The sequence below is a fragment of the Plectropomus leopardus genome, chromosome 18, assembly GCF_008729295.1.
Source record: "Plectropomus leopardus isolate mb chromosome 18, YSFRI_Pleo_2.0, whole genome shotgun sequence".
NCBI lineage: Eukaryota > Metazoa > Chordata > Actinopteri > Perciformes > Serranidae > Plectropomus > Plectropomus leopardus.
This window is the reverse complement of record NC_056480.1, coordinates 26,223,494-26,277,402: the sequence shown is the minus strand read 5'-3', so window position 1 is coordinate 26,277,402 and position 53,909 is coordinate 26,223,494. Positions and strand designations below refer to the sequence as shown.

Below are 53,909 nucleotides of genomic sequence, written 5' to 3'. Positions count from 1 at the left end.
TAATTTAGCACACATTAAAAATGACTTTTTTTTCATTTTGGTGATATGTTATGACATTTCAGTTTGTTCCATTCTTCCATGGTTATTGTAAAGCATTTTTTTTTAACCATGAAGGCAAAAGAGTAGAAGAGGTCACATACAGGTGCTCTTTGGATACTTCAGGTATACTGCATTTCATTGTGTGAAAGGCTCCTTGCATGATTGAAGTGGATTCTCAAATAAAAGAAAAATATATAGAGTGTAAAATACAAGTCTCACTTAAAAATAATCCAAGGCACACTGTAGGATTTCTGGAAAGAAATTAAAATGTTAAAATTATATTACAAAATTATTGTAAGTTTTCAAGCATTTCCAGGCCATTTCCTTGTTTTTTTTCTTTTTTAAAAAAAATCATTATTTTATTTTATTTTATTTTAATTGTCCGTAACCGCTTGTCCTCTCAAGGGTCATGGGGGCACTGGAGCCTATCCCAGCTGTCACTGGGCAAGAGGGGAGGTACACCCTGGACAGGTTGCCAGACTATTGCAGGGCTATGTAATGTAATGTTATGTTATTTTATTATATTTATTATTTTATTTTTGCCAGACTATCACAGAGCTATACTCATTTTATTTCATTTTATTTTATTGCTCAGGTTTCAAACGGTTAAAAAGATTTTTTTAAAGGAGACTTGCTTTAGATTTTTTTTATTATTATTTTTTTTTAATCAAGAATCCATTTCACCAATGCAAGGAGAGCCCTTAATAAGATGAAATAAGCACTTTTTAACTGTGTTTTGAAAGGTGCTACACAAATAAATGTTGTTATTATTATCATTATTGTTATTATTTAATATAGAAGTAATGCAATGCAAGTTTATATGGCACCATTCAGTGCAGTAGGGCTACATTAATAGCATTAGCAGTGATAGTACTGGTAACAGTAGAACAGTACCAGTAGTAGTGTGAGTTTTTTTCTGTCCCCTGCTCATTCATCACTTGTCCACTTGGGGACAGTTGGACATTCAGAACGTTTGCTGGGTCAGTGTGATGCTGACTCAGTCTGGCAACAGAAGTTGTTTTGTATTTGAATGCCAAAATCTCTCTTTTCTATGTAGGCTTTGTCTTTTCTCTAGTGTCTCGGCTGTCTTTCATCGGACACAAGACTATTGTAAGGCAGGGGGCTCAGTGACTTGATGATACAGTTGTCTGAGCTTACAGCGCCATGCCGTGGCCACTCTGTAAGCTGCACTTTTCCAGCATGACCTCTATTGCTGCAGTGTGATTCACTGTGTGTGCTGCTGGCCTCTGAGTGTGTATCTGTGCTGTTTCCACTGAGCTGAAGCCTGAGCCAGCCCAGCTCAGAATAGGCTTCTATTGATCCCTGATGGATGGCTGGAGAAGCAGAAACAATAGTGGAGCCAACACTATTCAAACAGCTGAATGAACCCAAACTTAGGAAGTGAAGCACAATTATGATAACCTTTGTGTCTTCATTTATATAGTTGGTTTTCTTTTAGTGCACATTGTAATCTTTTTTTTTTTTTTTAGTGCACATTGTAATCTTTTACACCAGTAAAAGAGGTTATCTCAAATGAGTGTTCAAATTGAGCAGTATTGTCCTTTAATTGATTTGACAAAAAAGTGTTTGCGTCTGCGGCTCTCATGGGGCAGTAAATATCCATATTGATTCATCAGTAGGAGCATAATCTTCATGAGTCACTTCATTGTGCCCAATTATTCCTCCATTGCTGATACCAGAGAGAAAATTAATTTCCGCAGTCATTAAATTTCCCTGCGAGTCAGCACTCTCTCTCTCTCTCTCTGTGTGTGTGTGTGTGTGTGTGTGTGTGTGTGTGTGTGTGTGTGTGTGTAAACATGTGTAGTAATACCAGCGTAAGAGTGTGTTTATGTATCCGTCTTCCTGCCTTGTGGCCTCAGTTCAGTTACCATGAGAACAGCATAAGTGGTGACATCACTGCAGCAGTGTGACATCATTGCTTGGCAGTGACTCATACTCTTGGCTCACTGTTGTGTGTGTGTGTGTGTGTGTGTGTGTGTGTGTGTGTGTGTGTGTGTCTGTCTGTGTGTGAATGTGTGAAGATGCGATCGGAGGAAACGTACGTTCCAATGCAAGACAACAACAACAACAACAAATCTGGACATCCATGTGTTTTATTCTATGTAACAAAAATAATTACATTGCTTTGTTCTAGGAGCCTAACAATATTGAAAAGAAAAAAGAAAAAAAAAACTCAGACGGGACAAAAAGACGTTTACATGAACATCATAGAGAAATGTTGAAGAATAGAATTCTATTGCCAACCGAGCACAAATGATCCCCCTTTCAAAATAAAAGTAGGTTCATATTTCAGCTCACACAGCTTTCTGAGAACTGCTGATCATATGTGATCAAAACAGCATCGCTTTACCTGATACAGCCGATCATATTTCAGTTTCCTCGCGCGAAACAATCCCCGTCTTTGGCACAAAATTTTAAGAGCAAATATTGAAATTTTAGACCGCATCAAAACAAAACAAAACTTATTTGTAATCTCAGAGAGTAAAAGACAAAGTGGCTCTCTGGCTCTTAATCGATGCTTAATTAGGATGGACAGAATCTAATCAGCGAGGAGGAGCGCACAGATCAACACGTTGTGGAGCCACTTTGTTAGCCAATCTTCTAATCAAACTGTTTTACTGTTCAATGTAAAATAGGATGATTAATCGAGCCTGTGACGATAACAGAGTCAAAAACAGGAGAGAACAGAGCACGCGAAGCTGTACAGACGACTGTTTGTACACAGCAAACAATTTGAAAGACCTTTGTTCCGGTTCTCAACCTTGATCTTGTGTTTTTCTCAAAATAGGTGTCAAAAATATGCCAGTGGAGTGAGATAACCTCACTTGAACAAAAGCCCATATGTGATGACTTTGTTATGATTATATATGGCATCTTTCAAATTTCTCTTATGGCCAACACTCCCAACAGAAATGTTTTAGTACTTTAGAACTCTGTCTTTTTTTAACATTAGTAAGAGACTTTTTGTACTGTAATGCAGCTTTAAAGCTGCATTAATACTTTTTGTTTGTTGGTTTTGTCATTTAGGATCTGGATACTATTTTAATGTAAGGTGTGAAGAGGGTTCAAGACATCGAACACATCCAAAAGTTTTAGTAGTTTTTTTACTTTCACACACTGTTGTTTGCTTAATTAAACTTTCACATAAAAGACCTTTATTTCTAAAAAATGAAACTTATTTTCTGAAAATGCTCAGTCTCTTTCATTTATGTTGATTAATACTTCAGAAATTAAAATTAACCCCAAAATTAACCCTTTGAAACCTGAAGCAACATCACTTTTCTTGTGCTGCTTTAAAACACCTTTCACAAGTATTTAAACATGAACTCTTAGCAATTGGTGTAATTTCTTTCAAAAACATGGAGAAAAGGGCCAGTGAGCAACTTGGTAAGAAATGTTTCACGGATTGCAAGAAATTGGTATATTTAGAAATTGACTTTTTAAAAGTTAAGAAAAACAATCTAATGAAAAAAGAAAAAATGACATTGACACATTGACAATGAACATTGTATTTATAATTACCATAGTTATATATTTGAAATTATGTCACAGAATTATTAAACATTTGAAGCCATATCCTTTTTTGTTTTTTAACTTGCCTTTCTTTTTTATTTTTTCCCATTAATTTTCTGGGAAATTCTTTTACATTTTACCAAATTCTTGCTAATTTCTAGGGGGAAAAAAGAAAAGAGCTAGGAAAAAAATATTTCGAATGATCAAAATTAAATATTTTACTGTTATATTTAATAATTATGATACATTTTAAGGACTTTTTCAGGCCATTTCCTTGTTGTTTTTTTTTAATTTGCTCTTTCTTCTTTTTTTCCCCCCACTACTTTTTAGTTAATTTCTTGTACTTTTTTTTACTAAATTCTTGCAAAGTTCTAGGGAAAAAATCCTAGGGAGAAAAATATTTATAATTATCATCATTATATATTTAAATTTATATTTTAGAATTATTATACATTTTAATCACTTTTTACAGGCCATTCCTGTGCTTGTTTGTTTGCATTTTTTCCTTTTTTTTCACAATTTAAAAAAATAATAATTTATTGTTCTTTTTACTAAATTCTTGCTAATTTGTAGTGTATGGGGTGGATCTGTGGAAAGTTTTTTTTTTTAATAATTATCATAATTTTATAATTAAAGTTATATTACAGAATTATACATTTTAAGCACCTTTACCTGGCCATCTCCTTGTTTGTTTGTCCTTGTTTTTTCCCTCATAATTTTTGGGGGTAATTTCCTGTACCTTTCCTAATTTCTTGCTAATTTCATGGGTCATTTCTTTTTTTATTGCTCATTGCCTTCGTCTTGTGTTTCTGAGCGAAATCATGCCAATTTTCTTGGGTTTCAAAGGATTAACTAAAAAAAAAAGTTTGAAATTATCTCACTTCACTCTCAGACATCTGTACTTTTGAGAAACACAGACTGTCACACTGAACAATCAGTGTGTTTACATTATATAACATTGTCAGTTTTGATCTCGAGGCATTACATAAGAAACAAAGCTGTACAGTAGATGAGTTGTGAAGAGATATTATACCTCCATCCACTGGGTGACACTGAGACACAGGACAGTCGTTTTTCTTATTTTGTATCAGTGGCACCGCTTTCTACACACCTGAGGCTTCCCCTGCTAATAAGTCCCATCATCTCTGTCATGTGGTGAAACATCTACGTGAGTATTACTTGTAGAACTGCAACAGTAGGCTACAGCAAACAAAACGACACGTCCCATTTCAGAGACAGTACAAACCGTTTATACCAGCGGACCACGAAAGCAAGTGTAGGTGAGGGTAATAATACTCAGTGCTTCGGTGTGAGGGTGTACACTCTTTACAAAGTTAAACTAGACTGAGGCATCTCTTGTTACACAAATGATACAAATACAAAACACGTGCGGACGCTCGCAAAAGTGTCCCGACATACAGCGCACACTGAGCTTTCACAAGCACTCGCACTTCTTACTCAGGCTCACCTTATCACTCTTACACACACACTCACACAATCACACACACACACACACACACACACAGTAGCTGTGTCATCATATGAAATTAGGTCTAAGCTAGTGGTACATTTACATTTACATATTATATTTGTTTATATTCATAAATACGATTACAGTCGTATCATAATGTACATTTAGTTTTATCATTACATTAATCCCACACAGGAGGCCCGTGCTTTAGCTTTAGGGAGGGTGCATGTTCATTGGCTGGCTGAGAAGGAGGAGATGAATCCGATTGACTGACAGGAGGGGAGTCAAATGTTGCCGCAGTGCAGAGATGTCAAATATTTTTGACAGATCCACGGGAAAAAAACTGACCCGATGAGTCAGATTTAATAATAACACCTCATGTGATACAGTATAAAGTCTTTTTTTAAACTTGTGGGATTCCTCAGTGAGGTAACTCACCACAAAGTATCTAATAGCTTACTGACTTTTGTAAATGGTAACAGAGAAGCTATTTGCTGTAATGCAAAAAAAAGGGGCCTCTTTCCTTCATCTTTTTCTCTCAGAGTACATAGGTATAAACTGCACGGGCTTCCAGCCCTGTCGTCAGAAGGAAATTGTTCATGTTGTACATTTATGCAAACCACACATACATTACTTTTTTATGTTTCATAAGTATCGTATCAATGTTGCGAAAGTCACACATTCCTAATTTCATGTCTATGAGCTGACTTGGTCATTGGGAGGTGGAGGATGGCATGGCATGTAGGGAAGATGCTGCCAAGTTGCAGACCACTGTTTGAAACCTACAACAAAACTGGCAGTTTTATAGCAAGAGACTGCCGCATTTTACGCAGCTTTTGTGCCACCGAAACAGTTTTTTAGCAAGACATTGCTGTATTTTAAGCCGAGACTGTGCCACCAAAACTGCATGTTTTTTTTTTTTTAGCAAAACAGCCTGTTGTTAGTGATGTATCACTGCATTTCAAGCTGTGATTTTTCCAACAAAACAGCCTGTTTTATAGCATGACAAGCAGTAATGGTGCCTCCAAAACAGCCTGTTGTCTTAGTGAGACTGCTGCATATCAAACAGCAATTGTTGGACCAAGAGCAGCTGTTTTTTAGAGATGTAGGCAGGATCTCTAGAGGCGACCGTGCCTCCAAAATAGCTTGTTTTTAGCAAGTCATTGCAGCATTTTGAGCTGCAATTATGCTGGCAAAACAGACTTTTTCTAGTGAGACCGTTGCATTCCAAGCGGTGATTGTGCCACCAAAACAGACTGTTTTTTTAGCCAGATGTTGCTGCATTTTAAGTGGCAATTGTGCAACCAAAACAGCCTGTTTTTTTAGTGAGACACTGCCGCATTCAGAGCTGTGTTTGTCCCAACAAATCTGGTGTTTTAAAGCAATACACCACTGCATTTCCAGCTGCAATCATGCAACCAAAACTGTGTTTTTAAGCAAGACATTGTATTTCCACTGTGATTGTGACAACAAAACTGGGGATTTGAAGCCAAAACATAATTTTTTTGCCCGCTCTGCCTTTGTGCTAAGCTAACTGTCTCCTGGCAAATGAAAGTGGTCTCTCATCTAACTCTTCATAATTAACACGTAATTAGCGGATGAAGAAAGTGCAACAATCTATCTGTTGAGAAAATTTCTTGTGGATGACCACTTTGTTATTTTTAAGCTGATCCAGTGAAATACAAACATGTTGTGATTATAAACTATAAGCTGGGAATCACTGACAGAATTACATTTTCCAGTCGTCAGTCATGATTCACATCCACAAATCGGTAACCACATGTAGACACACACCACCCAGGCTTCCTCGTCAACCTTTTGCTCTTTTTCAAATTGATTTTAGATCTGAGCTGAGTTCAGCAAAGTTCCTCTCCCTCCACCTATTATCAAAGCACTTCCTCTCTGACATTTAGGGAGGAAGACGACGAAAAGGGGATAGAGCAGGACTGTGAGGAGAGAAGAGAGATTTCAGCTTTTCATGTGAAACAACAATGAATCACAGAGGCAGGTGTGGCCTTTCTGAGAAATACTGTTTCTGTCATACAGCCTGCAATTACTGCCCTGATTATTCCCACTCCACACTCTTCCAGTGGCTCCTCCTGGAGCTCTAATTGCTGGTCTTAGAGAGGCCAGATCATGTTTAATATTATTCTTTATCTCTTTACTATTTTTGGTTCTGTTTAAATCACGCATGTGTCAGAGTGCTGACACTTTCCAGAGTTAGCTGCCTAATGGATCCCTCAGAGCCGATTTTCTTTTATTGGTGCGGCCACAAATCATACTTATTCAATGCACAAATAGCATCTGTAATAATGAAGAAATGCAATAACTCATTTAAATGTAGTTAAAGCCTCTGCTATAATTAAATCTGTTAATAAAATGATTACCAAAAATAGTGCTAGTGTTTTTCTTAATTAATTTTCTATGATCTATTACAGATAATGAACTTAACTAATGATTACTATTGATGAAAGAGAGAGTTATTTCATTGTAATTTAACCGTATTGGTGATCACTAAATATCTTAGACATCTTAAATCTAAATCATTCAAAGCACTGAGAGAATATTTTTACTTTGGGTTTTATACATTTTTCCGACCAAGGTAAAAAAAAAAAAAAAAAAAGGTCATGTTATTTCTACAGCGAGAGTTCAGTGTGTGCTGTTCTCGCTGTGCTCCCCTCGGTGTTTTGAAGTGGGCAGCTCTCTGAACGAGGTGATGTCTCTTATTTTTGTAGACCAGGAACAGACGAGCAATATTTGAATCAGAATATAGTGACAGCTGTGGGGGTTTTCTTGCATTGCTGGGTCACATCTGATCAAAATGCACCCACACAGTCCTGGTGAAGCAGGTTAGTGAAGAGTTTCGATGCCAAACTCTTAATAAATAGAAACTAAGGATGTTTTATTTGATTAGATTTTTTCAAAACTTTAACCTGCCCTGTAGAATTGACGCCCATAATGTTAATGTCACATGAGTTTGACAGTGCACAATGACCATATGTAAGGTTAGAAATAAAATTACTTCTGGTTTTACATGAAATGTATGTAGTTAAGTGATTTAACATTGCAATAAAACATTGACTTTTGGTGTAAGACAGGACTGACCTGTGATGTTGAAGCAGTTTTAATTCCAAAGTCGTCAAATGCAGCCATTTTTTGCAAAGCTTTTGGTGTAAGATTCTGAAGCCAAAAGCCACTTTTCGTGTCTGTATGATACACCACTGAATGTTATCAGCTGACAATGCAGCTAGACAGTACTGTTCACGCTGTTATGATTCACCACCACATGACCAGATTGCACCTGCCGCGTACACATGTTACACCACTAGATGGCGTAAGGTTGAAATGCTGCTGGTGACAATGTAATAAAAGGTGCACGAAGGTCTTTATAGGGTGGGTGGGAGAGGTGGTGGATGGATCCAACAAACCCTGGACTTTCATGTAGGAGTCCAGTGTTTGCTTCCTATGTCAACGTGATGGTTTCTTTTGTTACACCTTGCCATGTGCCTCCTTCCCCTGATCCTAATCATCTGTGCCAGCATGTGCAACTGTTGACATCTCGGTGTTAGTTGCCATGTCCTTATGTTGCCTAAACACAACCACGTGCAGCATCATCCCACCATGTGCTTGTGCTGACATCATGGTCAGGGCATCCTGCAACATCAACAGCAGATGCAGAGGGATATCTAGAGCATAATATGTAGACGCGGAAGTCCACTGCAAAGCGGCAATATGGGACGCCTTGGGATGAGAATGTGTTGGTTCTCTTCTGTGATCACTACATCAGTTGCTCAGCATTTAAGTGTTGCTGGGATAGTTTACATTCAACTAAGTTTAAAGCCCGGTGTGTCTCATCAAGATGCTAAAAGTTGCCTGTGGCACGCAGAGGGGTGTGTCAAAGCATAGGTATTTGATGCCCTAGGAATGAGGCTGGCCTGTCTGTGTGCAATGGCAAGCATTACAGGAAACAGTTTAAGCATCAATTTGACTCTCTGATGAGGAGTGTAGTGTGCACCAAAATCAGTGACTAGCAGACGTATCCGAACAGGAAGTGTAGTGAGCATGTTTGATTTGTTGATGTTGTATGTTAGTTATCTTGCAGGGTAACTTGCAGTGGTTGACACAGCACTAGTGGTGGTGAAAAATACACTATCTGCAACAATGTTGTGTGTGTTCCTGTTTACAAAAACTGCACACTTGGCCATGTTTGCTGACAAAACTCTCATTATGCTCACTCTGCTTTCTGTGCTGACAAGTCCACTCTGTGCTGGAGGTTTCAAGTTTCTTTTCAGGTGTTGTGTCAAAGTCTGTTGCCCATACGTCTTTCCCATATTTGAGGATTATTTTTAGCATTAGTGATTTACTCTATCTTGACTGCTGTACATTTGAATTTCAGATTGCAGGAAAGTGCACAGAAATCACCCCTTACCACCTAACTTTGCAGATACTAGGCAGTACAGTCAAGGTCAGACATTTAAGGGGGCATAAAGTTAGAAAAAACACATTTGAGTGGAGGGGAACATTAAGATTTGAAGTTTTCAGGGGCTGAAAGCCACAGTGTGTAATATTTACAAATTGCTGATTCTGGTGTCCCCAAGTGTTGAAAATTAACACTGGGAGACAGCAGTGCACTGCACTAGAAACTACACACTGTCTGCCAATTTATGACATTTCATTAAAAAAATAGAAATTAAATAAAAAAATTCACACAGTGACTTTAATTCCAAAAAGCTGACGTCAACTTGATATTTTATGCTATTAATAATGTGGAGATTAATGTCAAATGTTTATTTCCTGTTGCCTCAGCACACTTAAACTACAGCTGACATTCAAATAAAGCTAAAATAATCACAGAGAGCCATAAAGAGAACACGGTCACTGCTGGAGAAAGGCCAGATTACATTATGTGGAAGGACGGGGCTTTATCCTAACCCAATAACATGTCCTTTGAATAAAACACATGTAATCATTTGGATAGGATATTGATTTTGTGAGCACGTGTGGAAGAGCATTAGGCGCAGCCACAAGTCACAGAGCAGCACATCAGTATGCGTCAGCATGCTGCTGGAGGCAGCCGTCTGAGACATTCATCACCTGTCTGCCTCGCACTCAGAGGGCACAGCGTGCGGACGCCACGCCAGAATCTGTCGGGAAATACTTTAAGTGCCATTCAGCTGTTGGTGGTTGTTGAGGAACAAACGGCACACGCGCAGAAACACACGCAGAGGGGGCAGCTGGATCTGAGCTCGTGGAGTGGGTTTTGCTCGGACAATGTTTGCGCACACTTTCTCACATACCCACACACATATGGGCACCATAACACACACTCACACACAGCTCACGCTATTGTTCATCTACATAATTCTCTCTCTATAGGCATAACATTTGCTTTGCCTCGTCGCTCTCGATGGACAAACAACAGGCGCATTGTTTTGTCTAATGCCATTCCTTTCCCTTCAGTGGCATCGATTCTCTCATTTAACTTTGAGAAATATGGCAAATAAGCATTTGTTGATGGTCATTGAAATCCATGTTAATTTACAAAATTTGGAAGCAACCTACTTTGCAAATTTAAATCAAAATTTTAAGATCTTGGGGTGACCTCTAGCTCACCTGGTAGAGTGTGCACCCCATGTGGCTAAGCTTCTGGAGCGGCCCCGGGTTCAGCCTGTGGCCCTTTGCTGCGTGTCACTCCCCCCTCTCTCTCCCACCTTTCCTGTCATTCTCAGACTGTCCTATCAATAAAGGGAAAATGCCCCAAAAAATAATCCTAAAAAAAAAAAAGTCTTAAAGGGTGGGCAAGCCTGAATACAAATTACAAATGAAAAATTGGGCAAATACGTGTTCTAAAAAGATAGCTGATCTTTGCACCTAAGTCACTTTGCAGTTTATTGCACTGCAGGGTGCTTCGGTCTGTGCAGGTGGAACTGCAGGAATTTCCTCTTTTCACAGATCATATTGGATGTTTAAAGACACCCAGATAGACTGAAGCACAAGTGAACTGCAGCAGAGAACTGCGCAGCAGGGCAGCCTGGGAGAAAAGAATGGCATCAATCAGGGGTCCACTGTGTTCCAAACATGGCTCACTGCCACAAAAAAAAGGAAAAAATCTTCCCTACCTCCTCCACCTCCTCCTTCTCCCCAAACTGCAGCCCTCCCTTTCTTCCCAAACCCTTCTCTTCTCTCATCCTCCTTCCTTCTCTTGTTTCAGTTCAACTCTTCCCCATCCCTCCGCTCCCTCCCTCCATTCCTCCACCCATCCCTCTCTCTACTTCTGCATGTCACACTGCAGCAGTAGGACGATGGAGGGGTCAGACTTAGCGGCCTCTTTAAACTCTTCCAGGGTGATCTCGTCGTTGTGGTCCTTGTCCATCTTGGAGAAGATCTTGTCCACGCGCTGCTGTGGGGTCAGCCCGTCCTCGTTCATACGCATCATGATCACAGTGCCGACCATCTTGTAGATGGCCTGCAGAGGGGACAAAAATGTTACATTTTCTCTTTAAACTCATAAATAACATAGATGATTTCTCCTTTTCTAAGAGCCAGTAAAAATATCCAAATCTAATACCAAAATCAAACATTCTCAGGCGCAAACTCACAAACACTCACCTCAATGATCTCCAGCATCTCCATGCGCGTGATCTTTCCGTCCCCGTCCAGATCATACATGTTGAAGGCCCAGTTGAGTTTCTGCTCGAAGCTGCCCCTGGAGGTGATGGACAGGGCGCAGATGAACTCCCTGAAGTCGATAGTCCCGTCGCCGTTCTTGTCAAATGTCCGAAACGCGTGCTGGGCGAACTTTGAGGCATCACCATATGGGAAGAACTGGAGCGTGAAAAAACAGAAAAAAAAGGTGGCAGTTACATTTGATGTTATGTTGACTCAAACGAGGGAAAATTGTGTGCCTCTCCACACCAGTCAAGCTCCACATTTGGGATGATAACAATTAATTGATGATCGATTAATTGGTCATTCATCATTTAATCGAATGCGTGAAGTTTAATTGATTAATCGATAGGCTCAGAAAAGCTGTCAAAGTATGAGCAATATGTTGCTGCGAGCTTTGACTGAAGATAAAACACATCTGGTATTGCTGGAAATAAGCAATGTTTTTTTTTTCAAGTAACGATTAATTGATTAATTGATCATTAATTTTACCAATTAATCAATTAATGAAAGTGCTTCCTATTTGCAACCCTATTCCACATACAGTTTGTATTAGGGCTGGGAGATATGGAAAAAAGTCTTATCACAATAATTTTTTATGATATTTTTTATGATATCTGTCGATATCAATATATATCACGATATAAATCAGATCACTGTTTCTGTCAAGCTTAAAGGTTCCCTTTGACTCCTAAGTGAGATATGAAGATGTCATAGTTCACTGACACAGTTTCATTTGACCATGGTGTGTTGGAGTATAATAAACATATGATTTATTATTATTTATTAAACTTTCCAGCATTATATGAAAATTAAAAGCTCCATCTTAAACGAACTTCAGGAAAATTTAAGCATATTATGCTGATAATAGGCCGACTTCTCCTGACTGCAGGACTCTGACTTCAACTTCTGTCAATCTTGTGTGAAACTTCTGTGCTATTAATCATTTTACTTGGGAATTAAAAAATTTTGAGTAGGCCTACTTCTCCTATAGCTGCCAACAGCCTGCCAACATTCCCTGTTAGAGAAAGGTTGAAAATAAGGTAATGTGCCTGTGGCCCCAGGCCTCCAAAACATTACATCTGCCCTTGGTAATAGTAACGAGAGTCCATCCAAAGAGTCCATCCAAAGTCTGACTAAACATAAAACTAACACAAAGTAGTCTGTCTAAAGAAGTCACTTTCCAACTCTGCAAATTTGGCTGTTTCAGACACCTTGGTGCTGTGAGGAGAAGCTGTGCTCTGTTTGTTTGTCTCACTGCGCTGCTGTCAGACCATCAGCTGGTTTGATCCGCGATGATGAAACGCTGTGGAGGCACATACGATCCGGTTGTCAAACACTCAGCTACATTCTCGAGTCAAAGTTGTTCACTGCATTTGGTTCGCCGCTGCGCTATTTTTATTATCATTGCTGTTCGTCTTGTCTGTCAAAACATGGCAGGAATGCATTCTACCGATGTTCTATCGACTATGTCTCATATTTCAATCAAGGAAAAGTTATTTCGCGAAATCTGATTTATTTTCCCTGTGTGATCCAGATGTAACTGTTTAATGACAGTGTAAACAGCACAAATCAAATCTTTTCTCAGATGATAGTCATCTAATTGTAGTTTTTCTTCTCTCCTGCGGTTTGACTGGATGCTGTCTCACTGGTTGGGAAAAAAGTTAATCTAGGGAATGAAGTATTGACCTGCTGGGAATGAATAGTGTTAAAGGTTTTATTGAAATCAATTATTTTGTGGCATACCTTTTAAATAACATACTTTTTAATCTTTGTGTTTGGGGGAAGATATTCAAGTCATAAGGCTCTAGTAGAAGTGAAGTCACGAGTCATTGGTGTCTAAGTCCAAGTCGAGTTGCATGTCGTCTTTGATTTTTTAAAGTTAAGTCTAAAGTTATCAAATTTGTGACCTCTCTGTTTTGTGGCGTCAGATCTCGAACAAACCGCAGCCCGCAAAGTTTGTTTAAAAGCTGTTGCAACTGAAGGTAGCAGCATGAAGAATTTATTTTAACATGTTATTTTTTTGCTGGGTTTTAGTTTACGTTCATATGATATCAGAAGGTCGTAGTTTCTGAGCTGGGAAGTAATTCTTACAACCGTTGTGTTCATGTTCTTTGAGGTTGTAAAATGGGAACAACATGAAAGCTACAAAGAAGATGGGTTACATTTAAGTGCTAAAAGCATTTAAACAAGAGGTTGACAGCTGTTTATTCATGACATTGAAAACTGAAGGAAACAGATAGGGGGAAGCCATGATTTCAAGGATACGTGAGTATTTTATTCATGAAAACATCTGCTTATTAAAAGCAGTTGGGGATATGAGGGGGGATGCTATCTTAAACAACTGATAATATTAACATGTAAATTCAAAAAAAAGGTTCCTACCAATGACCAAATATTGACTTTTGCCTGCCATGTTTATGCATTTTTGACATCAAGTCAGCAACTCAAGTTATAAAATAGTCCCAGAGTTCTTTTTTTCCGACATGAACGACCGTTCATGTGAATTTTTCCAGTGGGAAAGTCGTCATTCCGATTATCACATAAAATTAAAAATAGGCCTTGTTTTCGACATCTTCTTTCACCTGAAGTTATACACAGTCAGCACCGAGTCAACCCCAAGCTCTTCTTCCAGCAGTTTTTCAGGGCGTCATTATAGGGGCAGTTTTTGCAGTGGAGATGTGCACCAGTTGGCGAGACCGCTTAAAACTACCCCCGAGTTCCTGCAGTGGAAATGGGCCTACAGAAATGCTGCAGGGTGCTTTTGGTATCGATATCACATGCCCAGGAGTATGACAGAGCTTCAGCGTTTGACGACTTGGAGATCAGAACAAACTGTTTATAGTACTATATCTTGGCTCTAATCCTTTGGTTCTGACAGTCAGGAGCCGATGTTGTTTCGTTGAATCTTGGAATTTCCAGCTCAGCTCCTACAATAAGTCTAAAATACAGTGTACACAAAACTGTTACATTTATACTGTTAGGTGCAAAAAATGCCCCATTGAAACCCAATATTTTTTTAGATTTTTTTGAATGATGATTGATGAATCATTCATTCATCATTATGAATGATTTTTGAAAAGTGCATATTGTGTGCAGAGAGTTATTAGTGTAAGTATTTCACACTGCATAAAAATAATAATGTGTAAAAATTGACATTGCTGCTATTTATTGACAAATCCTAGGCTGTGATCATAAAAAAAAAATACTTTGCTTGTAGTATATTTAAAAAATAATAAATTTTTCTTCTTTCCTTTTTTTTCCCTCTAGAAACATAGTGGCATCATGACAAAAACCTGGCCTTTAAAGGGTTTGACATTTTGAAAATCAATGAATATTTGATATTTATGATTAGGACTAATGTTGAGTAATAACTCAATTCAAAGGGTAATAACTCAACGAAAGTAGCAATTTTCATGCATCGTATTTTTTAGAGCTTGATTTTGAAGAGCACATTTTGAGCTCAGAGTGTGTAATATTAAAGCAAGCCCTAAGGGTTAAAAACACATTTTAGAGATAAACTTCTGCAACTGGAGACTTTACAAAGAGGAATTGAGCCTCTAATGCAGGTTAAACTTCAATCCATCCTTTTTCTGCCACTTATCTGTGGTATTTTTACTGCCTGATATGATGATACAAAATTAGTTTAGTTTCTCATTTCATTTTTCGACAGTGACAGATTGCCTGCTACAGCTGATGTATTTGTATGTGAATAAGAGGATAAATGAAACCGATTTTAAAAATATCTTTGACCCCTGTTCATCTGTGATAAATCAGTCAGCGTCTCTCTGGCTTTGTGTCATCTCGAAGCTCTAGAATGTTCTGAGGAAGTTTTGGGGCATTAACAGAAACTCTGGCAATATAAGAAGCTCCGCCTCCTCTCTGTGCCCCAAAACACAAGATCATTAGTCAGCCACAGTAACATAAGCTCTCTATGTAACAAGGCAGCAATGACTCATTTAAAAGGTAACTTTTTTTCATTTTATGTAACTATGGAAAAATAATGAGGACAATTTTCACTGCAGGCCCGAACGATAAAAAAAACACTGTGTGAAGACCCCAGCCCTTCTTATAATCAGCTGATGATTTCACCTCCTTTAGTGTCATTTCCTCTTTTCGTGCCTGTGCCTCCCCCTCACCTTAACATAGAGCTGCTGAAACTCCTCCAGGTTGAGGATGCCTGAGGGACAGTCTTTGAGGAAGCCTTTGTACCACTGCTTGAGCTCTGCCTCGTTGAATTCGGTGTTCTTGGTCAGGTCATCGAGGACCTCCGGAGCCAGCTTACTGTTGTGTTTCCCCATGATGCTTCACCTCTCTGGGAGGAGGGAGGGAGATAGAGAGAGAGCAACAGGGTTAACACACAGGTGAGGAGTTGCTAGACAAAGCGCAGCAGCAGCAGTAATGCTCCTGTTGTTGCAACAGCACGGGTCTCTGAGGACAGACGCATGAATTGTCTTCCAGTCCCTCGGGTTTATTCTCAATGTGGAAAACCTGCCTTGAGTGTTTGTGCAGCAGACACATGGATTATCTAACACGTTCTCAACACTCCCACCACCTCCGGACGATTCCAGATAAGAATCAACCACTTCACCTCAGTGTGCAATTATTTCCACTGAGGATTGTCCTCCTCCATGTGTTTAACCCTTTGAAACCTGGAGCGACATCACTCTTCTTGTGCTGCTTTCAGATGCCTTTCACAAGTATTTAACCTTTAAACTTCTGAGGAAATTGGTGTGATTTTTTTTTTTTTTTTTTTTTCAAAAACATGGAAAAAAAAGTTCCACAAATTGCAAGTTGATATTTTTTTAAAAGCTAGAAGAAAAAATGTCCAGGGAAAAAGAGTAAAGCTAGGGAAAAACTCTACACATTTATTACAACATTTAAAATTATTTACAAAATTCTTAATTTAATAATTTATAATAAACATTTATAATTTTTACATTATTAATATTAATATTACAATTTATTTATCATTAATGCCAAATTGAATGAACTGGTGGAGAAACACGATGAATAGAGATGCCTCCACACAGGTGCTCTGCGTGACAAAACCAAGTCATTAACATCCAGTCATGCACTGTGGCATGTATGAAAATGATTTGTCACCAGATCTCATTCAAACTGAACACCTAAGGGTGATTATGGAGTTGAAATATTTGAGACTTTTCACACCAAGCGCCAGCAGTTCTTAAGAATAGATCTCATTTCAAGTTAAAAATCTGAGCATGTTTATTCCTATGAGCCTAACCACCGTGGATGCAAAACTCAGGGGGATTTTGAATATGCTGGCATGGTGGATGTTTCCATACACATTGTAATAGTGGAGCAGGCAGGTCTTGAGTAGAAATTAGCATATAGCATACTGGGGATTCTGAAGGCTGCAACAATTTCTGTCAGTTTTTTTTTTTTCTTTTTGAAGCAAACAATCTTGCAAATAATGACCCTGCAAGACTCCCAGTCTTTGCAAAATCTCATAGTCTGCAACTTATGACTCATTGTAGATGTGAGAGGGTGACACATTTAAATCTATTCAAAGTGTTTTCAGTCTTTTCAAAGTATTTTCAAAGTATTCTAATGCATGGTATGACTTGCTGCATAGATTATTTTAAAATGCACTGAAATGCACGACACTTTACATATCCGAGGTGGCACCAAGTCATTGTTTTACAAAGTCACATGTAAATTTCAAGTTTTTGCACTGAAGTCCCAAGTCAAGACAGGCAGATCCCGAGTCAAGTCCCAAGTCCTAAACTTTTTAGTTTCGAATTTCAAACGAGTAATAATGCACTCTGAAACAAATGTAATGCTATTTAACAACAGAGTAAACATTTATTAAATTTACAAAAATAATTCATGCTTTTTCATTCTATTGAAATTTGTACTTATTTATTTAAAAAAAAAAGTTTGTTGGCAGTTGTCAGTCTCCGGCGGTAATTTTTGACATTTTACATACTGTAGTTCATTTTATGTTGACTATTTACCTCATAGTTTTTGTAAACAAATGAAATAATCCTCGGGATCTTTTTTTTCCCAACTGTTGCTCAATAATGTAAAGACAGTTCTTCATGGTTCTTTCCTGCAATTTGATTGGATCCTCTCAGATTGGTTCAAAAGTCACTTTGCTGATTCAGCAAAGTGACTTTTGGCACACTTTTTAGATAAAACACCTTTTAAGTAATCTTTGGGCTTTGGGAGAGATATCAAGTATTTTCAAGTCAAAAGGCTCAAGTCCAAGTCATGAGTCCCTGGTGTTAAAGTGCTAGTCAAGTTGCAAGTCTTTTTTGATTTTATCAAGTCGATTCTGAAGTCATCAAATTTGTGACTCAAGTCCACACCACCAGTGAAGCGATATGATAAAGCATGCATAATTATAGATGCATCAACATGTTCTCCACTTTACTTAACACATACAGTGACAATTTATTACACTGCGCAGACCATATTTTATGAGTCCTTACTAGTATGCTATGTTATAACTGGTAAAAAGCATCCATGAGACACTTATAACTCATTTCAAATTACATCTATGTGCTATGACTGATGATAAAGTGCATCAAAAAACATTATGTATATTTATGAGTGCATTCGTAAAGCATTATGAATGCATTATTGATGTGATCTTCATAGAAAGAAAACGACTTTGTAAAACTATCAAAAAAATCTGCATTAAACAAGTGGAACCATCTATTAAAATAATTTGATGAAACAGTCTCAGCAGTATACATAAAATACAGAACAAAGGTCACTTCTACAAAAGGCCTTCATATTTCTAGAATGTCTCTAATAATGAGTCTACCTTAATAATGACCTGGTGTGAGTAAAGCCCCAGACAGCATCACTGCTATTCTGCCATAAAATGGCCCGTTACCCAGACTCCTCGCCGCACACTTGTCCACATGGCCGAGAAGCGTTGCAGTGTCCTCATGACGCCATCCCTGACTCATGGCCCCGTCTGACGGCTTTCGCACTTTGACACCAGGACGCGGCCGAGCCAAGCGGCCACAAATCCCCCTCTAAATTGCAGAGGGAGCGCAGGGCCGTTTCAGAGGCTGAAATATCATCCTGTCATGCTTTATGCCGAGTGAGTCATGTAGACGGAGGCAACTGAACCCCAAGTCACTGCAAAGTGCACAGATATTCTGGACTTTGTATTCCTGTGACAAGTGGGAGGCTCTGTAGGAGAGAGAAGAGCTTAGAGGGAGAGCCGTAAAGGATATCAATAGGAGACAGGATGTTCCAGCTGTAACTTGTTTTGAAAAGGTCACCTGTGATCAAGTTGAAACGAGGAAAAGGATGTTTCCTTTAGCCCTGTCTACACATGTACATATTTTCTTAAATGGCTATATTCATTTGTTTTGGCTTCTCATCAACATGCAAACTAAGTTTTAGGTCACTAAAATGCAGATTTTTTTGAAAGTGGCTTCTAAGGTGCATATCTTTCTTCACAGGTTACCTTATATCTGTGTGGATGATTAATACAAAGCATTTTGGGAAACAATGAGGAAATCTTCTCATTTCCTGCATGCCCATTGTTGCTTTGTGTAATGAGCATACTGTACCATACCCATGGCTACTCGGGCTGGCGGATATTGCTTTGACCCTTTGAAACCCAAGCAAATTTGCTTGATTTCTTTCAAAAACATGGAAGGAAGGCGATGGGCAACTTAGGAAGAAATGTCCCCAAAATTTGCTTTTTTAAGTACAAGAAACATACTTAAAAATTTGCAAAAAAAAAAAAGTAAAAATAGAAATCAAAATGTATTGGGGGGTAAATGTCTTTGTCTTTGGTAAGTGTTTAGTCAAAACTATCCCTTTCAACATCAAATACATCAAGTTTATAGCAACTTTTTATAGTCAAGTGAAGTTTAGACTAAAAAATGACTAAATAACAAGAGCTCCCTGAGGTTTTACAAAATCAAAGTTCCTCCCATGCTGACACTTTCTTTCCTCTTTTTAATGAATTTTATCGGTGATCATTAAAATTAAATGGCGATACAGATAATCAGCAAAATGCCAGATATCGGCTCTAATAATCAGCCAGGCCTCAATCTATCGACCCCAACTATGGAGCATGTGCAGAACATGAAAAAGTACATCAAACCAAACCGCATTATCTAAGCGTGTTAGTACGACTTTGCGAAACTCAACTAATATGATTTCAGTTGGACTCACATGTTTACATGTATTTTAACCCCTTGAAACCTGATATTGGCTTGATTTCTTTAAAAAACACGGAAGGCAGGCAATGAGGGACTTAAAAAATGACCAAGAAAATAGTAAGAAATTAGTAAAAAGTTACAAGAAAATAACCTGAAATTAGCCAAACAAAAATTGAAAGAAAAGTAATAAAAACAAAACAGGACATGACCTGAAAAGGTGCTAAAATTAAATGAAAAAAAAAAAAAATACAGTTGCAATCAGAAATATTTAACCCCCTCACCTCAAAAGACATTATAGTGATGTGGATGACAGATAATGAAAATAAATGACAAGAAACCTCATTAAACAACAAAAGATATGTACTGATACAGATTTGAGTTATTTTGACAACAGAAGTTGACTTAACTTTGAAGTTCAAATAAATAATGTAACTCTTTTAACACGTGCATGTGCAGTATAATTATAATTCAACCCCCGGTAAAATATTTCGGATTGCACCTGTATATATAAATAACTATTTAAGCTAATTTTTAAAGTAATTATCTTATCACCTTTTACAGTTTTTTGCAATTTGTGAGATATTTCATGCAAAGTTGATTATTACCCTTTTTCCCATGTTTTTGAGAGAGAGTTTTTGTCTCAAAGATTTAAATGCTTGGGAAAGACAGAAGAAAATAGATGACAATCCAGTTTTCAAAGGGTTGAAAGTCCAGTTTTAGCCAGACTAACACAATAATTCAGCTTTTCTAACATCATGTAAACAGACTGTCTGATAGTGGGTCAGAAGTGATAAAGAGGACGGATTACTTTTGTGAGTCTTTGCATTTTTATTGGAAAAGCCTGCACAGCGTACCTTTAAGAAAAGCAAAGACAGATTGCTGTCCAACAAGAAAATGAAAACAAAATGTTCCTATAAACTGAATGACAAATATAAAAGGTGCAACCAAAGCCTGATCGCTGGATGGGTCAGCTGTGTATCCATCTGTTCGCTGCACATTTCAAACATCTTCCACTTTTTTTTCAGTCATTGCCAGAAGAAAGCTCCCACTTTTAGCGTGTTTATAGCAGAAGCCAGCATGTGTCAGCCATAAAAGAGCCATTCTAAGTGTTCCATCTCCACAAAGGACTTTGTTTTTAAAACTGTGCACTAACACAAATGGATCCCGTTAGAGATGACTCAGGATTTTTTTTTAGGTGAGGAAACTTCCCGGGGCCATCTTTGTCAAATGAGCAAAGCGCTTGTCTTTGTTTAGACGCACACACAGTTTGACAAGGTTAACTACTGCAGGATGGATGCAGACAGATGTTTGAGGCAGCAGGGGAAGGATCATGTTGTCGCAGCATCACCTGTAGCGCCATTTTCCCCTGAGAAGCAGGAGGTCACTGCGGATGGGCCGTCATTAAACTCAAAATATTCTACTTGGTATCTGAAATGTGTATGACTCTGCCTCAAGCAGCACACACTCAGAATGAAAGTTTAACTCTCCCTGAATCATTGATAGTGTCCACTCAGGTAACTATGGAAATGACTGACTGCATCGACAAAGACACCACAAGCGGTGGGTTTATTTTGGCTTGTACCCTCCCGGGCACACACACAAATACACATACACGCTCCATAGAGATGCCAACGTTGTGTCTAGCCTCTGACTGAGGCAGATGAGATTTTATCCCTCTGTTAGGGAGGCAAATGTAGCAGATAATAGAGTTTCCTGTGGAAGCCAGCGAGGGGCGTGAGCAGCCGGGCGAGCAAATCCATTGGAAACTTACCCCATCTGAAAGAGTCAAAATAAACACTGCTCACGCCAGCAAAACAGGCAACCCGTAGGTTCATTCTAATCATTCCCGGGTCGGATGCTGTCTTCCAGTCGGGTTGCTCGGGTCCCTGCCAGCTCGTCTCACCGAGGCAGAAATCTATTGTGGGAGACTGCTGAGGTGTCAGAGGTTGTCTGGAGATAACCCTGGCTGTTTCTTTTTCTTGCTTTAGCAAATAACTCAAATCTCTGGGGGCGTCAATGAGATGCATTCAGAATACAGATGAACTGGCTTCAATTCTATTTCCTCTCTTCGCCTGCCTTGGAAAGAGCGATACTTATCTGAATGCATTAACTTATGCATATGATGGTGCACATGCATGTCAAACTTGCTGTGTTAAGAAAAACAAGGAATGGAAAGGCAGACATGAATGCATAAAATATAGGCGCTTGATGTTCCTGTTTATGTAGCCTGGTTGCAGGATGAATTACTCTGTATGCGACATTCAACGTTTTATTATAGCAGCAAGCCACTATTTGCTATGCAAAGATATGGTGGAGTAACAGCATCCCAAGCAGAGAGTGCAGTCACGTTCCCTCTGTGTGTGTTGTAAGCTGAGCTTCTCTGTGGTTTGTTGTGCATGTTAGACCACTGGTTAGCTCATCGCTGGCACTGTGTTCATATGGGGTTTACCACTGATATCAGAACAGCATCATCATGGAACGGTAGCACTAGTTCAGCAGAGAGTAAAGGTACACAACCTCTGTGTGTGTTGTAATCTGAGCCTCTCTGCTTTTTCTTACATCGCTTACCACTGATATCAGGACGGCACAATGCGTAGGACTAACCCTCCATATCACCCCTGGTTATCTTTTGCCCTTTTTACGCAGAGGATGCATTTTAGAGGCGTTATAAAGTCCCTTCTTTTATGCTGTCTTTGCATTTTTTCACAGAACCAAACAACGGCAGCATCGTGCCACTGCAGTGTGTGTGCTTTCAGACAGCATGCCAGCATTGTGGAAACAAAAGAGGCACAACAGGCATGACGTTTAACACAACCACAGCAGCTTCTAGTGCGACATATAACATATGTGTCTGTAGCACTCTCTAAACAATACACAACATAACATGGCAATAACAATTATTTCCCATTTCTGTCATATGGCGGCTGATCTTGTCCTCGAAGGATTCCTGGGTCTCGCTGTTGTCTCAATTTGATATTCTTCTTCTATGTGTAACTGCTGCTAGTGGCTTTTTCAGTCTCTAGCCATTGGATGCATAAATAAGACATTGTCAAAATGTTACTCCCGTCCTGCTACTCCTGTTCCCTTTTACACAGACACCGCTGCAGTGATGTAACTACCTCTAATGCTGGTTTAAAGTCGAGACATATCTGTCCCCCCTTTCCTCGATTGTACCTTTTTATACGGAAACATGCAGTATAAAAAGAGATAGAGTTCAGTTTGTCAGCACTGTTGCCATTGCTTAGCACTGTTTATGGAGTTAACACCGTTAGCTGCTAGCTACCAGCTAAACCACCTTCATGTTGAGAACTTTGCTGCATTCATGTGAAGGTCTTAGTTTCTAAGTTTGGAAGTCGTTCTTCCGACTTTGTTGTGTTCATGTGCTTTGAAGTTGTAAAGTGGGAAAAAACATGGAATTTTCATATAAAATGTTTACCTTTCCTATAGTCACCACCCTACGTTATGTAACTCGCTACTAATTGGTTAAAGCAAAAACACAAAACAAATTATCATAACCTCTTCACGTCTACCAGCTGACTGACATGATGTGAGACTGAACAAATTAAGTAACAAGTCGGTCTCATTATCAGGCTCCCTGATTCTGCTGATCTTGATTTTGCTGCACACAGGAAATTAGTTTAGAATTAACAGATGAATACAGAGGTTAGCAGCAATCATCTGGCTTCTGTCAGCTATCAACTGCTTTAGTACAAAATGACCAATTTCAGTTTTGGCTTTGATAAACCCATAACAGCCCACAAAGGATCTAATCCCAGGGAAAAAAATGTTTACTCCCTCTCACGCCAGTACATTCAATTTCACTCCCTCTGGTGCAAATATAAAATAGCTTTATTCCCTAACTGCTGTAATTTTCCTCAAATATACCATTCAACTCTGAACAACTGCTCCTCACCTCCAACAAAGGGATCAATAGGCTGCTGTTGTGCATGGTGACGTCTTTGACAGTCCGTTCACGTCAACAGACGAGGGAGGCTCTAGCATGCGCATACACACACACACACACACACACACACACGAACACGAACACGAACACACGGCAGCTATGACCAGGACATATTAGTTCCATCACACACAGTCGGTCTCTGAATTTTTTTGCGCATATTGACACTCGCATAAAGACATGAAAAATATAATGACATAGAAGGAGAGAGGACAAGCGGAGAAAAGGAAAAGAGGATGTGTGTGGAAAAAAAGAAATCGGACAGGGAGGATGACTCAATCTTCACACCTCCGAGGGAGAAGACAAATAGACAGACATAGAGAGAGACGGGGAGTGAAATGGTGAAGAAGACGGAAGGACGGTGAAAGATGGGAGGCGGCAGGCAGATAAGCAGAGCTTGTAGAAAATTGTCCCAACAGCCATTCAGTGGAGAAGGACATGTATCTTATTGAGTCTGAAGGGGCCTTAACGCATGTTCATTCCAGCTGTCACACTAAGAGTAAACACAAAGTCTAATCTGGGTTGTAAATGCGTGGAAGATTGTCTGTGCGTGCATATGTGTGTGTGACAGTCCAGTTAGGTTGCAATGTAGCGGATAAGTTTTCGTCAGTAGCAACAACGCTTACGCTTTGATGGCCATTTTCTCAAACTCAAGGCACTTTATTTTCATTAGAGTGATACATTGAGTGGTTTTCTGACAGGCGGGTTTCCATTAACCCTCAAGCTGCACAAATCTAAATTGGGAATACAAAATACACCTAATGGAAACACGTTAATTAAAAAAAACCTCCCATTCAATGCAAATTTTTTTATGCTTGCATGAGGTGGTATTTCATGTGATTTGAAAAAGACATATTTTGCAAAACTGCAATACTTTTTCCACTGTTTGGCTCACTCGGGCATGATGCAGCAGGCACTAGAGGTGGTGTTATTGCATCACATAGCTCTTCAAAAGTTAAGCGGATCATCCGGAGGTTTAGAATCCACAATTCCTCTGTGAAATCATGGGCTATCCCAGGGATGACAGCTAGTGCGGTGGCTGTCGCCATCGCCATGCTTCTTGGAACGTTATCTCAAGAGGAGAAGTCACATAACATCACTCAGTGGAAACGCAGTCATCTGGCAACTGTGTTTCATCGACATTTCAACAATATTGCTTAAGTTTTGCACAAATCTGTAATGGAAACCCCCCTGGTGGCAACAGAGGATTACCGCAATGAAAGGTGGAATCATTTAATTTGTTGTAAGCAAAAATGCCAATCATTTCTTGGTTACAGCTGGTAATGATTTAAATGTTTTAGAATAAGTTGTAAACTGAATAGCCTCACCAGAAAACTCTGATGGATAGTATCCCTGAATTTGTGATTTGATAAGGGGATGGTTGTTATTGAAGCCATGAAATGAATTAAAAAAACAATTAAATATGATAACGTGGTAAAAACTGGGAAACAATCGAATAGTGTCAAATAGCAAGGGGTGTTTAGGATATGACTTTAACTCAAATAACCTTTTTTTTAGTTATTGGACACTCGCAGCGAGTGGCAACACGAGGAACAAAACAAGGTTGAAAAGCAGTTGCCCTCACTTTCATTATTATGAGGCTCAGGCGCTCTTTAACTGTACGAAGCCCGGAGGGGAAAATGTGTTGGTGTCCCTGTGACTGAAAATGATTAGCTGGCAAAAGCTGTAATTGAGTTGGAAAGAGAGCAAAAATGGGAAGCTTGGCCATACAATAGTCATTTCCTGTGTGTGTGTCTGTGTCTGTGTCTGTGTCACTGTGTGTATGGATGTGTGTTGTGTGTTTGCAGTGGCAATAACCTCTGTGAGAGTGGAAAAAGTACAATGGACTGTAGCAGCAATGGGAGAACAATCAATAGGATACCAGTCCAATACCAGCCCAGGCTATGAGCTACACTGTGAAGCACGTGTGTGTGTGTGTGTGTGTGTGTGTGTGTGTGTGCATCAGAGAGAGAAATACTAGAGTATAGAAATCTGATGAGAGGTGGATGGACAGCGCTTGATATGTGGATGATAAACTGCACCCTGATTGGTCTTCGTGGCAGCTCACCAAACCATCAAAAGTGACACGGAACAATTTGTTGCCTTGACAACAGTTGCCCGGCTCACTGCCAGACAGCCGCAGCGGCAGCAGATGATGCCTATGGCCAATCGAAACAGTCCATCTGCCAACTGGACCTGACCAACTGGCTCACTGATATCTGGGCTTGATGTGAGGGTTTATTGAAAATCTCAATATTGGCCACAGTCTTCTCCATCCCACATGACGCACTGTGTTTGATTTGATATTTAGTGTGGAACTGAACAGTTGAGGTTGTTTACAAGAAGCAACCTAATTTAATGCAATTACATTTCTAGTGCAATTAGTGTATACTAAAAGAAGTATTTTACCAATATAAAGATGGTCTTCAAGTAAAAAAGTGACATCTATACAAGACAAAAAATACTTTGAGCAGAGAAAAAGGACTATTGCTCAAGAGGTAGAAAACCTACAACTACCAGAATGCACACCAGACCAATAGATGCTCCCTTTGGTGGGTGACACAATTCGCACTCATCTGTTTGAAAAATCAGAAACAGCATCTTGGTTTAAATTTGATCAGTGCCCCTCTCAGGGATGTAATGATTCACTCAACTCACAATTCGATATGATTCACGATACTGGGTTCACGATACAATTTTCTCACGATTTCTTTTAAAATAAAAAATGAGATTGCAGAAAAATTATGGCTGAAAAATTTTCTGTCAATTATTAAAAGCAAAAATAATTACGAAATACTGCATTTTCTCTTTTTATTTCTGAGGTAGGGTATAAATGCAAAACACAAACTATGCAATGAGTGCATTTCTGGACATTCTCAATGTCCCCTGTTGTTAAAAAAACAACCTTTCACTTGGGACAGAGGTGGCTGCTCTGGAAAGTTTTATGCTTTTGTTAGAGGGGAAAGCAGAGAGGGCGGTTTGAAAAACTAAGTTGGCCATTCCCCACTCGTGGCTGATAACTTGGACTGTCTCTTTGGCTCTTACTTGTTTGGTTTGGCCGAGTGGTTCGTTTTTTGGGGGTTTTTTTGGCTGTGTAGTCGTCATTAAGGAGTAACGTGCGTAGGCGGAGCTCCTCACTATGATGCCAGCTCACATCATCTTAGTTGTACTAGTTATGTAGTTCAACACCCTCTCACAGTGTTTTAAGACTGTTTTTGTCTTTTCCGTTATCTCGCATTTATTACTATCTGACTTAAGGAAGCTCAAATGCCGCCACACTTCCAATTTAAAATCGAAGGGTGCATTTTCTCTTTCAATATCGCCTGACCCGGAGCTTTTGCTTCCTCTTTTTTTTTACGTTGGCGAGATGTCTCTATTCTCGGACATGATGTAAGACATTGAACCCATAGTAATGTGACATGTCGAGCAAGTGAAATCAAATGTAAATTACGGCCTCTGCTGTTCAAAAATAGTATTGCGGTTCATTTTTTATTTTACCGATTTGAATCTCACATATTTTTTTAATGATTTTCAAGTGTTTCGCGATGCATCAGTACATCCCTAGTGCCTCTTTAGTTTAACTAGTGGATCCAAGTTTTTTCAGCCTCCGTTAGTGTTTTCACTTTGCATGATGCAATATGGGCCCACTTCCTGTTCACAAACTATCCCTATACAGCTTTGGGAGAAAAATAGGCATTGCAGTAGCATAATTTTGGTTTATGTTTTATCAGCACTGCCTCGGTTTAGGGTTTAATCTGATTTTGGTCTGCGTTTGAGAGAGAGAGAGAGAGAGAGAGAGAGAAAGTGGTGGTGTCTGTCTCTCGGTTCACTTTGAGTCTGTGGTGGCGGCGTGGGTGGAGGGCTATTTGAAAATGCATAAGTGCAGCCAGTAGATCGAGCAAATACGTAAAGTAGATCATTCGGCTGATATTGCAGGGGGATATCTAGGCACTGGTTAGATGGAGGGAAGTTTACCAGAGTTCATTATACTATCCACATTGTTTTGTCACAAAGCTGGTGGAAAATTGGCAAACTATCATAAGTATGGATACATGTCTTTTTATTAGTGCTGTAGCGGCAGGACTGAGCAGTGATTTAGTATTAAAAGTAACAGTATCGTTTTATGATGATATGATCAGACATTTCAGACAAGTCTGCTGTCCAAATTAAAGATTCCAATTTAAGATACGATGTAAGAAAATGAGTTGTTATAAGTTTATTATCTTACAAATTCTATGACAATATATAACTTGAGACAACAGACATTTTTCAGATAAAAGACATTTTGCCACACCTTGGCTTCTTCTAGGACATTCCTCTACATTTTCTCTGTAAAGATGTCAGTATTAGGCGAGCTAAGTGGAGTGATGCCACAAGCAGGAAACCAGAAAGGACTCCTGTTGAGGCACGCTGTGTTTACTTCTTGTTTTGCTTTCGTGATAAAAGTCAAATGTCGAATGCTTGTTTGTGACCTGCTGAAACATAGTGTAGGCCGACAGCAGGAAAACAGAGTGGACATAAAGTCAGTGAACTGACTCAGTAATGTCAGTGTCTACAGGGGCTAAAGAGCTAGAGTAGCACAACGCAGAAGCAGCAGCTTCAGTCCATCTTTATCAGCAGAGGATGCATGGCAGACACAGTTTGGAGTGTGGATTACCCTGGTTCTGGCAGAGTCCAATACAAAAATCACTGTGCTTATACACACACAAAAAGAAGCAAATAGACTTGAGTAAAGCCTGAGCCATTGCATAGCCTGTGTAGAGAGCTGGACTGATTAAAATAGAAGTTTATCTGCTCTGTCAGACATGCAGACCAGAGAGGGGTACCAAACCCTACTGCAATATACCACCAAGTCTGGCATATAATGAGAAATAGTCAACCTAGAAATGTTGAGTAGCCCAAAGTTTTATGTTAGAAATGAACAGTATGGGTCCCCAGCATTAAGAAACTGCCAGATGCTAACTTGCATATGTTAGGCAATTTGCATAATTTGAATAAATGTGCATAATCACATACATTGACAGTACTTCAGCATCTGCTTGGCCAGTTTGGACATTATATGTGTGGTTTTGGAGGTTATTGAGATCCATTTCTGATATTTTCAAAATTAAAAATGGACATTTTTAAAACCAAAGTCTGCATAATTTAACTGCAGTTGGGGCCGATTTGGGTTAATTTTTATTCAACTTAGATGTTTTGGAGGACACTGAATTGACTGGATAAGACAGGTAACTTAATGTTTTTTTATGTTTGTGAAATTAACATTTCAGTTCACAGATCATCACACTGAGGTGATGCACAATTGGTAAATGTAAGAAAGGCAAGTACACGGCAAAGGAAGTATATTAAAGTAATGTTGGTGGGATACACAAGTCCTGAGAGTTTTGGTTTTTTTTTTAAATATAATTATACCCAAATGATCAGAAAAAGGAACAGTAATTGTACACTAGTTACATATGTTAGAACAGCAGCTAAACTTCGATGGCAGGAGCGCCTCCTATTCCTCCCCACCGTCAGAATCCACTGGCATGGTAGCTATGCAAATTGCACAATGCAAGTTAGCATCTGGCAACTTCTTATTTTTGTGGACCCAGACACATTTTTTAGTCCCTGTTAAGTCCGCTTGCCAACTTGTGCATATACTTTAAACAGATCGTGGAGTTTCCCAAACTAAATAAATACAGCAGATATAAACACAGAAATGCTTAGCTTACTCAGTCTTGTTACCACTAAGATATCTGTGGACAAAAATCAAAAATCATGTTCCTGCAGCTATGGTTCACAAACAGCGGAGTGACTTTCTTGGTGCTGAGGCAGGTGTGCTGTTATGCAGATTTGAGCATGTTCTAAATGTCTTGTGCACCAGTCACATTGCTTGGTCGGAACTATCAACCCATCCATTTTCGTCCGCTTATCCGAGGCCGGGTCGCGGGGCCAACAAGCTAAGCAGAGCACTCCAGGTGTCCCTCTCCCCGGCAACGCTTTCTAGTTCCTCCTGGGGGACCTCAAGGTGTTCCCAGGCCAGACGAGATATGTAATCTCTCCAGTGTGTTCTGGATCTGCCCCGGGGCCTCCTACCAGTAGGACGTGCCCTGAACACCTCCAGCAGGAGGCACACAGGAGGTATCCCCCAGATGCCCAAACCACCTCAACTACTTGTTGTATAATGTACATTTATAACATAAAACTTTGGGGTACTCAACATTTACGGGTTCACAATAGTGCTATATAGGCTGGCAAATACCCAAGTAACAGCTGTATGTGGCATAGCCAGAAGTGCTACATGCAAGCATGGGATGTAGAGAGTGATGGAAGTGTTGAAACTTCCTCTGTGTTTCGGAGTTTTCAACACAACACACATTAGAAACATAAAATGTAGTAAATCCTGATGAAATTTCAGCACTCAGATCGGATTGTGGGTAAGCATTTAATTTAAAAACTTGGCTAAAGCCAATTCTAAAGTTATCCTTAGTTTTGAAAATATTTTCCTGCTCTGCAACCAATTTTGCAATGAGTCGATAGCAAATTTCTTAAAGGCAGCCTCATAGTAATAGCCATATACAGAGAGAGACAGAGCAGGACTACACCACCCCTGCAGCTTGTTCAAGTCACAGAGTCCGGGCAACGGCGAGCTGGAAGTGGTTGGAGGTGTGGTTACACTTTTCAAAACTCAACACTTACTGCAACATTTGTAATCTGAAGTATGAAGCTGTCTGATTCAATGCGTCCCGTTTCTAGACTCCAGGCTTTTACTCACACGTCTAATGCAACGCATTTGCTCTTATTTTAATCAGCTGTCTGCGCCGGCTTCATGCAGGCTCACGTCTCAGCTGTGTCTCTCTGCAAACTGAAACAATTGTTCACACTTCATGTCTATTTTTTTTTAGAATACATGTGTAAATGTGATACCCAGTAAAACACTACTACTTTACTACTACAACAATTAACAGTGCTTCCTCTGAGACATGTAACAGGGTTCTCACGCTATGCCCTGGTGACGGATTGACAGGCTGGAGGTTGCAGGGAGTAGTTAGGGAGGAGAGAGGCAGGTAGGAAGGGGTGTTAATTTGTGTGGTGTGTAAAATGAGGACTTTTTTGTAAAAAGTGAAATTACATTTTTGTTTTTTAAAGAACTTTACTTGAGAATTTAGAGTAAAATGTTTCAAGTATCAAATTTTTGACCTTGAAACATTCTAGAATGGCAGGTTTTCCATGAAGTTTGAGTCCATAACTTGACTTAAAGTCTTTCAGCACTGCCTTGGGAGGACTACTTTCAAATAGTTAGATACTGAGCCACAATATTTGCAATTTATGTGCAGTTTTCTTGAAGACTTGTTGCGAGCTGACTTCCACTTGCCCTCAAAGACTTGAGACTTGACATTTGTGTTTTCATGATACTGGAATACCACAATACCACATTGTGCAATACCACAATTCAAATTACATTTGCAGTAATAAAACATTTTATGAATAGAATAATATACATAATTGATTTCAACCATGTCATTATAGCCTGGGTAGCACTGATAGTAACACTTCTGATGTAGTGGTAGCAGCCTATAGGGGTGATGGGAAGAGTTAACACAGCATAGTATTGTGATATTTTTTGCTTGGCAATATCGTATTGATACATGAATGGCAATTATCCTTTTTATTTATTATATAAATTACAGAACTGTGCAAAAACTTTTCAGCCACCTTAAACATTGTTATTTTACCAAGGTTATAATGATCAGACATAATTAATCTAATCTCTTTACAAAGGCACAACATAAACATACAGGAAATATGTATACAGCATTGATAACGTAGAATAAAGGGCTACAGTTGTAAGTATTTAGTATGACCCCTTTTTTGCACTTAGCATGCCTTAAACTCTCTTTGGCAAAAAATATGAGATTTGTATTATTGATCTACTTAAGTATTTATATCAAGTTTCATTCAAGACCTTTCCAAAGCTCAATATTGACATTTGTTGCGGCTGTGCGACTCCAAGTTTCATATTAAATATTGACATCAGTCTGTAGAAGAAGCTAGCTAGTTCTTACTTTTTTGGTATTTTAATGCATCTAAATGTTCCCTGAGATATATATATATATATATATATCCTCATTACTTTGCTAAGACAACAAATCTATGGTGGCCTAAGACTTTTGAACAGTAATGTATATTAACATAGCACATCCAATGTAAACCTTTGGTATCCAGTATAATATTAAAATTGTGCTTTTTTCAGTTCACTAGATACAATTTACTGTAATAAACTGCTCGAGGTGAGATGAGCAGATGGAAAACTATATCTTATACAACAGATGCTGACAAAGTCTTCCTTTAGGGACATAATTTGCAGTTAATTCATTCATTCATTCATTCATTCATTCATTCCGTTTAATTTCTGTGATTTGTGGGATGGTGCTGCGTTACGTAAAATGTTATTGTGATCACTCACTTTGGCGTTTAATGCTGTCATCTGTGGTTGATCTATGTTGTTTGTTTATAAGATTTTGTGTGTTTGCATACTGATTGGCTCTGATTCCAGAGTTTAAAACTGATTTGAAATTAAAAATTGGATTAGATTAAGTGATAAGATAAAAGTCAGATTAGTTAGATATTTGAAAAGGGCATCAATATTACTTAAAAGAGCATAAATATCATTTAAAACAAAACATAAATATTACAAAACTGCCATAAATATATTTAATAGCATGGCCCAGCATGAATTTGTTGAAATTTTTTTTCCCATTTAACAATTCTATTAAAATCAAGTGATTTTACTTAAGCTATAGATCGGTTGTTGTACGTGACACGATTTATTATTAATTTATTGGCTGAATTAACTAATGTGATTTCTTTTTCTTTTTCTTTGAGTTTTTTTAACCTAACACTCGTACTTCAATGATCATCACATCGACACACAACACTCACACATATTGCAGCAGATCTTAAGTGTATCACATCCTGGGGCCTCTGATGATTCCTACCCCTGGTAGCCTAGTAGGAGTTGAAGAGCCAGTAATAGTATTGGTAGTTGTAGTAATTGACTTATCATGGTTTATATGTATTATAAATTGATGCTTAAACTCAAATATGTCAGAATAATATCGGCTTATATATAACAGTGAAAGCCGTGGTGATATACAGCGAAATTGTATGGTTACATAAGTCCTTGTTATAAAAGCACATGCTGGTGCCGAGGTGTTGCTTCCTATCAATATGATCTCCATATTCTTCTAATCTACATATACCTCTGCGAGCAGGAAGGATGCATCGCTATAGAAACGCAGCTCACCTCAGCGCAGTTCAAACTCTAATTTAAGACCAGGCAGCATGTCGAGCCTGGGGAGGAACACGGGGGACAAAACGGCTGTGTGCGCGTGTGCCCTTATGAGTCAGCCTCTCATCTAACCTTTATCTCCCATATCTCCAAAACATCATTTATTCACCTCGGCATGTATTCATTGCCACAGTGGTTACATATTTACTGCAGTCCAGGTGACTCATGTCTGAGTGCTGCTCTAATTGTCACCTATTGTTTCTGTCTGGGCCCTATCAAACCTGCCTGTGAAAATGTGGCTAATAATATTCCGGCGACACCTTTAAACTAAGGAAGAGGTGGAAAGATGCCAGCATGCACACACATGTACACACACAGACACACACACACACACACAAACACACAAACACATGCTAATATGTGCAAACACACAAACAGACACTTTCCTGTATTGTATAAGCCCTGGTGGAGAGTTGTTTGGTTGTAAGGCTCAGGTGTTCCAGCACCACACACATGCCCGTGCATACAGTAGTAGTGTGTTTATTGTGTTGACAGCACTGTAAGAGACCAGGGGAGCCTGGGACAAATGCCTGCAGCACTCAGCCCTGCTCCTGTGCTCAACGCTATCCTCTCATCACCACTTTACTGTGTTGGAATGAACATTTAATGTGTGCTGAAACAAAAAAGTGGTGGAAGGCGGCCAATCAGCACCTAACATCCTGCTGAAGAATGTCAGAACACTGTGTTCAGAGCTGCTGTGTGTGCAGCATTTTAACTTATATAATGAATCACTCGCCCCTCAGCTGTTGCCAATATCTTTGTAGAACTCTCTGTAACAAATAGAAAATATACATTGGGTAGTTTATGAAATATGTACAAAGAACTAAAGGGTATGGTTTCATAATCTATGACGTCTTTAAAAAGTCTAATAATCCTCCCCCGTGTCATTTTGAGGGTGTTTTTAATCTATTAATTTTAATTTTTTATTTATTTGTATATTTTTTATTTGTTTGGCTTTTCTTGCCAGGTCTCTTATTGCATTTCTCCCCGTGTATTCAAATTAAATCAAACTAATTGCCTCAGGTTTTAATGCTTGTGAAAGGTGTCTCAATGCAGCACAAAAAAACTGATGTAAATCCAGGTGTTAAAGAGTTGAAAGAGTTGTGTTGCACATAACTGTATAGGTGGATTTACAAATTTTTCCCCTTTTTATTACAAACTGTTCAGTCATTATTTTCATATTTGAGACCTCATGTATTAAGAGTATATATATAGCCTTGATATGGAGGTTTTTGGTCATTTTGCCAGTGTCTCTGCTTGTGTTGGCACTGATCTGGACTTCACAAACTTTGGCCCTGACTTATTTTGACTTTCACTTATCTTCTGGTAAAACTTTACCCAGGAAATTAATTTAGTACAAAAATGTGACACACTTTCACACATTATGAGTTGCAGTTCACTACCTGTCATAACTGAGAAGATCATCTTATGAACACTAAGTTTACTTTCAGTACGGGCGGCACCCGGGTTAGAGCATGCAGGAGGCAATGGGCTTTACTGATCGAAGTTCCCGAATCTCGTCTCTTAGGTAAGACGTTTTCTATCAAGTCTTTGAGTAACTGACCATACTTTTTCACTCTTGGATGTTTGTTTTCTTCATCCTCGGATGTTTGATGTCCGGTTTCACTCCATTTGCACTACAGAAACATCATCGACATGCCCACTCGCTGGCTGTGAATTCTCCAGACAATTACCTGCTCTATTCACACGTGGGCTCAACTGGACATTACATGAACTTTGTACTAGGGAGCTGGCAATGTAAACTCAGTTTCATGTCCGAATCAATTGATCAGACTAATCAAGTTCAAGGTTTCAGTGCATGTGTTTAAGACTATTTAGGCTACGCTACTATTTACAGAGTTTTAGGTCAAAATGAATACAAAAATTTGGGTCAAATGCAATAAAGGAAAGGTTGGGGGTGCCTTGTTTTCAACAATTGAAAATATCCACCAAAAAATCTGAAAAAGGAAGCGCAAAACAAACATAACTGACCCTCATATAGCCTACAGAGCCTGAAAAACAGCACTGAGCTTAAAACATGTCTGCTGGGTGTTAATAGGCAACAGTTTGCTATCACATTAGGTATAAGCCACAACATTCACACACACAACATTCACACACACACACATACACACACACACACACACACACACACACACACACACACACTTTCAAGGAGTTATGCCATGCATTAACACCTCTTGTAGCGCCGGCTGCATCATGCCCAAGGGAGCCAGGTTCTACTGACAAGCACATAGTAATAGCATCATGTGACCTGTAAAAGACAAAAAAGAGTTTCTGTTGCAGTTTTGCAAAATATGTTTTTTTCAAATTGTCTGAAATACCACCTCACGGGAGCATAAAATCCTTTTTGTGATAAATGAGAGTTTTTCCGAAATTGACTTGGTTCCATTAGGCGTATTTTATATTTGCAATTTCAATTTTAGTAGTTTGAGGGTTAATGGAAACCTGCCTAGTGTGTAAACATGAAAGGGGGTGAGAGAGGAGGGATGACATGCAAGCAAAGGGTAGAACTGAAACACAACCTGCGGGTACTGCGGCAAGAACATCGCCTTTGCACATGGTGGGCACCTCTACCCACTGAGCTACAGGGTGCCCACAAAATTGGCAAAAATTATATCACACATGTAGAACAATTCCAAACGTATGTTAAAACCCTCAGCTAAGTATTTCTCCATATCTCCAGTAAATGCTAGAAAGCTTCCTCTGTAAAGCAGCTGCAGGAAGTGTTCAATATACATTAACAAGATACACTGTAAACATGCCATTCTGCAGCCGCCTGCTATCTGACAACTGTTGCTTACTTGTCATGCTTATGTTTATTGATTTTCATGCCACCACAGCAGACGCGTTAAAAAAACAACACGACACTACATCAGCTTTGCTAGACAAGGAAAACCCAGTTTACAGAAAAATATCTGTTAAATTAAATATTGCAAGTGTAACAATCCTTGTACCCACTGTTGCAACTGAAAATCTGTGTAATTGATTGTATGAAGGTGTTGCATCGTCTATTGATCCACCATTTCTTCTGAAAAGCTTACCCTGCTCACAGGATACTGCAGTCTATCCCAGCATGCATCAGTGTGGAGGCAGGGTATACCCTGACAGCTTGTCAGTCTATTACAAGGCTGACTCACGCAGTATAGACAGACCAATGCATTCACACCCACGTTCGCACCTACAGGCAATTTTAGTATCATCAGCTCACTTTAGACTGTGGGAGGAAATCACTGCACTCAGACACAGATTTGAACCCGTGACCGTGTCTCTGTGAGGCAGTGCCTGAATATATGGTATTTTAATGTGTTAGAGACAAAGACAAATCGTGCATGATTCAGCCTAATATGCGTCTCCATCTAATCTTTCTTCTAAATGTCTCATAAAATCAAATGGGGCTGGTCAAAATGGACAAAATCAAATACCACAATACTTTTGACCAAATACCTCCATATCCATATTGCTATCATACTATAGGCTTGGCTATTGGTGCTTTCACAAAATATTTACCCACTGAGATTTTTGATAATTGTTGGTAATGTGGATGTAATCATTAAGTGAATAAAGGAAAATAATAGAGCAGCTATCAGTCTGGCACTTCAGAAGATTACATCGTTTAACTGTTAAGCAGCCTTTAAAGCCATAAAAAGACAACTCCTACAATATTAGGATTCCCAGAATCTATAACGATTGTCTCATATCACAATGTGAACATATTATCAATCTAATGTCCTGCTCTAAGCCAAAATGTGACCAAATAAATGCAAGATGAAAGGAATACTTCATCTGCAAAGTAGGTTTAGGTGGTATTATAGTATACCAGGGTATATAGATATTCCAAACATATGTTTTTCAATACTGTCAAAAATACAGGCGCTCCTCTTTCTATTAAAATATTTGTATTTAGTGCACAGCACGCACCACCAGAGCTCAGTGTCCGGTCTCTACTGGTGGAACAGGCAGCTGAGCTGAAAGACACCACAATACCTAGTGGAGGAGGGAGAAGTTACAGGACTGTAAACGGCCAGCAGGCAGAGAGAGACTGTGGGGAATAACAGCATGTTTTTGGTGTCTAAATTGCTGAATTAAGGATTTATTTCAACCAAAACTTCAGCACTCACGATGCAGACTTGTGCCTACACCGAATTACAGCCATGATGATATACAGTACAACATCACTCCCTCTCGTGTGACATTGCTTAATTTAACTTCATTGTAACTGCAGTTCATTCAGTTTTTGTTTTTTTTAAAATTTTAGTTAACATTAGTTTAAACATTTTTTAAAATACTGTAATATATCGTGTATATCGTGATATAGCCTTAAGATAGCAATGTTATTTTTAAAGCCATATCGCCCAGTCCTGAAGGTAACGCGCAGTAAATGATATTCTAGAGATCATTTTGTGGGTGAAGTATCCCTTTTAATACATTCTGTGTTAGATGGCTTCCTCCCCACGGTCTCTGGTGTACGTTACCTTTCCATTTTACTACATTGTTTCTGTCAAGCCGCTGGAGGACTCTCTGTCAATGGCATCCACTGATAACTGTGGGTGTTCATTAGTTACCTGCCAGTGATGCCAAAGTCCTTCACTCAACATTCCTTTGTTGTTGCTCAACAACCACTATCAGCTGGTCCATGGGCTCACAGGGGCTCACACACACATGCACCCATCCTTATATTCCCACATCTGTCTCCACAGGTAATAAAGCATGTGGCAAGAATGGATGAATCAATCAGTCAAGGGACACGCGCGTGCAGCAGCTCAGGCAAGCCACCCCGTATACACACGCGCAGGCACACAATGAGCCAGTGATGCATGAGACAGATGCATAGTACACCTGGCCACAGGCTTACGACAAAATGGAAGTGATACAAAGGGAGGGAGAGAAAGAGAGATGGTTGCGGGTGACATCGCATCATTCATCTACTTCTATGGACAAAAAAAGGAAAAAGAAAAGACTGGAAAAATAAACAACACACAAATGCACAGACACACACAGGAAATTTTAGTGTAACATGTCGCTCCAAGCTGATATTACTGTACTTTACAAAATATGGATCAATAGGTCTTTCCAGAGAAGAGGAAGTAGCTATAATCAAGTGTTTTCCCATCCAGTGATCTGCCAGTCAGCCGTTTACTGTGTAACTGGAGCCTCTCTCTACATCGGATCGTAAATAACAGGAAATAACAGTTACTGCAAAGACCAAGCAATCAACTTCATCTTTGCCATTTATTTCAGAAAATAGCCTGTCATATGTGATGAGAACACAGACACTAAAATGATCCATGCGTTTCCGTGGTGGATTGCTGTAGAAGCTTTAAAGCTAAACAATATACACCGCCGTCGGATTTATTTAGAACATACAATAACAACATATTGTTTTGAGATAAATTAGAAAATAGCAACGTGAGCCGGTGTTTATATGAATTCTTGAATGTACAGGTCAATGAGAAAACACTAAAATGCATTAGTGTAAGCTTTGTCTTCTTTATTTGGATTATCACTCAGCAGCGTGTACTTAAGAGTTTTAGTGCGGAGGACTGGAGCTGACCATCAGTCATGACTCAACAGTTAGAGGTACAATCCAGGATTTAAATATAAACGGAAGGGAGCTTCAACATCAGCATTTAAAAAATTTGAAATACAAAATAGGAACATGGCGTGAGAGGTCTTCTAATAAACAGCAGGATTTCCCATACATTTGTTGTTTCTGGCGGCCCACCACGATCAAAACATCTGTCGACACAAAGTTATTATATGGGCTATTTTTGAAGCTGGACAGTTCTTTCATAGCGCTATTAAAATATATATACTGTTCAGTTATGCATTTCACCACACTCCCGGAGCACAGAGTGTACTCTGGGCACAAATGGTGCAGTAGAAAAACAAGAAAGTAAAACTTAAATGTTAATTGTGCTGAGTCTAAAGGTCTGTCGCAGCTCCTTCTCATCCATGGATCTGATCAGCTCTAACCGCATTGACTGATCAATTATCCACCCTGCAACTAAAACTCCTAAAACTGCCACTAAATAAAAAAACAACTCATGAAAAGTTCCGCCTGCACTACATTCATGGACAAAAATGTCCGAGTTTAGAGAACACACACAACACACACGATTTTGGGAAAAAAAACCCCCCAAAAAAACAGGAAGTAGCTGCCACCTTATTTAAGTTTTTTTTTTTTACAGTGAAATAAGGTGGTTTTGTATAGAGAAGTTCTCATTTTAATTCCCCGTACATTGTGGCATTTTCAGAGCAAGGCAGTTATAAATAGAAACAGAGTGTCCAGTAAAAGTTCAGTACAAAACGGCACTTTGCGTAGCTTGCAGCCAGTCAGGACACCTCTTTTTTTCAGCTTCAAGTCCAAAATGTTTTTAGTTTTAGGGTAACTAATTCTCCCCTGTCTCTCTTGTTGCCCAAAAACAACACATAAACTTTCTCATTAACAAACACAACTAGGGATGCACGATACTAGATTTGCCAATATCTGATATGCCGATTTACAACAACTCTTTTGGCCATAACTGATACCAGTATCGATGTATTCTTTTTTTCCCACCTTATTTTAGTGATCATCAAGTCTCTTCTTTATTGTCATTAACATCATAGTATGCATACCCTTAACATGATGGCCCACCAGCAGATGGAGACATTAAATACAATGCTTTTCAGAGTATGTTAATATTCATTCATCGTGCAAAATAAGAAAAATACTTCAACTTACGGTTTATGCTTTGCACATGTTCACTTTATCAAAGGAAAATTTAAAAAAAAAAAAATGATTTGTGATATAGGCAGAATGTTAGCCAATTACGATATTTCATTTTTGAGCCAATATCTGCGGATGATGTGGTGATACTGTAATGCTTTTCCCTCCTCTGACGTCTACTGAAATTTGAGCTCCTTCATGTTGCTGTGCTTGGCTTATGTTAGTCCATTTCCAAACAAACATTATGTTAATCATGTTGTCATATTGATTATTACTAATGCAACAAAAGTTGGATTTAGCACCATGACACCGTCAGCACAGGTTGCTGCTGTAGGCTACTTTTTAATTAGCCAAAGCGTGCCATGATGACAAATGCTGGTTTAAGCCAAAAGACCAGACTGGCAAAATCAGAGACTCTATTTGATATAGTGTAAAAGTCAACTCTATACATGTGAACAACAATTCAAATTTATACTGAAAACAAATATTTATTGAGCATTTAAAGGTATTCAAATATAAGATAAGTAAACAGATTACAATGTGATTAGGGCATTTTTGGAGGCAGTTATACTAAATAAGATTGCAATTATGCCACTTGTAGCTCCCTTGTGGGACACGCAGCAGCACTGAAGACAGCCTGACTCTGGAGAACTATCCTCTGTCTGCTGAGAGGGTAAAAACGGGCTGCAGCAGAGGCAAAGCAGAGTAGAACCGGATGTACTTTTTGGCCTAAATAAAAGCCAAGTCTGCAAACAACATATATACAAGAGCCGCTGCTCACTTTTACTCTTTGAAACCTTGGCAAACTGGCTTGAATTAGTTTAAAATGTGGGAAGAAGGCAATGAGCAATTTGAGAACAAATGACCGACACAATTGCAAGAAAATAGTGAAAAAAATACCTGAAAATAGCAAAAAAGGAAAGTAAAAAACAAACAAGGAAATGATACAAAAACTGCTTTAAAAATAATAACAATTCTAAAACATAACTTTAAATATTTCTTATGATCATTCTTAATATCAAATTCTGAAAAATTATAAAATTAGCTTTTAAAAAAATAATCTTCCAAGTCTGTAAAATCTTGCACTTTGTGGGACATTTCCTGCAAAGTTGCTAATTGCCCCCAAAAATGGCAAGAAATTAGTGAAAAAATACCTGAAAAATCATGCAAAAAAAGAAAGGAAAGTAAAAAAACAAACAAGTAAATTACCTTAAGAAAGTACTTTAAACAATAATGACTCTAAAACGTAACTTTAAATAGGCTATGTAATTATGGTAATTCTAAATATAATTTTCTGAAAAAATGTAATATGTAAAAATAGAAAAAAAAAAACAAGGAAATGACGTGACAAAAGTGTTTTAAAAATAATAATGATTCTAAAACATAACTTTAAATATGTTATTATGATAATTCTAAATATACTTTTCTGGAAAATTATATTACATAATATATAATAAAAATGCAATTTGCAGCACATTTCCTGCAAAGTTGCTCATTGCCTTTTTTTTCCTCAGTGTTTCTGAAGAAGAAATAAGATGAATTTGCTCAGGATTTAAAGGTTTAGATACTTGTGAAAGGTGTCTGAACGCAGCACAAGAAGAGTGATGTCGACCCGGTCTTCAAAGGGTTAAATGCTGGTAGCCAAAGGGCTACCGAGCCCAACTGAGAACAGCTTTCTGTCGCAGTCGTGCCCATCATTGGTGCGTTTGTGCATTTGTTTGTGTCTTTCCATTATCATGGCTTTGTATTGTATATGAACACAATCAATGCGTGTTATACATAGACCCAGCAAGGCACACAAATACGTAGGCACGCACGGACGGTTGCTATGATGCAATAACTATGTGGCATGACCCTTTGATGCACAGGCGCCTGAAGGCCACCGGTAATGTGGGCAGGCTCACACACAGCACACGCTGGAAGCTGCTGCTATTGATTGTGTGGGACCTGGTGTCATTCACAGAGGACTGGACTGTGCAGATAGAAGTCGACCACTTGTTCAGCCTGCTGCTTTTGACTGTGGGATTTTGACTGGGATAATGCAGATAGTACAAGCATAAAGTATGTAAAAAACATGAAATAGAAATACAATAACAATAAGAACAATTATCACAAGTGTGTGAATGTTAGAATTCTAAATATCTATAATGTGCAGGGTGTGTAAATTAGGGATCGACCAATATTGTTTTTGTGGGGCCGATACCAATTATAAGTACTGAATGAAACCGTTGATCAATATCTGTAACCGATATGCATTTACAATAAAAATGAAAAAATCTTTCTGTCTATATTTAGAATTTTGAATATAACAAGCTCTAACACAAAACTTTATTTAAATGCCTTTAGCAAATGTTTAATCAATACTGAAACTATAAACGGCAAGTTTCAAGCAACTTTTTTATAAATTCACCTGAAAATTAAAATAAAAAAAAAATGATTGAATAAAAATAGCTCCCTGATGTTTTACAAAGTAAAAATTCCACCCATGCTGACACTTTCTTAGCACTTTTTAATTAATCAATAATGTTATTGGCGCTCATTAAAATAAAATGCCAATTCAGATAATCTGCAAAGTGCCAAATATTGCCCCCAATAATTGGCTGGGCCGATAATCTGTCAACCCTAATAGAAAGTGGAAATAAGCACAAAGTATGTTAAAAACATAAAATAGAAAATAGAAATACAGTAATAAGGAGAAGAATTAGCACTGGTATGGGAATTTTAAAATTCTAAATATGTATTGTGTGCAAAGTGTGTGAAAATATAGCATGTATGATGCAACAATGCACTACACAATATAAACATAAGTAAGAACACAATACTAGCTCATTTTGCAAGCACGCACACTAACTCTTCATCTATATGCACTTATTATAGTTGGTGCACCACCCACATCTGCACCCTACAACTGCATCCTGCGAGCACAGCCACAAATAAACACACATTTGATTCAGTTTGCACGCCTCTGTCATGCTTATTTATGCAGAACAGAGAGCCAGAGTCCACTGTCAGTGGTGCGACACACAGGTAGCCTTATTTCGTTCATGCATTGATCGCTCTCAGAGCATGAAGGACAGTCTGGCACAGACTTCCCCAGCTGCATTTTCACATCAGTGCAGGAGCAAACAATTAAAGCATCCATCCAGCATGCATAGAGCAATATTTTTAGAAAAAAAAATCAAATGTAAATAAAGCAAACAAGCATGACATGTTAGAGCAAGAAAGTGTACATATTTTCATTAAAACAGGGGGTCCAAGTGTTTCTGCAGCCCTGAGTGTCCTTGACCGAGACACTGAACCCCCTAACTGTTTAGTAAGACAGTCCAGTAGAAATGAAAGCTTGACTTATTTCTAACACTGTCAGGGTTGAGGGCCCCTTACTGGTGAGACACCTTTGACAACACACCAGTAAATTAGTGTCCACGACTTCCTGTCTCATCACTTATTGCTTTTCTCAGTTTAGGAATTAAGGGCAAGTAAATGAATACATTTTGACCCACACTTGGACACATTAACGTGACAGCAAAAAGATAAAGAAATTGACCAAAAAAATGTCCTCCACTTACCCTGTAATGTTTGGAAGAATAATAAGCCCCTAAAACAAACGCGTCTTCGTTGGCGCTCAGCTATTCTCGCGGCAGTGTTTGGGTCCAGAGCAGGTCCTCCCTCATGTAAAATAACCTTCGCGTTAACTCGCCTCTCTCTCTGGAAGAAGATGAATGAACCGCTGCGTCTCCCTTGCCAACACATTAGCATAGAGGCCGCCCCTCGCGCGCGACAATTAGCCGGGCTGCCGTTTAAAGGCGGGTCCCTTTGATCTGATTCGACGGAGCCGCGTGTCAATTAAAAAAAAAAAAGCTCGAGCTCTGACCGCGCGCGCGCCTGTGTGCCCTCGCGTCCTCCCTGTGGCGCGCGTGGAGAGAGAGGTGTTGAGAGAGTGGGGATGGTTATAGTGCAAAAAGCAAAAAAGAAAAACAAAGAAAAGGAAATGCTAAAAACAGCAGTCAAAAAAAATTACACATCATGTTTGCTACAAGTGTAACATCTTTGGTACCTCTCGTTCAGATTCACTTAACCCCAAAGGGGCCACTGTAATATTACACAAACTGGTGCCCTATTCAAAATCAAGCTTTAAAAATATTACACATAAATATTATTTCCCACTTTAACTGAGTTAATTTTTAAACCAACACAAGCCCTAATCATATATATCAAATTCATTTTCAGATTTTTTTGTGATGATGCCATTATGTTTTGAAATGGGAAAAAAACACAAAAAATGAGTTGGTTGAATATAATAAATAAATTAAATGTTAATTATTTGCAGCAACACTGATTGTGAAATTGCACCTTGTGTAAACAGCATTTATTTTCTCAATATGTCAAATATGGTTTTAAAATAATGAAATCATCAATTTTAAGGCAAAAGCCCAAAATGACACCCATAAATAATACCATGCATGTTTTTATGCTTTGGTGGCTGTGGAATTAAAAAATAGAGTTTGGGTTTCAATGGCGTATTTTTGCACTTAACAGTCTGAATGTAACAATTCAGTTTCCACAGTGTATTTTAGACTTATCGCAGGAGCTGAGCTGGAAATGCTAACATTCTAAAAGATTCATTTTGCCATATGCATGAACACAACAGAGATTTAAAAAAAAAAAAAAGAAGAAGAATGAAAAGCAAGTAAAATGCATCAAATAGTCCCTAAGGGTTAATTTCACCCTAATAAGATTAACTGAGCTCAAAACTGCAATATGCATGGCTGAATTAACCTGTTAGGTGCCCCTGGGCAGACACTTTTAACCCCATGTTCCTATTGCGTATTCAATATTAATTAAAGAGTATAAATTATATTACCATATAACTGAAATGGTGTGGGACTTAAAACTGGATTAAAAACAGGGACTTACTTATTTTTATACAGGTCTTCAAAATTAGATGATAAAGAAGGTTGTCTTTTTTAAACTTACCAAATATTCAAAATGTGTTTTGCTTATTGTTAGTACACTACAGTTTACTAACTTAGTATTGTCTTTTCATGTTACCTCATATTTGTACATCACTACATTTCAGAGGGAAATATTGTACTTTTTACTTCAATTATTTGAGCTACTTTACAAGTTAAGGGTTTTGCATAAAAAGACATAAGAAAAGTTAATAAAATATGAGGTTTTGTTATCAGATAATCTCCCCAAAAGCTAATACAAGATTAAATGACTGCTCAATCAATCAATCAGCATATTAACCAAAAATTAAGTAATAAGAAACATTTTTCTTTTTTTTTTTTACTTACTTTTGGGGTGTTTTTTTCTGCATTGTGTACTATTACTTTTCATACTTACTAACACAGTGTGGTGTAACTATTTTTACTGAGTAAAAGGAGTGAGTAGTTTCTTCCACCACTGCATCTGTGTATCTGCAATCAGTGTTGATTTTGTCAGCTATTTTGTATTAATCTTAGTCCTGTGTTGTTGCCCTCGTTGTTTTAACCTTATGTAGTCAACCTTATCCATTTTTTATTTTCTGTGAAGTTCTAGTTGGCCAAAACATAGCAAACACTTGTATGTGGGCCCCATGCGGGTCGTAAATGGGCTGAAAAATGGGTCCTATATAGGATTGTTCACTGGTTCCATGAAGGCTCCATGCCATGGTTGGTTTACCCATGTGGGCTTCAGATAAGATGCCCATTTTGGGTCCATACCTGCTTTGGTACCCAGGTAGCCATAGCATAACCCATGTGGGGCCAACTTTGGTAAACTCACCCATGAGGGCAATTGGCATGGGGCCATTGTGGAACCTGTGGACGATCCCATTTTTTAGCCTGTTTACACTCGGGCCCCTCATACATCTTTGCGTGTTGGTCTTATCTCACTCACTCTCAAACTATTTTACTATAGTTTTATTCAATGCAAACTGTTGACTTTTCAGTCCTTTTTTAGTCATCATATTATATTCAACATTTCAGTCAATCTGGTCCACCCAAAATCAATAACTTTAACATTTTTGTCAAACTTATTTCACAAAAGATTTTATCATATTTTATGTATCATCATCTGGCGAAACACACAGGATGAATCATAAAGAATGCAGCATAAAGTGTTGGGTCTATGCTGCTCTGATGGTATCAATTGATGGAATACATCCAGATATAGAACATTTGCATTTTTAATTCGAACCAGCACAGTTCTTCAGCCATATTTAACCCCATCTGATAAAGCCATGTATTCAGGGTTTTTTAGCTTCATGGTTAGGGTTGTCCTGGTTAACTTCAACTTAAATGTGCAGTGTGGAGAGTTCAGTGGCATCAGGCGGTGTGGTCACAGGACGGAAACTTCTCCCATGTGCCGCATTGTATATTAATTCTGTATATGTGGTATTCATTCTGTCAGTGTTACCTGCTTGTGCTTTGTATGCACCTGCTGGGGGAAATAATTAAAGAATTTCCTCTTTCTAAATCAAAAGGTGAAAAAATCTGTCAATGTGAACATAATTACAGAGTGCTGGGCTGCTTTTTTAAATTGTTTTATTTACATTTAAATGTCTTTCTTAATTGCCACATATTCCCAAAGACATTCTAAAGGAAATGAGCACAAACCAACACACAGTAAATGTGAAACTTTGGGGGTTCTGAAGCAGTTGTTCCCCAGTTAGTCAAACCAACCTAATGAGGTTTACAGGCCAAGAGGAAAGTTCAGGTGTCACTCGGAGACAAAGAATACTGTCTCTACTTTGTCTCTTAATGGCATGAATGTCAGTTAAAGGGAGAAATTGTGATTGCTGTGAATTATTTTGTATGTTATGTCTATCATACAGGGGCAGGGAATAATGCCCTGAGTGGTTATATAATGATTTCAGCTGTAGTGCATGTATTGATTTCCCTTTGTGCTGACATGGTTCCACACTCTGTTGTTGTTATTTGCAAAATCCATTGATCATAGCATCCATGATCATTTTATCTGAGTTCATATAAAATACCCATTCTAACAATAAAGTAGATTTCATCCCAATTACACATAAGTGAGCTAAATTTAACAGAACTCGACACTTAACCTCAGTAGCCCTGTTTTGAAAAGGGTAGTTTGGATCTTCTGAAGTGGGGCTGTTTGAGGTACTTATCCATAGTCAGTGAATCAGTGGGGGGGGTGGCATGTATATTGCTGATTTTATCAACTTTTGCATTATTTTAGTATTCCTTCTCCATTCATTTGCTGTCAGTCAACCATTTGTGCTCATAACAACTTAACACCGACATAACAAACACTTTCATTATTGTTTTTTTTTCTTCACAATTTCTAGTCCAGCTAATAAGTAAAACACACACCCCAACACTTTTTTAATCACACAGAAAAACAAGAAACCCTCGCCTTGCGATCATATCTGTCTCTGCAGCGGTCGGACTGAAGAGTGTGTTTGTGTGAGCGCTGTAACCTTGAGCCTACAGAAGTGTGTTTGGGGAAGGAAGCAGTAGTAGAAAGACTGAGTTATAACAGAGAGGTGAAAAAAAATCTGTCACACTCTGATTAGCCAAGGTCAGCCAGAGCCTCTCATTGGGAGTGTCATAATCTCTGGCACAAGGTAAATGTCCATCACTCTGCAGGACCACTGCAACACACCCTTATTATGATATAGAGTGTCCTTCGCTCCAAGGTAATCATCAGTCACTCTGAAAGAGTCAGATAACCATATAAAATAACCAGTTTCAGCCTGCATGTGTGAAACTGCACGGCAGTGAGAGGTAAAGCGACTTCTTGAGACTACCATTAACCACTGAGAGGCTGAGACAGGGACTAGTGAACACCTGTATGACTCGCTGCATATGCATCTAAAGATTTATTGTCTATTTGAAATTGAAATAAACAATATCAAGTACATGAAACTGATACATGCTCAGATAAATGTGGGTCTGCAAGATGTGCGGTTCAGAAAATGTGAGAACCCCCCAAAAATTCACCCTCTGTCTCTTCTGCCATGCAGGTGAACAGGGAATAACTAGACAGTAAGCAGGTTTCCATTAACCCTCAAATTGAACAAATTAAAATTGTGAAAATCAAGTAAGTCTAATGGAAATGTCAATGTCAGAAAAAAAACTTCTTATTCATCGCAAAAAAGCTTTTACGCTCACATGAGGTGGTATTTCATATGATCCAAAAAAGCTATATTTCGCTAAACTGTAATAGAAAATTTAAAAAAAACAACTTTGTCTATCGGTTCACTTCATTAAGTTTTAAGCAACACATACACGTGGTTAGGTTTAGACAAAATAAAAATTGTGTGGGTCAAGTGAGTACGTTACAAAAGCGCTTATGTTGTTACAATGTTACAAAAGTGATGTAAGTTCACGTGACATATGTCACATGATATATGTCACAAGCATAGTACGTTACACAAACTAGCACACTACTTTGTTTTTACATTAACTCGATTGACTTTTGGTTTCACACAGGAATCAAACAGGGAAAGTCAGGATTTTGTTTGTTTGTTTGACCCATCCACCTCAGCTCCCACCCATCCTATGCAGACTTTGATGATGCCACCCAGTGCATCTCATACTGCTGCCAGAGGGTGCTTCAGAGAGTCTGTATCTGACGCCAAGGGCCACTAACTAGGGTTGGGTATTTGAAAAGTTTTGAGTGACACTGGGTTGGTAGCTTTCCACATGGACTGTTACCTGCAGGCAAACAGAGCCTGCTGATATTGATATTGTCAATATCTTCAATACTAAAGTAAACAATATGCCTCCCATTCCAATATGTTGTCCCAGTGCTTACAGAATCTTTATACATATGCAGATATCTGTATAGATTATGCTACACTAAGCTAACCAGCTGCTCAATGTATCTTTATATTTACAGTCATGGCACAAGAGTAGTATCAACCTTCTCGTCGAGAGAGCAAATGAATATTTCCAAAATGTCAAACGCACAATCCTTTGAAACCTGGACCGTCATCAGTTGTCTTGTAATGCATTTACATGCCTTTCACAAACAAACCATTGAAAACTAAGCTAATCGGTTTGAGTTCTTTAAAAATCATAAAAAAAAGAGGCAATGAGCAAGAAACTGGTAAAAGGTGACGGCTGAAAATGTGCTTCTAAAAAGAGAAAGAAAAATCATCAGAAAATCATCCAAAAAAGGGGGAAATGACCAGAAAAAAATATTAACTATTATTATAAATATAAATTTAAATTTAAATTTCACTTTTTCATTTTGGTATTTTTTTTCTTGTTTATTTTCAAATAATTTACTTGAAAATTCTTACTATTTTTTTTTTCTTCCAAATTTTAGGTTGCTCATTGCCTTCTGTCCATGGTTTTGAAAAACTAAGCCAATTCTCTGTCTCAAAGCGTGAGGTATTATAGCAAGTTCTCCTCCTCCTCTCTCCAATCTGTCTTTCTGCCTCTCCTCCCTCTAATTCAAATATGTATAATTGAGAGCACATTACTTGATATAAAATGAATCTCTCACCCTCTAATTGAAATATGCTTCATTGAAAATGGCATGAATATAGCATGAAGCTCTCTCCCTTTTTACTTCTCTGAATATTCATGGGTGTGTGTGCGTGTGTGTCCATCGGCAACAGAGGGTTGCTACGGGAGACAACCCATCGAGTCTGTCCTCATCCTCTCATCCCTCTCTTCTCTCTTTCATCTCTCCTGTCCTCTGTCACCATGCTGCCATTAATCTCCGCACTTTGGCACTGTTCGCTGTTGTACTTTCCTCCATCCCTCTTTTAACTACTTCTGCTGTTGATGGTTTTGGCCATATGTGTTTGTATGACAGGGGAAGAAAACTGACTTGTCAGTATGGATATTTTTTTTATCAGTCTGCTGGTAAAAGGGAAAACCTGGAGGATCCCATGTGTGGATCTGACCTCAGGCCTATTCCCTCAGAGAGAGGTGATATAGTCTTATTCATGCTAATCGATGGGCGAGTCTGATAATGAAATTCAAACCTCCATTCATGCCGTGGTGTGCGTCTGAGGTTGTGCGTGTGTAATTCTGAGCAATGGCGGCCCGTAAACTGTCTAATTGACCTTTCCACGCTCCACAAAGGACGGCTCCTCCACCCGCCTCCTTCCGGCTGCTATTCTCTCCCTTCTCCTCTTTCTGCCATCCTCCTTTTCCATTCTCCCTCGACACCTCCGCTCCCGCCGTCCTCTAGTTTCTCCTCTCCATTTTTACCCCTCTTTAACATTCATGCATTCATTTGTTGGTATACAATATGTCTGGCATTACTGCTCCCATCTTAGAGGATTGTTTAAAAATGAAATATTTTGCCTGACAGGATGCAACAATTACATTTCAAAAATTATATATTTGATTTGATGTATTTTTTCGAACATGTAAGGAAATAGAGAAATGATTGTACAAAAACAGACAGACAAAAATAAGTAATAATTACAGACAATGAAAAACATAAAGCAAAAGAAATGGTCAAATAAATAATGACTTGGTTTATATATTCGAAAAGGAGTGAGATATAGTAAAAATGTATGTAATCCAACCCCTTCTCCATAAGTCATTCAATTTTAATTAACTAGCTTCCTTATTCATTTAAACCTATACTATAATTAATTAAATGTATACATACATCCACATACTCAAAATTAAAAATTTGTGATTATTCATTATTATTTATAGAAAAAAAGAGGAAACAGTCAACAGATACTGTCCTAATCAGAAGACACTTCTAACAGATCCCAACACCAAAAGCAACCTTTCATGTCCACATGATACACCATTGGTAGTCAGCTGAGAACGCAGCTGAACAGAGCCATTTTCAGTGTTATTATATACCACTGGACAACCAGATAGCAACTGCTGTGGCAGCAAGATAGCCGAATGGCTGGCGTCAGTTGAGAAGGCAGCCAGAGAGAACTCATCATGTCTGCATGATACACCGCAGGAAGGTGTCAGGTGTAAATGCTGCCAGTAATGGCATAATACAAGGAGCATGAAGGTTCCTGTAGAGCAGGTGGGAGGGGCGAAGGATGGCTCCAACAAACTCACGTGAGAGGTTTCTTTTTGTTTGTTTTGTTTTTTACATTTTACCACGTGCCTCCTAAGCATGTGCTTTTGTTGACATCCCAGTGTTAGTTGCCATGTGTTTTTGTTGCCTAAACATAACCAGCGCAATCTCACCATGTGCTTTTGTTGAAATCACAGTAGCAACATCCTGGAACATCAACAGCACATGTAGAAAGATACTTAGAGTGTAATATGCAGACATGGAAGTCCACTGCAAAGTGGTGATATATAATGACTTGGGATGAGAATGGGTCAGTTGGGCAGACAAAGCCCCGGACTTTAAGACTACAGTCGGTAATTTTTTTGAAAATAACTGTGTCAACATATTTGAAAGTCTAAGTCACATACAGTCCCAGTGGGTGTTGTCTTCTTCAGGGATTGTCCCTTGTCTCTGATTCTGTTCGTGAAATTCATGGACAGGATCTCAAGGCACAGCCAAGGGGAGGAAGGGGACCTCTGAATTGCATCTCTGCTCTTTGCAGATGATGTGGTTCTGTTGGCTTTATTACATCATGCCACTTCCAGCATGCACTGGGGCGGTTTGCAGTCGAGTGTGAAGCGGTTGGGATGAGAGTCAGCACCTCCCAATTCTGAGACCATGGTTCTGTGCCTGACAACGGTGCATTTCCCCCTCTGGGTTGGGAAAAAGATACTGCCACAATCGAAGGAGTTCAAGTACTGTATCTCAGGGTCTTGTGCACAAGCGAGGGTGAAATGGAACGTAGGATGGATAATGGTTTGGCGTGAAATCAGCAGTGATGATGATGCTGCGTCAGACTGTTGTGGTAAGGAGGGGACTGAGCTGGAAGGCAAAGCTTTCGAAGAATGAGACCACAAATACATGCAGCTGAAATTAGTTATCCCCGCAGGGTTGTCCGTGTTCAGCATTTGAGATTGGTGAGAAGCGCAGACATCCTCACAATCAACATTGGATTGCGTTGTTTACGTCAAGACAAGTTTTCAGTTTCCCTTATTGAGTAACGATAACAGTCTGCTGGTATGGAAAGTTATTTTCTCTCACAGAGGCGCAGTCAGTCAGCTGCAGTCTGTTCAGGTGCAACTTTCTCGCTGAGACGATGCAACGTAAGGTGACGCAACAGGCAGCTTTCATCCCTGCTAGTTCTTCGATGTTGCATGAGTGTATCTAGGCCTTAACCCTCACTGTTGTATATTTGCTGCAACCACTCTCTTTTCCTAACTCTAAACATACTGTAGTTGCCATGCACTGATATCATAGAAAGCAAGATTTTTAAAAACTTTGGCATTGAACGTAATCCTTTTTTGACATCCTGTTTATCTCGTTCCCTGATGACTCTTCTGCCAAGTTTTCTATCTGCATTCTTGGTCATATTGGCTTTTGCAGACGAGGTTTTGGACCTCAGAGGCACTCCTCTCTGTCTTCCGCTCTACCTTTCCACCCTCTTCCTCTTTTTATTCCTCCTGCTATCAAGAGACTGTGTGAGAGAGAGATGATGACTGAGTGTCTAGAAGACAGGAATGTGTCCTTGCAGATAATTACCAGCACTGATGATTAAATACACCGTGTGTGTGTGTGTGTGTGTGTGTGTGTGTGTGTGTGTGTGTGTGTCTGTGTGTCTGTGTGTGTGTGTGTGTGTTAAGTTTCAAACCTGCTGCTGTGTCCGAAACGAAACAGCCGTTGATTTTGTGCTATAAAAAACAAAATTGGGTTGGAAAAGGGTTCCAATGACCTTTCAAAAAAACCTGAAGACATTTCTCTCATCTCTCCTTTCTCCTTTGAATGACCCTTCTATTTCTTTTCATCTGTCCTCTCTTCTCTTTACTTCGTCTGCTGCGAAGTAATGAGATTAGGGAAAATGTCTTGTGATGACCTCCCCATCGCAGGTCAACATCTGCCATTTTGTTTGATGGTGGAGATGGAAACTTGGAATGCCTCAAGCAACAAAAGTACTGTAGAGCCAGTTCAGAAGAAGAGTTAGTATGCCTCATGTATGCAGGTGTTTGTTCAGAATGATTTTATTATTCTGACTGAGTGCAGCTGCCTCCTTCTAGGCAGAAAGTTAACTTTAAATGAGCTTAGATCTTAAATCTGCTGATGAGAGAATTCATGCCAGTGTGGATGTGTTCTTTCCAAGTCTGTCAATTTTTTTTTTACATCTGCACTGAAACACACTTTTAGGATTTCAGGGAGTACTAAAGCCTTAGTATGCCAAGGTCCAAGTAGCACTACTTTTCCTCAAATATCACATGAAGTCCTCCAAGGTCAGTGAAATGTGATACTGTGTCCTTCAACCTGTGCACTATAATTTTATCATCTTTTTTTGATTTTTTTTTTTTTGCTTCTTCCTATATTATTGTCTGGCGTGTTATGAGCGTCCTTTTTCTGACGTTTTTCTGGTAATCCATGGTTTCTGGTTGTAGAATGATTGAACTGTAGTTTTGTGCTTAGTTGCTTCTGTTGTTTTATGAATTAAATCTGCCACAGACCGTGTGAATTCACTGATGTACTTGTAGACAACAACAGTGGTAAACTGTAATTTAAGGCGACAGTTTTGAGATGACTGACTATGGGACCTCTCCAAAACATTTTCATGTTTTCAGAAACATGTTTTAGCTTACTGTTTCACTGTAATACCGGCCGCCATTGTTTCACACAGATCAGTCTGTGAGTGACCTCGCCCACCGGCAGGAGCGTGTAGTGGTCTGCTGCGGTGCGCTGCATTCTGGTAGCTGTTGGTTTCTTCCCATTGAGCCTGTAGCACCAATTTCCAAAGTATTTGCATCTTTCTACTGCAGAGACAGTTTTATGTGAGGACCTCTTATGTGAAGTCCTCTATGGTATCTCTCACTTGAGACTCGTAAGCAGCCAATGCACTGCTCTTTGGAGCTGTCTTTCCACATTTTAAGCACAAGTGACTGATTCCATCCATCTGTGTTCTCAAGTGATGTTGCCATCTGCTGGCATATGATAACAACACCACCGGTTATGTATGGCCGCCTTCT

The 53,909-nt window shown here is 38.9% G+C and overlaps 1 protein-coding gene across 1 annotated transcript; it reads right to left on the bottom strand.

Annotated features, from left to right (window-relative positions):
• Window positions 1-11,312: 11,312 nt before the first annotated feature.
• Window positions 11,313-43,625, bottom strand: LOC121957715 (hippocalcin-like protein 4). Its single transcript, XM_042506460.1, has 4 exons — window positions 43,464-43,625; window positions 15,850-16,025; window positions 11,654-11,869; window positions 11,313-11,510 (listed from the first exon to the last, which is right to left on the bottom strand). The coding sequence occupies exons 2-4, from the start codon at window positions 16,009-16,011 to the stop codon at window positions 11,313-11,315; spliced, it is 576 nt and encodes a 191-aa protein (XP_042362394.1). The 5' UTR covers window positions 16,012-16,025; window positions 43,464-43,625.
• Window positions 43,626-53,909: the final 10,284 nt, after the last annotated feature.

What these genes read in the sequence shown, in the direction of transcription:
- LOC121957715 (XM_042506460.1), bottom strand. Translation starts at nt 16,011, where the DNA reads ATGGGGAAACACAACAGTAAGCTGGCTCCGGAGGTCCTCGATGACCTG. An exon ending in TTCAGCAGCTCTATGTTAAG is followed by an intron (nt 11,870 to 15,849) that starts GTGAGGGGGAGG and finishes TTCACGCTCCAG; the next exon opens with TTCTTCCCATATGGTGATGC. An exon ending in AGATGCTGGAGATCATTGAG is followed by an intron (nt 11,511 to 11,653) that starts GTGAGTGTTTGT and finishes TCCCCTCTGCAG; the next exon opens with GCCATCTACAAGATGGTCGG.